The sequence below is a fragment of the Hibiscus syriacus genome, unplaced genomic scaffold (assembly GCF_006381635.1).
Source record: "Hibiscus syriacus cultivar Baekdansim isolate YM2019G1 unplaced genomic scaffold, ASM638163v2 tig00112343_pilon, whole genome shotgun sequence".
Lineage (NCBI taxonomy): Eukaryota > Viridiplantae > Streptophyta > Magnoliopsida > Malvales > Malvaceae > Hibiscus > Hibiscus syriacus.
In genome coordinates, this window is record NW_024063306.1 from 380,207 (window position 1) to 437,929 (window position 57,723).

Below are 57,723 nucleotides of genomic sequence, written 5' to 3' on the forward strand. Positions count from 1 at the left end.
CAATTGCATGCATCCTATTTTGAATTTGCATGCCATAGACTGACATTCAGCCTTGTTTTTCATGGAAACCAGCGGCGTTTAAGAAAATATAAGTTATTTCTTATTTAATGAAATACTTTCAAATGATTCAAAATCCATCATATAATACAGCGATGAATTGTCTTTATTTTAAGAAAAATAACAAAATATTTTATTTAAAAAATCATTTGAATTAAATTTTAATTTATAAAATATTTATTAAATTATTATGAAATGGTCAGAGCAACCTATGATAATGGTAAGAATTCGATAAATGTAAAGATTATTTTATAATTTTTTAAACGTTTAATGGCCAAAACAAATATTTCAGAATGGTTTAATGACCTATCGTGTACTTTACCCAAAAGAAAAATGAAATACCCAGGAAAAGTGCCACAAAACTTTGCAGCCTTTTATCACGTGCCAGATACTGTAAGCCTTTTATCTTCACGAGCTCTTCCTCAAATCCTATAAATACTGCCTCCCGCCCTTTATCCCTGGCATCTCTTACTAGAACCCTTCTCAGGAACCTTAAAAGGAAACCAACTGAAAATCGACTCCCGGCTGTTTCCTTTCATTGTCTCCGCCCTCCACCGCCGGGATTCTGCTTCCGCCGCCGTAAACACCCAAAATGGAGGCTAAATGGCTATCTTCGGCTAAACCCGCTCAAGCTTTGAAGCCGAAGAAGACGGTTTCTTTCGACGAAGATCCCATTAAAGCCTCCGATGAATTGCCGCTTCCTTTGCATATAATGAATGCATTTTTCTTTACCCTTTTCTTCTCGGTGGTTTATTTCCTTCTTTCCAGTTGGCGTGAAAAGATCCGTACCTCCACTCCTCTCCACGTCGTCACCTTCTCCGAGATCGTCTCTATCATGGCCTTCTTTGCATCGTTCATTTATCTTATGGCATTCTTTGGGATTGAATTTGTTCAGTCTCTGGTTTTCCGACCGTCTCCTGACGTTTGGATTTCCGAGGACGAGGAGGAAGATGAAGTTTTGCTTCGTAAAGAGGATGCCCGTAACGTCCCTTGTGGACAAGATCTCGATTGCTCGCTTCCTCCTTTGCCTCCTCAAACACCCATCGTGACTGCCCAGAAAATGTTCGATGAAAAGCCTCTTACAGTTTTAACGGAGGAAGACGAGGAGATAATTAAATCCGTTGTGGCGGGAACAATTCCTTCGTATTCGTTGGAATCGAAATTAGGTGATTGCAAGAGAGCGGCTGCAATCAGGCGTGAGGCGTTGCAGAGATTAACAGGGAAATCATTGTCTGGATTGCCCTTGGAGGGGTTCGATTACGAGTCCATTTTGGGGCAGTGTTGTGAGATGCCGATCGGGTACGTGCAGATTCCCGTGGGAATTGCTGGGCCGTTGTTGCTTAATGGAAGAGAGTTCTCGGTTCCCATGGCTACCACTGAGGGCTGCTTGGTGGCTAGCACTAACAGGGGATGCAAGGCTATTCATTTGTCCGGTGGAGCTACTAGTGTTCTATTGAAAGACGGCATGACTAGAGCTCCAGTTGTTCGGTTCGGTACCGCGAAACGAGCAGCTGATTTGAAGCTTTATTTGGAGGATCCTAACAATTTCGAGACCTTGTCTGTTGTTTTCAACAGGTTTGTTTCGATATTTATCGAATTCCGGATTGATCGATATGAAACGCAAGCTAATTGTGAAATGGTTTATTGAAAGTTTTGGCCTTTTTTGGTGGTTGCAGATCAAGTAGATTCGGTAGGCTTCAATGTATCAAATGTGCAATTGCAGGGAAGAATCTGTACATGAGATTCACTTGCAGCACTGGTGATGCTATGGGGATGAACATGGTTTCCAAGGGAGTCCAAAACGTTTTGGATTTCCTTCAAACCGATTTCCCCGACATGGATGTTCTTGGCATCTCTGGTGAGTTCATTTTTTTTTTGCAGACTTGCAATATTTATGTTAATTCTTCTGTTCGACTTTGGATTTCTGAATGCATGGATTTGTGCACATAGGAAACTTTTGTTCCGACAAGAAACCGGCTGCAGTAAACTGGATAGAAGGACGAGGCAAATCGGTTGTCTGCGAAGCCATCATTAAAGGTGATTTGGTAAGGAAGGTGTTGAAGACGAGCGTGGAATCTCTCGTGGAGCTTAACATGCTTAAGAACCTTACTGGATCAGCTATGGCTGGAGTTCTGGGCGGATTCAATGCTCATGCCAGTAACATAGTGAGTGCAGTCTACATAGCTACAGGCCAAGATCCAGCTCAAAACGTCGAGAGCTCTCATTGCATCACCATGATGGAAGCTGTTAACAACGGCGAAGACCTTCACATCTCTGTCACAATGCCTTCTATTGAGGTAACCGATCGTGTCGATTTCCGTTGCCGAAACAAAATCTTGGTATTTATGCTAGGTGCCTAATTATCTCTGTTGCTCTATGATTCATCCTTTAGGTTGGCACTGTTGGTGGTGGAACACAACTTGCATCTCAATCAGCCTGTTTGAACTTACTCGGAGTCAAAGGTGCAAGCAAAGAGGTACCCGGAGCAAACTCGAGGATGCTCGCGACTGTAGTAGCCGGTGCCGTCCTTGCCGGGGAGTTATCACTCATGTCTGCACTTGCAGCTGGTCAACTAGTTAATAGCCATATGAAGTACAATAGGTCAAGTAAGGATGTTTCCAAGGCTTCTTCCTAGAGAGAAAATGTCCTGAAAAATTAGGGGGTAAAGTTGCAAAGGTAGAAATGTACGAAGGAAACAAATCTCTTTGTAATAAGTTGGAAAGAGACGTCGTCTCCTCTCTTTGTTTTATATTATAAAATAAATTATTCAAATAATTACTAAACTATGCTGAAATAATATAATTTTGAAACTTATAAAATAATTGTTAAATTTGTCAAATTATTGTAAGAGTATTGTACGTTATAAAATAATAATAAATTCTGAAATGATAATTTTTACAAATAATTTGATTAAATTTATTAACCATTTTGTAATAATTTGATAAATTTAATGACCATTTTGATAACATTTTATATTATAGTTCAAAATTTAAATATTGTATTACTTATAGTTAAATATAATATGATAAAAATGCAAACACACTATACTGTAACTTTTAGATTTTCTAAATATTGAAATGGGTAAATAGGTCTACATGAGCCCGTCTTCATTTGGATTGGTGTAGGTAATTTTGAAAAACTAGAGGATGTATAAAGAAGGGCAATTTTGGTCTAATATTGGGAACTACGGATATTTTCTAAAGTGACATGGAACTCGTTACGTGGGTATGACGAATTCTAATAAAATATAATTTTTATTGAAACTTATCACTCTGAAGTGAAAAAATCTAATAAAAAATTATATTTTATTGAAACATGCCACTTCGACTGACGAATTTGAATAAAAAATATTATTTGGATAAACTCATCATCTGAGCGTGACAAGTTTATCTGCATTGTAGCATTTATCGTAGGTCCAAGTTAATTTTAGAGATGATCTAATTTACTAAATCCTTTTACCCGTTGGGCTAATTTTGCCTGTAAAAACGTATTCATATTAACGTTGGGCCATCCCTAACCCGTATAGAATGTTATTGGGTATTATTTTGAAAAGAGAAAAATGCATATTTTGTTCTCCGGCCTTGTAATTGCTTTTATTCATTTTTTTTTCACTCAACAATCGGTTTTTAAAAGTGCGAACTAAATTATCTCATTAGTTAAATGAATGGTTATTAATTGTTATTTTTAAAAGTCTCGAGTTTGAGTATCAACTTTTATAGCGTGGGTGATTAAGCATTAATTTTCAAATTATTGAGAGTATTTAGAATATATACTATTTTATAATCACCTTAGTTTAATAAAAAAAATATCAATAAGATATCTAAAATCTATTTAATGAGCAAGAACTAAATGATCTCATTTTTTTATATATAAAAACGTGTATTCAATCTATTGATCGACTAATCTGGATCGGGTACTACAGAGGAAAGAGCGACTCTCCCAACCCAATTTACTTCATTCACAAACTCCAAGATTTGAACCTCTAACTTTACTTAAGGGGTTCAGTATCTCATCCCATTAAACCAACTGATTGTTGATAACTAAATAATCTTATTATTAAAATGTAATTGTTATCTTTTTAAAGTTTTGAATTCAAATAACGAACGACGTAACGAAAGAAGAAGAGATAATGAAAAATAGAGGAAAATGACAATGAATTAATGTAATCACATGGACATGTTTTGTTGATTTGATGGTATGTAATTGTCCCTCCACAATTATTATTCCATAATATAAATTTTGGGAAATAAAAAGCTAATAAGTTGCTCTTCTCTTGAACTCAGATCATGACGCAAATTTTGAAGGTTCTTTATTTGGTCCATGTTTGCCATTATTAATTAATTTCATTTGTGAAGTAAATAATAAATAAATGTTATTTAATTAATTTTATTTACAATGTGAGAATTCTTCAATAAAGGTACTTTGCTACAATAAATTGTTAATTAAAAAGTTCATATTAAATTATTTGTGTTTCGTTCTTCTTTTCTCTTCTCACATTATTTTTTATAAAATCAATCAAAAATTTATCGAAAATCTATTTAAAATTCAACATTTTGAGTATCCATACTTACCTCACTATCGGAAATATTAATTTAGGGTTATCATTTGAGTGAGTTTTAAGACATTAATTTAATAATCATAAGCATCTAATGATTTATTTTTATGTTACGGTATATATTATTATTAAATTTAAAATAATAAACATATATATTACATATTTATTATTATCTTTAGTTAAAATTGTTAAATTTAAATTCTAAATAATATTTTACAAAAAATATAAATAATCAAATATTTTTTTTGTGTAAATGAAATTATTAAATTAATGTTGTCGGTGGAAAACATTAAGAACTATTAAAAAACTTTGAAACATAAATTGCATTGCTTATGTATCCATACTTATTCTAAAAAGTATGGATATTGTTTCGACGGTAAGATATGTCCAACTATTGTCATAAAAAATTTTCATACCTATATTGTATGTATCGATACTTATATTTAAAACTTAACCGGTTAAAATAAAATAGACACTACTTATTATGTTAAACTACCTACCGGTTTGTTTAAATGTTACTAATAATGTAAATGATAAAATAAAATAGGTGTTACCTATTACGTTAAAATACTTATCAGTTTGTTTAAAGATTACTAATAATGTAAAGAGTAAAATAAAATAGACACTACCTATTACGTTAAATTATCTACCGGTTTGTTTAAAGGTTACTAATAATGTAAACGGTAAAATAAAACAGGCGTTACCTATTACGTTAAACTAGCTACCGGTTTGTTTAAAGGTTAATTATAAGGTAAACGGTAAAATAAAATAGGTGCTACATATTATGTTAAATAGGCGCTACATATTATGTTAAATAAGCGCTACCTATTACATTAAACTAGCTACCTATTTGTTTAAAGATTAATAATGATGTAAACGGTAAAATAAAATAAGCGTACCTATTACTTTAAATAAGCGCTACCTATTACGTTAAACTAGCTACCGATTTGTTTAAAGGTTAATAATAATGTAAATGGTTAAATAAAATAGACGCTACTTATTATGTTAAATAGGTACTACCTATTACATTAAATAACCACTACCTATTATGTTAAACTAACTACCGATTTGTTTAAAGGTTAATAATAATGTAAATGGTAAAATAAAATAGACGCTACCTATTACGTTAAATAAGCGCTATTTATTACGTTAAATAAGCGCTACCTATTGCGTTAAATAAGCGCTACCTATTACGTTAAACTAACTACCGGTTTGTTTAAAGGTTAATAATAATGTAAACGGAAAAATATATACAACTTAACCGTTTGAAATATTTTTTAATATTCGAAAGTATTGATACTTGTAGGTTGATGTGAGGGGTGAAATTCAACTTTTTCAAAAAAATCGATACATCATATATCAATTATTGATATTTTAACATTCATCAATTTTTTCAAATGTTAAAGTCTTAATAACAGTAATAAAAAATCTAAAATTTTAAAGTATCGATATCGGGTATTAATAATTTTCCTGAATACATACTAATACATACACACAAAGTATATAATAATTTCCATACATCTACACTAAGTATCGATATTTTTACAAATATTTTAATAAAATTTTGTAAATAAATCACTTTCAACCTTAAATTTTAATTTTTTCTTCAAATTAACGAATTTTTAAAATGATAAAATATCAAATCATAGATGATATTGATTTTTACTAAAGTATTGACCATCAAATCATATAAGTATTAATATTTATTTTAAAAGTAATTATTATCCAAAGATACATAATATATTAAATACTATTTATATCATTAATCATAACTTTAATATTTCATATTACAACCTTTTTCTTTATTCAAAATAATATTATTGGGAACCGATCACCTTAATTATTCATCCCTAATCTCCATAAATAAAATAAGATCATTAGTATCAAGCGAAGCTTTTCAATGTAGCCGACACTTCTCACGTGACTGACACGTTCGGGCAGAGTTATGGTTGTCTGGTCCGGTGCCATGCTGCAGTTCAAGACTCTTCTTCTCTTTGTCTGTGTCTTCTTCCTCTCCCACCATTTTTGTTTGGTCAAAGGTTCAGCAATTCCAATGAATACTTATAATTGGTCACGTATCATTTTTAACCCACTTTTGTATTTGTGTGCTTAAATTAATATTTCCATTTTTAATCACCATTTTCTTATGATTTAATGGAATTTTAATAATAACAACAACATATAATATAAAAAAAAACAATGCCATGTACTGGAATAATCTATACTCCATATTTAATATTCTTTTCGACTTTAGAGATCTTTCAGTTACTCAAAGTAAAACGTTAGTAGGAGACCACGACTTATTACTAAAGACGTTCCAAACAGTCGAAAACTTTAAATTTAATTTTAAAAAAATAAAAGAAGTTATTTGTAGAAGAAGACTTTCATAAAAACGGATACAATGACCCACAACTTCCACGTCTTCGCATCTCATTTGAGATAAATATCCATTATCAAAAAATTTATAATGCATTTGATTTTTTTGAGTATTTGTTCTTTGTTCTTCGAATGGGTATTAGGGGGTGTTTGGTTTAAGTTATGTGGGATTCCCATGGGAATGGAATCCACATTCTCATATTTGGTTGGTCGGGAATCTCATTCCCGGTAATGTTTTATTATCAATAGTTGATTTTTTTTTTGTATATTATCGGGAATGTCATTACCTCCGTTTCCTTAGGTATTGTTGGATTACCGACTTTTTGGACTAAAATGCCCTTAAATTTTTTTTCTTTTTAAAAATATCATTCTTCTGTCGTTGAATAATAAAAATTATACGAATGTTAAATTACAAATTTATCCTTAAACTATTTTAGATTTACAAAAAAAATCTATAATTAAAATTTTATATGAAGCTCAAGGGTTAAAATAAAATTTTACCCTTTCAATAAACCTTTTTATATTTTCAATTTTGTAAAAAATTATATAAATTTTATGAATTTAAATTTTTTAAAGAAAATATATAATATTTTCCATCTTGTTAAAAAACAAATATATAATAAGGACAATTTGGTCAAATATACATTTCAATAATCTTTTATTCATTTAACCAAACACGGTAATCTTACATTCCTGCTAAACCAACCAAACACAAAATACAAAAAAATGGTTGTCCCTTTTTCCCATATATATGGGGTAAGGGGGAGGTAAGATAGTAGGCTACCCCCAACACCAGGTTGAGAGCAGCTTCCGTAAGAGACCTCCGAATTATGAAATGCCCTCCGTGGGACTCGATCCCACGACCTCAAGGTTAAGAACCTTGTGCTCTACCAACTGAGCTGGATCTCAGTAATCATATTCCCTGGTAATCTTTTATTCCCACTGGTAATCTTACATTCCGTGAACCAAACGCACCATTAGTATTTAGAATTTTTCAATGTTTTAAGTTGTGTTAATGTTTTAGTTCTATAATAAAGAACACTTCATAAACATTAAGTTATTCAATTACATCAATCTTGTACAACTAAAACAAGCTTAAGGTTAACAAATACATAAAAAAGTACACCACGAAAAACAACTAAAATAATATTGTAAACTACATCAACCTGAACACTTTGTAAGATCAACAACTCTAATCCTTGAATTATTCATAGAAACAATACATCAAAAAGCATAAACAACAATATCAGAAATTTGTACATACAAGCTTCACATTTGGCCTTTCTCAACTTCTCCTCCACCTCCAACAGTTTTGAATCATTACTCACATAACAAAATCATTTTCATTTCAGCAACACTTGAGCAACTTTTAGTTCTCGATTCTCCCTTAACAACATGTTATTTTTTATTATAATTTTGAGAAAAATGTCCTTTACGTATTTGTCTCTGACATTTTCATTAGCCCAACGGAATAATTTACATCCATCCTCCAACATCACATTTCATAAATCCAGTTCAAAATAATAAATAAAATTTCATTACCATTACCACAAATATTATAGCAATGTCATATTTCATCAATCCATGAAGAAGAATTAACCTCAAACTAACTTGGGAAACTAAAGTATCGTTAGCATTTGGTTAATTCTTTTCTGGAAGTATAAATTTCAGATTTCTTCCCACAATTGCAGAAAATTTCTCGACAGTTTCTTTCCATTAATTTTGAGGAATATGATGACATCCTTTAAAGCAATTGAATGAAAAACAAATTCATATTGAATAAGCAAGTCAGAATTCGTATAATCCAAATGAAATAAAAAAAAGAACCCTAGAAACAAATTCATGAAAATACCCAAATGAACTCGAAAAGAACCCTAAAATCATTTAATATCAATACAAAATTGTAAAAAAACTCAAACAAAAACCCAAATGAAATCGAAAATAACACTTGTTTACTTGAAATTTCAGAACACAAGCCTTGATTGATTTCAAATAAAATCCCTCATTTTTCTGAAGAAAGCCTTGATATAAATTGCTCGTTGCAAATAAGGGAAAATAAGACCGTTTGAAATTCACGTGAAAAATAAGGGGGCAAATGGATTTTATTTTTTTAAAAAATAAAAAATAATATTTTTTAAAGTGTCACATGTCATTTTATTAGTGGTCACAGGGTTTCGTGTCAACTTCCGTGATGAAAGTGGATGAACATGTTAACGGCAGAAAGCGCCATGTATGAAATTGAGAAATTTTAAACATTATGTATGAAATTGAAAATTTAGTATGCTTCATGTATGAGTGAGTTAATTAACCCAATTATTTTCATCACCCCAACCCCCAACGCCAGCACCCATTATTTTTTAAAATATATTTTCACTTATTTTACCTAATTCTTTTGAAAATGCATATAATTTTCATGGCTTTCTTGTCAACAAAGCATCCTTCAAATTTTTTAATATATTTTCTCAAAGCATCTCTTTATCTTTAACTTTATTATTATATTAAATGAAGGAAATCACTGTATTTGCTTTCCATTTTTTTAACCCTAAAAAAGAAAACACTCTCAAGGCTTCCTTCAATTCATCCTGTTCAAAGCTTTGTTTCCAGACATTCAAATTCAAAGATTTTGAGGTAATGAATATAAAATAATTTCATTATTTTATTAAAAACAATACACAGTTTCTCATTAAAGAAATCTCATTCAGTCTAGGTTTATATTATATATATATGCATTCATCAAGCTTGGGTTTTTCTCTCTCTCTTTCATCTGGGTGTGAAGACACACTAATTAGTTGATCTATTTTTAAAATTTTATGGTAATTTCCAAAACATATTTTGACGTTTTTAGTGTGTTTTTTCTGTTTCCTAATTTGTTCATCACCCGGGTTTCTGTTGAGTTATAGAAGAACCTAAATTAAAGCTAGGTTAATTTGCAGACAGTATAAAGAAGAAGAATAGACGTTTAATCAGTAAAAAGTACAAAGTAAAGTACACAAATTATTTCCAGGTTATGCTTTGGAGATAATTTGTGCTCGACAGAGTCAATTTTCATTATGATAAAAACCTATCTTTCACCACGTACAGCTGGTGGTATATTTTCATTGATTTTTTTTTTTCATTTTTTTGTTTTATGAATTATTTTGTTAAATTTTCGTTTTAATAAGAGGTCAGATCGAAGTTAGATATTGGAGCTTGTGAGCAAGTGGATTTTTTTAGCAATGTCCGGGTTGGATTCAAGTTCGGGTTCTCGCTATATCCATCAGCTACTCCCACCAGACAAAGAAGCAACCTATCACGGTGGCGCGACAACCGATTCAGGCGGAGGAGGCACCACTCCAGGAGGAAGAAGGCCACGAGGTCGTCCAGCAGGCTCCAAGAATAAACCTAAACCACCGATAATCGTCACACGCGACAGTCCAAACTCACTAAAATCCCATGTGCTCGAAATATCTTCCGGTTCAGACATAGTCGACTCGGTAGCAACCTACGCGAGGAGGCGAGGCCGGGGTGTTTGTGTGCTCAGCGGAACCGGCGCCGTCACGAATGTTATACTCCGGCAACCGGCTGCTCCATCCGGGAGTGTCATAACACTGCACGGGCGGTTTGAGATTTTATCTCTAACCGGGACCTCCCTTCCACCAACGGCCCTTCCAGGGGCCGGTGGCTTGACGATTTATCTCGCCGGTGGTCAGGGTCAAGTTGTTGGAGGGAGCGTGGCGGGTCCGTTAATGGCTTCGGGTCCGGTTGTATTAATGGCTGCATCATTTGACAATGCAGTTTATGATAGGTTACCCCTTGATCAAGAGGAAGAGCCAGCAGTTCAGCTGCAACCGGCAGCTTCACATTCATCTGGAGTCACTGGTAGTGATGGTGGAGGGCAGCTGGCTGATGGAGGCAGTGGCACAACCACCAAAAGCGGCGGTGGAGGTGGTGGTGTTCCTTTCTATAATTTGGGAAGTTATCCCTTTCCGGGTGATGTATTTGGCTGGAGTGGCACCGCAACGAGGCCTACCTTTTGGTGATCAAATAATGAAGAAATTATTGCAGAATTTAATGGTTCCATTGTCAATGAAAATTGTATCCAATGCAGAAAGCAAATGAATCCGAGTTCTTCAAGGAAATGATGATTCAGATCAGTAAGTTTGAGTTCTTGTACAAAACAAACATGTTTCTTCTTTTTTTTTTCTTTTCATTTTCTGGGAATATTTTCTCTCCTTCCAAACATGGTTAATTTCTATAAACAGTAGATATTTTATGAAAGAAACTAAATCTAATATATATTTATCTATGAATGCATGTGTGACATGATTTGAATAAAATATATATACGTTAACAAATGTTATACCCTAAAACAAACACCACTTATTATGAAAAACTATAATTTCATTGGTTACACATATCTATTTATATTATGAGTGGTAGTAGTGTCACGAACCGAAAGACCTTAATAGTAAAAAATTATTATTATTTCTTAAGGTTCCATATTCAAGTACCATTGTAAGTGTTTAATATTAAATGATGTTACAGTAATAGATCACTGCATGAAAAAACCCTAATTCAAAAAGTAGAAGAGAATGAGAATGATAGGAGTGGTTTTTTATTTGATTAACCCTGAATGAGAATGAGTATTTTAAAAGTTATTTCACTATTTTAAAATATAAAATATTTATTTTTGTATCATAAAACAATTAAATCTAAATCTATATTAAATAAAAAAATTCACATTCAAATCAATTAAAAGAATTATAATATTTTCTTTTTGGTTTACAAGGGGAGCTAGGAGCCTACATCATTTCTAGTTATCTTAATAATATTATTTTTAATATTAAAATTCTCTCATTAAAATTTATGAATCATAATTAGTCCAATCACTACAGCATAAATAGGCTGTGATGCGTCTTTGAAACTTTAGCTTCTTTTGTTTCCTTTTGGTATATAATATGTTCCTATTAATGGACTTTGTCTTTATATCTTCAATGTTTTGATTATTCATTTATTTTATTACAATTTTTCATAGGTTTGTAATTAGTTATCTTAATAATATTAGTTTTAATATTAATATTCTCTCATTAAAAAAATTATCTTATAATTATATTCAACATTTATTCACAAAAAGCTAAAGTACTTATTTTGCATTGGTATTGTCCTGAACTAATAATATACCGAAAAGCAAAAAAAAAAAAAAAAAAAAACTACACTTTATACATCCGACGGCTCGAACGGGGCGCGGACAAACGGCTGACCGAGCAGGTTAAAGAATGACGATGTCTTATTGGGATCAATTCTGGAAGGCAAGCAGACAACCTGGACAAACACAAGCACGCGCCAGTAATAAAAAAGAAGATATAGATCCCAGAAATGGTTCATATAGTTTGATAAGAAATCCGATCGGAAGGGAAACGATACTTAAACGAGAGGTTTATCGCACTACCGATACAAGTAGATGATTACAATGGCTATCAGACATGATTACCATTACCTTTTTAAAGGGTGCGACACCCCGCGGATTATTCGATTGCTTTGGTTCACCGGATATAACCAAGCGTCCTGCCGGATCAGACTCAACATACACCTGATTCATTTTAAGCACATATGGTAATTCATCAACCACAATCTACAGGAAGAAGTTATAAGACGGATTCAACAACATTGATGCAAATTCGAGAAAAGATTACCGGTAAACATGAAACAAGGTAAATCATGAAGAGATATACCGACCTCTTCATGCAGAAGCCCGGGAACCAAAATGTACACCTCATAGCTCTTGGCCTGGGAAAGAGAGAAAAGAGGGAGATTCATAGCTAATAGCAATGTAGCATTGTCCTAATTATATCACGAAAGAAAGACTTACGGATTTTTGCACGTTGACCTTAACCCAATCAGCCGGGGCTACACATCGACAACCATAGAATCCGACCTGGCAAAAGAAGGCCTAGTTTCAGCACCTTCAGAAGTCGAGATATTGTTTCATACATCATACAAAATGGAAAATTTAGAAAAAAAATAACCGGCAAATCATAACTGTAGTTTCTTTGGTTTGTGTGAAGCAACTCGGACAGCATGCTCAGTAGCTGACGGCTTTTTACACTTTAACGAACCTTGTGCAATAAACTAAGTCTCGAACATAAAGACAACTTCAGGAATTGTTGTTGCAGAATGTACCTGGCCAGCGAATTGGACTACTAGAAAATTTATATGAAAGAAGATGTAGTACATACAAAAATGTGGCTTCGACGAGCAGCATTCATGTTGACAAGTAATAACGAAACAAATATGCTATGCAAAGCATATCGGAAAGCATTATAATCTTAACGGACTAACAACCGTGATAGGCTCGATGAGGGAAGGAACAAACTGAGGGGGTACAGCACCATGCATTTTATGCTTTTCATACTCGAACAATGCCTGCGTAAATCGATGGAAACAGATTACAGGAGAACCATATGCCACAATAGCAAATAAATAAAATAAATGTTAAGAGATGGGGAATGAGGCCATAGTCTGCAAAGTATGTCTGTGTTACCATAATCAACGGAAATCGGCAATTAGAGCCAAACCTTCCCATAAAAGATACGAAATGTCCAAGACACTGTAGTACAGGTCCTATGCACAACAAATAAACAAGTAAATAAACCATATAGCTCCGCTAAAGCAAAAACAATTAGCCATAATCGTGGTACAAGGACAGAAACAAATTCTATTCATAAAAACAAGAATCAAGGTTAGCAGATATGAAATTTTCGACCTCCCACACGATATAAAATGTCCTACGAAACCACCAACAATTGAACAAGTAGTTTTAATAGGAGAAAATTGCAGACTTTCAGTATTCAAATCATTGGAGAACAAGTAGTTATTCTTACTTTCGGGGATTAAACGATTCTCTAACCTGCCTCTGCCTCCACAATTTGCATGAGGTCACCTACAAAGTCCGCGGCACGATCAGGAAAGGAAGTCCATAACTACTTCATGTTCTTAACTATATAAGAAGCAAGTGAATTATTATCTTGGTCACTCTAACTAGACAATAAAACCGAATTAACTGTCTTTTTCGTATCAGGTAAGAATCACCTAAGAAGTAAGAACTAACTAGAAACAATTCAATGTGAAAGACAACAATGAGTTTGTGCATGCAGATGCTGTACACACAGGCATCTCCTCGAAATTCAGGATCAGGAAAGCAACATATTATCAAAGAACTTAAAATGATTGATATGCCATTCGATTTTAGTTTTACATTTTCTATTAAACTAGTCGCCTTTTGATAATGCACAAGCAGAAGCAAACCTGTTCATACCCTCCCAATTTGATGACAGCCCTCCACAGCCTTTAGTCAAATGAAGGGAAGAACAATTAAGATAAAGACTACATTTTTATCCAAAAAAAAAAAGAATATGGTGAGCATACAAACTCGAAAAGGGCTTACTTGAGCAAATTCAAATCCTCTTTGTAAAACATTGGGGGTTCGTTCTCCCGTCAATTTGGTCGGAAGCAGCTCGTTGTTCGACAGAATCCGGGTTGTCACCGAGTGGCTGAGCCGTCAATTGCCCATCTTCTTCAACTTGAGCATAGTCTTCCACTTCAGCAACTTCTGTTTCAGTCTCTCGGCAAGCCTGGATTTTTGGGGTTTTTTTTTTAATTTTTTTTTTGGGTATTTCGAACATGGAAAAACGGAGACGAAGCTCTTTATGGGCTTAATGGCTTAGTGTATTGGTTAGCCTTTGTCCATTGGAGTAGGATGATATTTAAAAAAAATAAGATAAATAATTGATAGGTTTTCATATTTTTATTTTTGTTCTTTTAATTTGTTTATAATTTTTCTTTGTTTTAAAGTTAAATTATCATCTTATTCAAATTTAAAATTAAATTATCATTTACATCATATTATCACATAATAATACATCAATGTTTACATGGTAGTTAACAATTTTGTTAAATAAAATTACATCTAAAAAAGAAAAGTTAAATTGAATGTTTAAAAGTTTAAGGACTAATTTAGAATGAAAGTTATAATTTAAGGATAAAATTAAAATAATTAAAAATTTAAGGATTAATTTAAAATAATTCATAATTTAGGGAATATGATGCAACTAACTCTGATTTTTTTTTTTTAAAAAAAAATCCTATTTGAATCAAGTAATTTAGGTATCAAACTGAATATTTAAGTGGAGTTCGTCTACTAAATATATATATTTAACCTTTCTTAATGACGGAATAAAATTGTTTAAATATAAATACAAAATCGCAGCGCAGCAGCACCTGGAATTCGAATCGGTGATACCGGCATTTGAGCTTCCGGAGAATCCAGATTTGCATTTTTTTACTTTTCTTCTGGCTATTATCAAAGATGGTAACTAACTAGCTTTTCGTATTTTAGTCTTGTTATCATGATAATCCGGCGAATTGGTTATGATCTGTTTTCGATCCATTTTTAATTCAAAACATGGATCTGTGTTTTTCCTGATTTTAGACACTGTTTAGGCTTTTGATTCTGTGAATCATGAATTTTATTACTATTTTATGATCTTGATATTTCTCCTCATGCCCTTGTTGATTGAATTTAAGCTTTGTGCCTTCTCGTTTCTCTTCGGACCTGCAACTAGATTCTGCCGAGATTTTGTTTTTGTTTTTTGTTTCTTTTAATATCATTAGTTCACTGTAAATGTTTCATTTTGATAGTTATAGTTTACTGTAAATGATTCATTTTGATGGTTCCTCTGATGTATTGTTAGATCCAACTTATTTTTTTATTTTCTTCTGATTTTTTATCATATTCCATCATACTTAAACATTTCTATTTAATGTTTGTTTTGCATTTTGGAATATTTGAGTTTGACTACATAATTCTGGTGATTTTTATAATTTTCTGTTTAATAAAGCCTTATTGTCCTTTTCAAAATAAATAAATAAATAAATAAAGCCTTATTGTTTTAATGGTTTCACTTTCTTAGTGTGTCATTGATCATATTGTTTCTCCCTGGGTGGAAATTTTAAGGTTATTGTTGATATGGAGGAAATGCCATTCTTTATGCTTTAGCTGTTGAATTTTTTTTCCATGAAGAAGCATGCTAACAGGATGGCAAAAATGAAATGTTACTAGTTGTGTGCTATAACTAGAAACTCACATAGATAACATTAGGTGCTTGAAGTTTTGGCTTCTTGAGGATCGACTTTGCCTGTCAGGATCTAATGCTAATTTATATTACACTTTATATAAAGTGACTCTTGGCCCTCATATTTGGAGCAAAGAAAAGAATTTGTGTTAATTTTTGGATCTGATAATCACAGTGATATACACACACACACACATATTTTGTTCTAACTTTACACTGTTATAATTGCTTGATTTCACTTTAGAAGCCTAAAAGCGAGCTTCTTTTTAAAGGTTGTTGACTTGTTTTATTGCTGGTATCTGTAACATATGAGCCTCTTTTGTGATTCAGATTCACTTTGTACTTTTAATTAGCTGGCAAGGGAAAGTTAGGTTGACAAAATGGTATTCTCATTATTCTCAGAAGGAAGGAACAGAGGTATGACCTGACTATCACATTTGATTCTCTGAAGGAAAAAGTCTTTATAATTATAAGATTCTGGTTCATTTTTCCTTATCTTTAGTTCTTTATTGGTGCTCTTTTTGAAGTCGGTCTTGCCTTCATTATATTAAGGCTTTATGGAATGTGTTTTGAGAAGGTTATCCGTGAGCTTGGTGGAGTAATTCTCACAAGAGGGGCCAAACTCTGTAATTTTGTGGATTAGAGAGGATTTAAAGTTGTTTACAAAAGGTAATACTTCCATATGTTAGTGAGACCTTTTTTATTAGGAATCTATTTTACCATGTCAGAGATTTATCAACTCTGTTGGGATAAATTATGCAGATACGCTAGTCTTTACTTCGGCATGTGCAATGACCAGGATGACAATGAGTTAGAGGTTCTAGAGATCATTCATCACTTTGTGAGATACTTGATCGATACTTTGGCAGTGTGAGTAAACTCAAACTTTTCTCTTCATTGAATTAATTGACTTTCTATTGTGTTTATCGGATTGTGAATGAATTTATATCCAGGTCTGTGAATTGGACTTGATCTTCAACTTCCGTAAGGTACAACTGTTATGCTTGTCACATGTTGTTTGGGTCCTGTTTCCTCTTCTTTTCAGAGCACTTTACATCTAAATCCTTATGTTTTATGTAAATTGTGCTCTCATTCATTTAATCATTAGCCGCAGTTATCCTTCAACTCTATAACCAATCCATTCTTCTCATCCTCTAACATACCACCTCCTTTTGTATTTATTTGAATTATAAACTTTAAACCTCCATACTTCCATACCAGTGTGTCTCTTGATTTTGTCCAGTCTCAACTCGAGTATCCTTAAGAAGCACTTAGCATTCATCGTTTGAAATGAAGCCAGTCAATTGAGAGACGCGTTTTCTTCCTGTATGAAACATAATTGTTTTTCTACTTTCCGAATAAATCCCCAAACAATGTTAAATCTTGTGGTGGCATGTTAACGATGTTGTTGAGGAAAGGAATTCTATAGTTGAGAATTGATGAAAATCAAATCTCTTGGAAAAGCTTTTCTTCCCCCAAAATTTTAGGACTTCTCAAATTATGAATCTATCTTCATGATTCAAAGGACTAGCATTGTTTTTAAGAAAAATAAAATTAAAATTTTGGACTCTCGTTCTTAAATTTCTAGATCCGCCACTGATTGTTGTCAAGAATTATAGATCATTCATGTTAAAATAGGGTCTTTACTTAACTCTTTGCTGCTATTTGACATTGAAGGCCTGCTATTTATTGAATGAACTCTTGCTGGCTGGTGAACTCCAAGAAAACTGTTGCACGTTTAATAGCTGCACAGGTAGAATTTTTACCTTCATTTGGCTATTCCTTATGTAGGCTATTCCCCTTTTATAGAATTCATTAAATATTATGTAAACAATGGGTTTTAAACAGCCTTTGACGGAAAGTTGAGGAAACAATTGTTTTTTCCTCTTTACAATGGGCTTAAACAACATTTGACGGAAAGCTGAGGAAACAATGGGTTAATTTATTATAAAAGATAATACTGAATTTTAATTCAGTATTTTGTATTGTTGCAAAATTATTAATGTTTTTACGTTTAAATTATATTGTACCTGTATTGTTTGAGTCATGATTAAAATTCTAAGATTTAAAAAATATAATAAATAAAATTGATCGAATTAAAATATGTGAATCAAATTCATACATTACGAATTTAAATAGTCTGAGATGATTAGAATGTAGTATTTGTTCAAAATATTTCTTATTTACTGACAACGTGAACATGTCCTATATATGCAGTTGTCCGAATCTAAAACTTCTATGAACGACAACATTTCTTTGAATCACTGAAATCACTTGACAGGTTTACACATTCATATTAGACTTTCACGAAGTATATATAAGATATTAAATTTAATAAAAAAATTAATTATTTTTTATTTTCTTAACTTATTGTATCATTAAGTCAACCGAAATCAAAGTTAAATAAACACTTTAAAAATATTAAATTTTTTCATATTAACGATATGAATAATTTTATATGTATATTTTATCATATAACTATGAACGTAATGATTAAAATTATATATATATATATAAAAGTTGCATGACCAAAATTTTGTTTAATACAAATTATAATTTTAAATTATTATATCTCTTAGTCATAAATGCACGAATTAATTTACTTCACTAGTTAAAAAAATCGTTGTTGTTACTAGAGATTACAAGTTTGAGCATAACTGTAAAGATGATTGAACGTATAATTAAGAGTATTTAGAACAAATTCTACTTTATAATTTTCTCAATTTAATAATAATAAAAAACTCTTATCCATAAATCAAAGATAATTACGTTTAAATTTCCACAAATCGACAAACTCTTAAATATTGTATGGACAATAACATCAATTTGACATTCGACGAAGGTAATGATATCATTCAAACTAAAACTTAATCAACAATTACATAATCGAACCTTAGCTAAAAAATTTAGTTGTAATTTTTATTTAAAGAGTATATTCATATATGTATCTATTACTTAAATTTTACATCATAATACTTTATATTTTCATTCCTAACGCATATAACTTTCTACAAATTTTGGATTAAAATATCTCGCAATTACATTAAGGGTAAATTATACGAATAGTCCCTTTTATTTCGATATGATCGACTTTAATTACCAATTAAAAAATTAAGTACGTTTAGTCCCTCACATCTCCTCCTCCTCCTCCTCTTTCTTCTTCTTTTTATTTATTAATTGTCAACTCAAATTTCCGGAGTTAATGAGAATTAACAGTTGAATGACTAAAATTGAACGGATCCACAACATAAGAGATCAAGTGCGCTTAATTTTTAAATCGGTGATTAAAGTCGGTTAGATCAAAAACAAAAAGGGCTATTGGCATAATTTACCCTTACATTAAAACCCTTTTCGAACCGGTTTAGTTTGTTTGGACCGTTCCGCATGAAAAAAAAAATAAAGAAATAAAAACTCCATAAAAACCGCTCGTGGCTCTTTTACTTGAGAAACCGTTTCTTGCATTTGTCAAATTTCTCAATACTTCTGCACATTGATTCCCTCATCATATTTACTTCCTTTTATAAAACCATTGAACGCTGTTCTTGAAGCAACGAAGGTGAAACAAAAACACCCTTTGATCTCTCTTCTGTAGGTAAAAAACAACATTGTTTCAGTTCTGGGTTTTGTTTAAAAATGGTTGATATCATTGGTTCCAAGTTATATCTTCAAAGTCTGTCAATCTCTTCTTTTTTATTTTCCCTTTGAACCCTTGTTGATTTCCCAGTTTTTCTCCCTTCGTCGATGTGTTTTGTTTGTTTGTTTGAAACTTGGGATGACTTTGTTTTTTTGTTTTTGTTTTTTTTTTGCCTTTGTTCAATTTGTAAATGTGCTTGTTTTGCTCGATCAATGTAGTAATAAAAATTCTGGCTTTATTATGGGTTCGTATCTGATTCGATTATGGTTACTAAGACAATTTTGCTTTTGTGATCTTGTTCTTCGTCCTTAATTTTGTTCGATGTTTGTTGTTGAAAATCTTGTAAATTAGTTTCTTTTTTTTCCTCGGTAAATATGTTGTTAGGGTTCTTATTCTGTGACCTTCACATGTTTTTATGCTTGAATGGAAGAGAATGAGTGTACTTCTTCTTCAATTCTTTGTATTTGAGATGTTAATTGAGTCTAGTTTGTTGCTTTTATCAGTGAATCTAATTCAAAAAAATTTTTTATGAGAGCAGGCGAAAAGTTAAGAGAGGAGACTTAGATTCGAAGCTTTGATGGAAACAGGAGGGAATTCGCTACCTTCTGGAGCCGACGGCGTGAAGAGGAAGGTGTGCTATTTCTATGACCCGGAGGTGGGGAACTATTACTATGGCCAAGGTCACCCTATGAAGCCTCACAGAATTCGAATGACTCATGCCCTTCTAGCACACTATGGTCTACTTCAGCACATGCAAGTTCACAAGCCCTTCCCTGCCAGGGATCGGGATCTTTGCCGCTTCCATGCCGATGACTATGTGAACTTTCTCCGCAGCGTGACCCCTGAAACGCAGCAAGATCAGCTCCGACAGCTCAAACGCTTTAATGTGGGAGAGGATTGTCCCGTCTTTGATGGCCTTTACTCCTTCTGTCAAACATCTGCAGGTGGATCTGTTGGTAGTGCTGTCAAATTAAACCATGGTCTATGTGACATTGCCATTAATTGGGCTGGTGGTCTGCATCATGCAAAGAAGTGTGAGGCTTCGGGGTTTTGCTATGTCAATGATATTGTCCTTGGAATTCTGGAACTTCTTAAGCAGCACCAGGTATATGTTCGAAACCTAATTTCCCCATTATCTTTCTTATTTGGCTTTACTTAACCAAGTTTGACACGTCTTATTTGTTGTTTGTGCATGATCGAAATCTTCGTAACAAAAACAATATCTATTGTTTCCTTCTTGTACGGATCTTATCTTGTCCGATTTGATACGTGTTGGCTTTTTTGTAATTTGTCTTGCAATATCGTATTAACTGCAATTTAGATGTACCGTTAGCGACTGACAGCCGTTAAAAATGGTTGCTATAGTAGGCATGAAATAATAAATGTCAAGGTTTATTCTGCATTGATATAACACTTTTCCTTTATCTTTCTTGAAGCGTGTTCTATATGTTGATATTGATATCCACCATGGAGATGGTGTGGAGGAGGCATTTTATACTACCGACAGGGTCATGACTGTTTCATTTCATAAATTTGGAGATTATTTTCCTGGTACGGGGGATATACGTGATATTGGATATTCAAAAGGGAAATACTATGCCCTCAATGTTCCTTTGGATGATGGGATCGATGATGAGAGTTATCATTACTTGTTTAAGCCAATTATCGGTAAAGTTATGGAAGTTTTTAATCCTGGTGCTGTGGTGCTTCAATGTGGTGCTGACTCCCTATCTGGAGATCGGTTGGGGTGTTTCAATCTTTCAGTCAAGGGCCATGGAGAGTGTGTTAGATTTCTGAGATCATTCAATGTGCCATTGTTGCTTGTAGGTGGTGGTGGCTATACCATTCGGAATGTTGCTCGCTGTTGGTGCTATGAGGTAGCTGACCTAACTCTTTTTCGATTGAATAATGTATACTGATTGGTTTAAGTGATTGGCCCTGGCCCTCACTCTTTTCCCTTTTTGTATTATTTAAGTTGGAATATGTCTTGCTTAATTGTTTTTATTCATCTGTATCCCTATATATATATATATATATATATATGAAAACTTTACGGTTTTTGTAAATTTCATTGGAAGACATAAGATGTTGGCACTCGATTTATTGAATACTATTTGTAATTTGCTTGTGCTGAGCTACTTTGTTAATGTGAGCAGACTGGAGTTGCACTTGGAATGGAAATTGAAAACCAGATGCCTCGACATGAGTATTATGAGTATTTTGGTCCAGAGTATACTCTTCACGTTTCTCCTAGTAACATGGAAAACAAGAACACACCCCGACACCTTGAAGAAATCCGTAATAAGCTACTTGACAATCTCTCGATGATTCAGCACTCGCCAAGTGTCCAGTTTCAAGAAAGGCCACCTGATACCGAGCTTCCTGAGGTGTGTTCTGCCGTTACTTCTTATTTTGCAGGAATTTTGCCCTACCTTCCTTTCGCATCTGGTATCTACTAGCGGAAATTTACGACATTTTCCATTCCAAGTTTCCCCCAGAATTGCATGTACTTTTATCAAGTGTCCATGGTTGGCATTGAACATTTTGGCATGTTGCTTAAATTTTCTTCCACTTTAGGTTCAAAAAATCTCATAGACTATTCTATTATGGATTTGTCTTATATTTCAACACGAGCCGTTCGGGACATTAGACATTCACAATCGCGTGCTTAACAACTAAAGTGCTTCATAAAGCGGGTCTTTGGCTCGTATCCGAGAAAACAATCATGTGCTATATGTATTTTCGGAGTGGAAATCGTCTTTATTTTTCCATGCAATGAACTGGTTGTAGTTTGCCTCGTATCAACTTTTCATACTTTGTTTCTTTTCAACTCATAATAATCAGGCTGATGAAGATGAAGATGAAGATGATGGAGATAAAACATGGGGTTCGGATTCAGACATGGGCGTTGATGAGGACCGGTATTTATCATTCTTTTTCCTTTTCTGGGTTTTACCCCCAACCGTTTCTGATCACATTCTAAGTTCATGTTTGCTGATCATTATCTCATTTACTCAGTAAGTTCATTCCAAAAAGAGTAAAGAGAGAAGTGATTGAACCAGATACGAAAGATCCGGTATGCCTTATGTTACGATATCGGATTTCATGATTTAGGGCATTTACGACATGATTCTTTTATCTTCTTTATTTTGACGAAAAACTTTTACTGCCGTATATTCTCTCTCAGGGGGACCGAAAAGGAACAGTTGAGCAAGCTAGAGGATCTGTGACAGATGAGACTGTAAGTACAAACATGAACTTTTGAAACATAAAATCACCATGACACACTTTTGCAGTTGTATCCTGTGTTGTCCCGATCTTTCGTTTTCCTTTTAAGTACCTTCGAAAACTGATTATATCCGTGTACAGATACAGACTCCTATCCATTACCCACCCCAGATCCCTAGTATATCTTATATAACACAATCACATTCGAAAACCGATACGACAGCTCTGAAAAGTTGTGTTGATGCTGGTTTTTTGCAGGGTGTAAATGTCAGTCCGATGGCTATCGATGAACCAACAATGAAACCTAAGTAAGAAACAATAATAAAGCATCCGATCCGATGTACCCGAAGACGCAAGCCGAACGGTCTCATCTAGGTACCGGATGTATTTTGTGCCATTTTGTTTTATCAAACATTATAAGGTCTCATGTTCATGTATGAGCCATGAAAACCTAAAACAATTTGATTTATGTTGTAGCTGCTTCAAGCTGTATATCCAACAGTTTAAACTGTTGATTATCTAAACAATTTTAAGATTTTATGTTTGTTTTGATTCTTTATTTTCTTCATTTTGCTTCAATTTTAGAATTTTTTTTCAATAGAAACATTATGTGACATTTTAAAATTAAAATGTTGTTTAACAACTAGGCTAGAAGATAAAATATAATATCCAAATAAAATATATTTATAAAAATCAAAGTATTGATAAATGAGTTAATTAGATATCAATAATCAATAAAAATACATTAACATGTTGGAAAATTAAATTTAAAAATTTATACAGCCCAATGGAAGGTACTTGGAACATTCAACAAATCAATATTTAAAATTAAAAAAAACGAAAAAAAAACAAATCTAAGGCTTAGATTTACCTAGCTCAACATCCTTGAGCAGAGATGAACCGTCCAACTGCTGCTGCTTCAACAATTCAACATTTGCTTAAGAAGCATCCTTGGGGAGTGATGAAGCCTTGGATTCAGTTTGTTTATCAGCCTCAACAGTCCAACTGTAAACTACCATGCCAAGGATCGCTGAAGCCTTGGATTCAGTTTGTTTATAAGCCTCAACAGCCCAACTGTAAACTACCATGCCAAGGATCGCTATCGCCATCCCGAGTTTATTTTTCAGCGTCAGCTCCAAATCAAAGAGCAGCCATCCCAATATCAATTCGCAAACCGTTTTCATGTGGCCTAGAACCTGGAGAGACGTGGCGGAGAATCGTCTGATGCAAAGATACTGACTTATGTTGCAGAACACCGCCAACAAGCACGACAGTAGTATGAAAAACTGCAAATTTTTCAGGATAACCCAAGATTCATAGCAGTATCAGTATTTTACTAGCAAGTCTTGGTACCATATAGTGTTTGTGCATATAGATGTGCGAGACAAGGAGTACTTACCAATGGAAACGAAGAGAACTTATAACTTGCCAGCAATTTGCTGGTGAGGTAGTAATCAACAAACGGACCGATCAGCAAAAGAGACAAAGCTTGGATCGGAGCAGTTTGACTAAGCAATTCAAATGAGCCTATCGAGTATTTCTTCTGTACGGAGCCGATCGACTGTTCCAACATAAGTATGACTGATTAGTCAGCAGGTAGAGAGAATCAAAGACGGATAGCTTTAACATACGAGCCTCTAACATAATCACTCGACCGCAAATTGAACGCTAGCTTAAATGGCATGTGTGGTAGCCAAACTCTCGGAGGTCATAGACCGTAGTGAACTTCAAGAGAGTAATATCTTCTCAGACAAGTTAAGTAGGAAAGGGTAGGGGGTTAATGGGTTGACAGAATTCCAACCGATACAAGGAACCCATAATCAATAAACCAACATCATGGACAGATGATCATAATGTACATTGAACATAAACAATTTCTTGATCTTTGGATATATAGATAACACCTCTTCTTTTCATTGTTAAGACTTCGCACGAAATAGACATGTTCAGATAAAGCAGAGGAGATATGCAACCTGAAATGAAAAACAAAATTTCAAAACATCAGTGTTAATTAGACATTGTTGTTATGATGGTTTGAAAGGCGTTATGCTATTCTGCACTGCGATCATAAAGCGGCTGAAAGCATAAATGGAAAATGCTCTCAAGCAGAACCAGAAATATGGAGAATGAGAAATGCTTACGATTTGTTGTAATGAGGTGGACAGGACAGCGACGCAGGCACAAATAAATCCTTGCGCATTAACTTTTACATCCATGACGGTACAAACACCAACAACCACCACAATGACTGCGATCTTGACTCTGTTCGAGTAGTGTTTACTGTGTAGCATCCATTCCATCACACAAACACCAGGAATCATACTTAGCTTTGAAATCTGTATCGCAATGATAAAAAAAAGGGTTAGCTTCGAAATCTATACCATGATGATAAACAAAAGGGTTAGGTTTGAAATCTAAATCACAACGACAATGACAGAGCTGGAATAAATGAAATCTATATCACAACGACAATGACAGAGCTGGAATGTGTAAAATATATATCATAACGACAACGACAGAGCTGGAATATATGAAATCTAACGACAACGACAGAGCAGGAATGTATAAAATATATACCATAACGAAAACGACAGAGCTGGAATATATGAAATCTATATCAATAACAACAACGACAGATCTGGAATATATATCGTGTATACAGGAAATAAACCTACTATTGATGTTTTTTATGTTATTTGTGGATACATCATTTCATTTACCTTATAAAATCCAACTGAATTCAGCATGAGGCTCAAGTTCATCCCGGTGATTGAAGTTTGGCAACGACGGAGAACCAAAGAAGCTCCATAAAGGAACCTTTTTCTTGTCGAGTAACCGGTGGCATTCGATACCAAACAGATCAAGGCAGTCATAGAAAAATGGAACCCGGTTAATGTAGTAGCTGTGAATGCAAGAAAACTCTTCAGATTTGATAAAATTGGATGAAGCATATCCATTCATTTCATTTTGAGAGATCAAATTGAACTTTTTCCCAAAGAGGTAATTGAACTTTCAAAACAAATGAAGTTAAGGGAACAATCTAAAGTAGATCACAATCAATACTAAAAAATCTTATCACTTCCACTGTAAAAAAACCATATTGATTTGAAGTTTAAATAATGTAAGACTGTAAGATTACAATTACCAAGAGATTCATATAAATGTCAGTCATCAAACTGATTCTAAAGAATGATCATACACGTTCAGATCTGGACACACAATCATAATGAAAGAGATTTGGGGTTTGAATGAGCCCTTTGCAGGATAAGATCTAAATTTAAAAGTTTCATAATTAATGGTCGAAGTTAAAACCAATGGAGACTCCCTAAAGTAATTGAATTAAAAAAAAGATAAGAATTCAGCAAATAGAAAATGGGAAAATTCAGCGGATCTGCCAGAGATTTAAAAAGGGAAAATGGGAGATTTTCCGGATGCAGTGACTGGTGAGAAGAAAAGGGGGGAATTGATCCAGATCTGAGACGAACAAAGGCAAACAAAGAAGAATTGGGTATAAATGTAAACAAAATTCGAAGAAGAATAAGAACTGACCGAAGACGAAGGCGTAGCCGGCAGGGGACATGAGCTGCTTGTTGGCCATAATAAGGCCGACGGAGCTGATGACGTTCATAGCCCAAGCTCCCACATCGGATGCTTGTTTCTTCAACATGTCCATTTCTGATTATTTAATGATAAAAATTGAAACTTTCTATTTTTCTTTTGGCGCTCGGTTGGATTCTAAAACTACACCGAGCAAACACCCTCTTTCTCAAGGTCTTTGGATGGTTCTCCCACATCCACAACACCGTTACTTTGCAGGCCAACTTATTATATAAATACTAAAAATACTACTACTTATAATTTAATTAATTAATTCAAATATTATAACAAACAACTTTCTTTGATTAAAAAAAACCCTAAGGGATTGTTTGGTTTAAGTCATATAAGATGATCGGGAGAATGAAATCCACATTCCTCGTTTGGTTGGTCGGTAATCTCATTTCCGATAATATTTTATTACCAAAAGTGGATTTTTTGGGATATATTACAGGGAATGTCATTATCTCTCTTCCCTTAGGTATTGTTAGATTATCGGTATTTTGGACTAAAATGTCCTTAAATTTTTTTTAAAAAAATATCATTCTTTTGTCATTGAATAATAAAAATTATACGAAGGTTAAATTATAAATTTATCCTTAAACTATTTTAGATTTATAAAAAAAGTATATAAATAAAATTTTATACGAAGTTCAGAGGTTAAAATAAAATTATACCCTTTCATTAAACATTTTATATTTTCAATTTTGTAAAAAAAAATATATAAATCTTATGAATTTAATTTTTTTAAAGAAAATATATAAATATCTTATAGTAATATTATAGTAGAATTCAAATTGTTAAAAAATAAATATATAATAAAGACAATTTGATTAAATATACATTTTAATAATTTTTTATTCTTTTAATCAAACGCGGTAGTCTTACATTCCTGCTAAACCAACCAAACACAAAATACAACATTCTCAGACATCCTATTCCCTGGTAATCTTTTATTCTCACTGGTAATCTTACATTCCACGAACTAAACGCACCCTAAAGAATCAAATTTCTCTAGTTGGTGTATGGTTCTTATATATATTTGTCTTTATTGATCGACAAAGACACCAATTTTAATGTTGATTGTCGACTGTCGGTTTTTTTATTGTATTTTTTTATATCATATCTTTATTTTCTTTTTTTTCAATAAATTTACTTGTGTTGCACGTTTTCATATGCCTTTATGATACATTTTCTTATGTTTTTTGACATGTTTTTCGGTTCTTTGGTCTTTTTTTCATTTATTTTTTCTAAGAGTTGATTTGACATCATCATGACTGATCAAGATGATGCTTATATAATATCTTATTGATCTTTCCTGCTTTGGACCTCAGATTGGATTTGGATACTCGATTTGCGTTCGTAGATAGCTTTTCACATCGCTCGAGTCTGATTTACAATTTTTCGATGGTCTTTCAAAAGCTTGATCTCTTTTTGTGGTTCGTTTGTCGATACAATCAGATATATTTGTATCTATCTTTGTTCGAGTTTCTTGGTTAGATTTAATATTTCTATGTATGTTTCTTATGTGATATTAAGCTGCTACTTTTGTTTCAAAGATTATAGGAAATTTTCCTAGTTATGTGTCTAATTTACGATAAATCTTTATTATAATTTGGGATATTTTCTATTTTGAATAAAATTAGTTGCTTCTATAAAAAAAACTTCTTCGAGCTAAATATTAGGGTTAACTACATGGATGATCACTTATATTTTGTATTTTATCCACATTTGGTAACTGATTTCAAATACATAAGATATAGTCACATTCGCTCTTGTTTAATTAAGATATGGTCACTTTTGTTTTTATTTATTTAAGATGCAGTCACCACAGGTTAAATGTCGTTAACAGTTAACAAATTAAATGATGTCATATTTTGGTATAATCACACATTTAGTCCGTATTATTTACAAATTCTCTCAATGTAGTCATACTTTTAATGAGTTAAAATAAATTTAATCATCAAATTGAATGATGTCACGTGTCACTAGTGTCATGTGTCGTGTTTCACCATTTAGTTGAATGACTAACTTTATTTTATTTTAATATATTTACTTTCTATCAATTTGATTTGCTTTGTTAAATTAAAATAAAATAAAATAAAGTTAGTCTTTCAATCGAATGGTGACACACGACACATGACAGTAGTGACACGTGACATCATTCAATTGGAGGATTAATTTTATTTTAATTAATTAAAAATATGACTACATTGAGAGAATATATAAATAACAATGTCAAATGTGTGATTACACTAAAATAATTAACGATGTTAACTCATGATGATCACATCTTAATTAAATAATAACGAATGTGATCATATCTTATGAATTTTGAAATGAGTGACTAAAAGTGGATAAAATACAAACATAAATAATCATCGGTATAATAAACCGTAATATCAAATAGAGTAGCTTGTAAAATAATATAATAATGATTTAAATTTTTAAAATTTATACATATTAATTTAAAATAATTTAATGAATTTAATACTCTCTATTTAAATTTTTATTAATAGAGTTTTTTAAGTATCTATTTTTATAAATATTATTTCTTAATATATTAATAGTTTAGCATTAACTTTTCGTTATTTTATAATAAAATAAATTCATTCAAATTTTATATAGAATAATGAGTTGGAAGGGATTTTTCCCCTATATGCCTGCATTTTTACCGTGTATAGTTTTTTTATCCTAACAATGGCAACTGAAATTCATTAATAAAAAATAGGGAAATCAAAATTATAAAGTATTTAAAAAAAATTGAAGACAATAATCACAAAAAACTCATACATAAAATTAAAATATTAAACCCAAAGATACGAAAAAAATGAAACCTTTTAAACATCAAAACGATCTAGTAACATTAATAAAATTCCTTATCATTATCGAACGAGACGTTTTACAATGTGATAAAAGAATAGTGAGCGAGCCAAATAATTTGGCATACTGCTTGAGGATATTGTGGAAGCACCAACATTATCGTAGAAGTATGCGAAAAAACTTACCGAAAATCATAAGGAGCGTGTCACAAGAACAGAGAAAAAACGTGTCACAATGACTAAGATTCTTATTTAAAAGTGAAAAAACTCAGAAAAAAGAAGAAGACATAATATGAAAAAAGAATAAGAAAAATAATAATCACGGCAGTCGGCAACCAATATTAAGATTAGTGTCACCGTCGACTAAACAAAAAACAAAGAAAGAAAAGAAGACGGCACAAGATATAGAGAGAGAAAATTAGGCTAAAGAAAAGAGAAATAAAATAGGATTTTTACCACGTTAGTTAACAATGTTAACTATTGAATCAAATAATAATGATATCAATAAAGTATATAAACTAAATTATGATAAATTTTAGGTATAGAAATTAAATATTAAGTTTAAGCATAGTACAAGGACAAAAACTGCAATTTCTAATTTGTTACGTTAACAAGACAAAATATTATAATGTCAGTTATTTAATTTAAAGATTTAACATTATTAATTATTTCGGTTAAAATAATCATCTTAAATCTATAAAAAAAATTAATATTTTGGGACAATCATTTTAGTCCCTTGAGGTTTTGTCATTAAGAATGTTAATATTTTAAGTTCGAGTTTCACCATACATGAACATCATATATGAATTTTAAGATTAACTTTTATATTGATTTAAGTATTAATATGTTGACACGAATCAAGTGATCTCAATGGTAAAAGAATTATTTTTCCTTAATGTTCTAAGTTCGAACACCAAGAATGTCAGTGATGTGAACGTTTTGTTGTTTAATATCAAATGATAGAGTCTTCATTGTTTGACATTGAACGTTCATACACCTAACATTACTTATGTTCAAACCCAATACCTCAAGAAATAACAACAATTCCTCAAACTAAGACCTAAATTTCAATTCAGTATTGAACTTCTCAATGTTCTGATCAAATCCTCACAGTATCGAAATCGTATCAATCAGATCCTTCAATCTATCAACTTGGGCATTGAATCATGCATCGAGCAAGTTTGAAACATCTTGATTTAAACTTCTAATCACATACCTATTGCATGAACGCAAAAAAGGATGGACACAATATTTTATGTTGGAGACGAACTTATAAAATTTTAAGATATGAAAATAAATTATTAATAGAAATTAAAAAAAAATACTTAAATTATATGAGAATTAAAAATTTTTTTGGAAAATTTTAATATGAAAAAATATGCTCAACGTCATGTACCTATTGCATGAAAGTTCACGTTTCTAAACCACATAAAGCTTTGCCAGGTAGAAAGGTTTTCTTAATCACTAATAAAGAATGCACAGCTGTAAAATGTTGATTCAATGAACAAGTGGGAATCATGGACGGTCCACATGAACACATTCCCCCCAATTCAGATATATAAATAATAAACACAAACTCTAGAAGAAAATGTGCTATATGTAGCAAGCAGACAGCATAGTAGACAACTGGTTGAGCTGTGCCACAACCACATAAAAATGGAAGCAAATTTGTTTTGGTTTTTGTTTAAATAGCACATTGAAAATGCCCCTACCTCATGCACATACACTCACCGTTTGCCGGCATCCCGGCTCACAGGAATGCATCCTTCTCTAGCAACTTCAGCACCTCGTGCTGATTGTTCAGCTTCGCAACATCGATAGCCGTCTTCCCGTCCATATTTTGGAGAGTGCTGCGTTAAGAGACGAGGAATTACTTTCATAGTGAAAAGGGGGGAAATAGGATACAAGAGTCGTCATTGATGATTGTCAGATACTCATACGAGTTGTTTTACTTACACGGCAGCGCCGTTCTCCAGTAGAAGGGCCACACAGTCTTTCCTTCCGTAACCGGCTGCGTAATGAAGTGCGCTATTCTTATTCTTGTCCAAAGCATCAACTTTTGCTCCAGCTTCAATAAGGACTTGAGCACATTTCACCTATAATTATATTGGGTTTATTAGCTTTAACCCTCTTGACAATAAACTTGATAGTCTAGCATTTATTAAAGGGATTATCGTTACACAAAAAGTAAAAGTTCAAATAGATATGACTGGTAGACGGCCATTCGTAAACATGGAACCAAGAAGCACGCATATCTTAGTAGTTGTCAGATTCCATGTTACACTAATATTATTGCATCATGATGATGATGATGATGATGATAAGCAAAGCCTGATTGATATTTGACCATCCTTCCATTCAAAGCTGCATTCGACTGTCCATTAAGAAGGTCACCTAAACTCTATTTCAATATTTGTCCATCCTAAAACTAGCACTCGACAAAGCTATTAGGAAAAGGTCAAAGGACTACGGTTATCATTTATGAAGTATGATATAAAGAGACGATAAGCATTAGTGATTTCCATGGGTACTGCAGCTTGTAGGCAGTTAGTAATTAAATCTATCTGGTTCTATGCACCAAATTTGTCCTAGTTAGAAACCACATTTGCTGAATGATGCATGTAGAGAGAGGGGAGAGAAAGATTCAGTTACAAAATTATTATACCTCGCCATATCCACATGCGAAATGCAATGCTGTCCTTCCCTCTGAATATTCTTCATCCTTGTCAGCACCAGAGGCTAGGGCAGCTTTCAGACCCTAAATCATGATTAGAGTCGAGACTTTTTAGATTACCTGTCAAAGGGGAAGAAACATACGTAGAAATCGTTCATTAAGTCATACCTCAACATCACCGACACTAGCACAATTATGTACGATCGATTCATCCTCATTCGCTACTTCATCACCTTCATCTGCTGCAGAGTAACTGGCAGAAGCGGCTGCGTCTCCTGAAACAGCAAGACCCATTGCTTCACCCAACTTCTTCAGAACATCTTTATCATTCCAGTACCTAAAATAAGAAACCTTTTAGTGACCAAATACGAATATGCACATCCTACACTCATTCTAATGAGGAAAGATGTCATGCTCGTGAGCTAATAAAATTACGATGCTGCTAATCACCCACTTCATCATTGCTGCAGGACCACCAGTCTCTATTTCATCTAGAATAGGTTTCAATGATGGATCTTCTTTCATAAGTGCCATCCTTTCCTCAATCTGGTCTTTGTTTTGAGGATTAGTCAAACCGTCAAGCATGCTAGACATAGCCGGATCCTAAAGAAAAACAAAACAAAAGCTTCATCTTTCGATGTGATTTCATGTAATTTAATACAGGGGCAAAACATTAAAAGAAATGTGAATGCGCTATAACTTGCAACTGAACCCACACCTGCATTAATGTATTACCAAGGTGCTCAGCCATGTTCATAAACTGGGGATTCTGCATAACCTGTTGCATAGTTGAATAGTACTGCTGTGGATCAAACTGTGGCATGCTATCTTCAGTCGCTGCCCCTTGAAAAGTCTTAGTGAGCTGTTCTGCCATTTGGGTAAATGAAGGATCTTTTGCTATCTGCTCAGCTAGTTCCTTGATGCTTGGATCCTAACAGACCAAGATGATTAAGAACCATAAGCCATAAAATTAAAATTCGTTGAGAGTTGAAACTTAAAGAAAAGCTACTAGGGCCACCAAATTGGGGTCTACATGATATTATTACACAAACACGCTCATACACGCACATATATGAGATTAATATCAAGACCGAATCAATCACAAGAATAGCAAACTTCAGAACCTGCTCAAACCCAAATTGACCAAAAAGTTAAAAAAAAAAAAAAGCTGTACCCAAATAAATCTGAGCCTTTAAAAACTAAATCTCGAGACTATTATAATCCAAGCCCATAATAATCTAAATTTAATGCTAAAAGTTATATTGATTACTTGTCCATTAAAAAATTAATGATCAACTTTCTTCAAATCCAAACCGGGACAAACTTGAGAAAAGTAGCCGAAAATTACTTGAACTTGAAATTACTCAAAAACCAAAACTTGATGTCCCTTGTATACCTGAGAATGATCTGATACATACCCATAATAATCCTAACTTAATACTAAAATTGAAATTAACATCTTTTAGAATATCATTGCAATGTTATTTTAATCTTAAACTGGAACAAAAATGACCTGAAACTAAAACTCAAAATTACCCCAAAAGACTTGAACACGTAAGCCCATAAAACAAAATTTAACGTCCCTAGTATACGTGCAATTACAGAAAATACAAGATTTAACCAAGCTCCCAAATTTATCAGTGGACACTGTTCTTCTTTTAGCACCTGGTCTTAATAGACTTGAGTGTCGACAAGCCAATTAATGAGATTTAACCGTAAACCTTAAGATACTTGACTAGATTACTAATGCAGCAATGCATTAACAAGGACACAAAGCAAAAGACAAGTTATGATTATCAAAACACGATCAGATGAAAACATAAATAATATCAACCTAACTTATTCAAATAAACAGTTTATAATAACCCAAATAAGAATGAAAATGAAAAGGAGGAAAGCTTACATTAAGAAGGCCACTCATAGCTGAGAAATCAAACGGATTGGGTGGGACAAACCCAGGTCCAGGCATAGTGGCAGGATCAGCTCCAGACTGTGCTGGTTGTGATGCCCCAGCAGAAGTTTTGTTCTCGGTGTTCGATGTTTCTGGTTTAGAACTTTTGCTCTCATCTAGCAAAGACAACAAGAAACATAAATACTAACCAGCTCTTACTCTAGTAATCCAGAAATTTTGAACTCCAAGAAAGTGAAATTAACCAATCTCTCTAGTAGATGAAACCCCTAACTCAGTTACAAGAACTGAACGATGTACTGAAAAGGAATAACACAATTCAAAGGCAGTATCGACAATAACAATGAGAGACAGCTATTTTTATTGTTTCAATTCGAAAAGCCAATCAATTCAAGACCTAAACGAAGTATTAAGAAGGGGGGAAACATGCAACTAAAAAGGCATAATCAACAATAACAATAATAAGGGGTAACCATCTTATTATCGACTCGAAAACCAAATTAACTCAAAACCCAAAACTTTAAACGGGTAACATAGATCTCAGAACAAATTCCAAACCCAAATTCAACGTTAATACAAAAAAGGGGAATCTGGGATATTAAGCTCACCGGAAGAAGTGGATTCCTTCTGCAAATTGGAAGCCATAGCTGAAATCCAACGATGCTACAAATTAGAATTTACAAAAAGAATAAACAAAACCCAGGAGAAATTAGAAGATGGGTATTGAAAACAACCTTGATTCCTAGGTGGGATTCGATAGAGAGAATCAGGAGAACCCTACCTGATAAGCAAATGAGGTGGTGTTGTGCTTTGCTTGCTGGATTGGATAATGAGCAGAGCGAGTGACTTCTAAGGCGTAGCACAGAAGGAAATGGAAAATCAAAGGGATTAGGAGATGGAGGATGCTAATGGGTGCAAGTGGAAACTAGAGATTGTGTTGTGGATGAGTTGGTGGGCCATCTCTAGAGATCCTCATCTTCTTCTTTGCTGGAATCGGTACAGCTGCTACTATCTTAGATTTAGATGAAATGATTTATGTAATAATAAAAAATGTTTGTTATATCTAAATATTTGTGATAATATCAACGACTACAACATAAATGTTCATAAATATTTAAAATAGATATTATTTTATATTCATATTTAGTTTAATCAAAAAAAAATTTAAAAGTATAAGATTATAAAATTTTAGAAAAAACAAAATCGAATCTATCAAACAATTTTAATGGTTAAATGAACTATCATTTTTTCCCTAAATATCATGAGTCCAATATGTAGACATATACATTATTAATAATTAATAAAGATTCAAAATAAATATTATCTTATAATTATTTTAAATTATAAAGAAAAAAATATAAAATTAAACATCAATATAATATATATAAAAATATAAAATTTACACATGTATGGCGTACCATCATCTTTCTACACTTTTTTGATCAATTTTCATACATATTGTAAAATAATTTATTAAACTATAAAATTTTATAATACTATGCACATAAAAAAATAATAAGTATTTGAGGTATACACTTAATAAAAGAAGGTTATAAAAGTAAAAAATGGTGGTGTTATATATTTTATTAGACAAATATTATAAAAATAAGGTAATGATCACGTGTCAAATAGTATTATAATAATTTTTTGATTATTTAATTTTACGTCAAACGAATTAAATAAACATAATAAACAAATTAAATGAGAGAGCATGTCACGTTTTATATAATTTTTTAATTTTTTTAAAGTATATCTAATTTTTTTTTTAGTACCTATTCAAAATTTAACGTTAAATTAAAAAAAAAGTTCAATTACTAAAACATACTAAAATTAATATTTTAAGTATTAAATACATTAAATTTTTAACGATAAATACTAAAATAAAATAAAAATTAAACGTTGGATATAATTTAAAAAAATTAAAATTTAAGTACTAAAACTAAAACTGACCGTCTAAATAGGGTGAGGAAAGCACGAAAAACTTTCCATTATCCTTAGATGATCAAACACCGAGGGAAAGCAACGGTGAATGAAAGATAATCATGGCGGTGAAAGGATTTTCTTGCAATCCAAATGCAAGTATAACTGAAATCCATCATCACCATCATCTTCTTCTTTAGTCGCCAGGCAGCCATTTCCCAATCCTTCTTTTGCTTCATATCCGATTCTAAACATCAACAGCAACAAAAAGAAGACACCGATTCTTCGAATCCGAGCTGCAGCGGCAGCTGAAGAAAGCAATCCGACTGTTAATGTTTCTAGCACAAGCGATGTTAAAGGTTCAGGGACGACAGCCAGAGGGAGGAGACTATTCAAGATACGTGAGGAGAAAAGGAAGCGAGAATTCGACAGGCTTCACAATTACCCGTCATGATCCAAGTACTTATCCGTCTACTGTTAATCTTCTTTATACGTGCACTATGCGTTCTAGCTGTTCGACTTATTGCAACAGAGTCCTGGAAGACGCCTGCAAAGACGATGAGGAGCTACGAGCGGTTCTCGGTGATAGCATTGGAGACCCTGAGCAAATGAGGAAACGAGTCCGTTAACACTTTTTTTTTTCTATTTCCTTACCTGAAATCAACTTTATAGCTCATAATCTGATATTCCAACGAATTTTTTTCATCATGATATGTAGGTTGAAGAGCGTGTTCGTAAAAAGGGCAGAGATTTTAACAAGAAGAAGACGGGCTCTGTGCCTTCTTTTAAAGTCAGCTTCCGAGAGTACGGCTTCTATTCCCTCGATCAAGAACTAGCATACTATGGTAGTAATTGATTTACATGTTTAGTATTGAGGGTAAAACTGTTACCTTTACTGAACAAAAAGTGAACTTTTGCTGTCTAGGTTTTAGGGATCGAGTTAAAAAAATTTGAGCCTAGGAGTCTTATCTTGTAACTCAACTTTTGTTTGAAATCTTTTCGAGTCGAATACTTTTAAATTTAGTCATAAATATTAATAATATTATGGTATTTTTTATATTCTTTTACATGTGATATACATACGTCATACATAGTTGAGAGACTCGACATAAACTCTAAAGCCAATCTATTAATCACTACAAATTTCGAATTCTATTTTACAACTTTACTCGAATTTGAAATCTTTTCGAGTCGAGTTTATAAAATTATTAGTCGAGTCCATTCATTTTTTTTTGAGTCGAGTAAAAAAATCGATCTTTCGAATCGAATTTTGCTCGCACTTGCTCGTATGAAGTAGCTGATGTTTCTCGACCTTCCAACTTTTATAATCTTTGTTTATTTTGTCTGTCCAGTTGTAATCCACTCGATTCCTATATATGGTTCGAGTTATATGGATCGCCTTCTGATCGAGAAGTCAACCTGATTGGAAGCGTAACAGTCTCACTCTCCTTCCTATTCCTTCTGTTAGCAATTTGGTGCTGAAATTAAGACTATTGTTGGAGAACCCTTTTCTTATTTGCTCTCATTTTCTTTATCTGTCTGTTGTGTATGAACTGTATATTGTTTGTAATGGAAGAGAAGACTCACTCAATCGCCGCCGCCCTTTCCTATAAAAGGGAGCTTTCCCCTCACTCGCAAATCGCACGACCAAATCATTCTCTCTTATCCCCTTCTCATCTCTGCATTTTTCACAGCTTTTCTCTGCTTGCTGCTTGCCGGTTGGCTCTTTGGGGTGACAGTCCGTTTTCTGATTACAACGATCACGTCCTGTTTTACGGTAGTAATTATCCTACATTTGTATTAACTCAATTCAATATATGTGCAGGCTATTCAGTCCTGGTATGTCATGGGACGCTTGGGAGCCTTTAATTCATCTAATTTGCAGGTTTGTTCATAATTTTCTTTGCTCCGTTTTCTTGGCCTTTATCAGGGGATCTTGCTGTGCAAGAGGAAATAATCTTGTTAATTAATATTGATGACAGTTGGCAACTGCTTCAATGGAGTACGATCCCCTCTATGATGCAGATAAGGGTTTTAACGTGATGCCATCATCTTTTCACGATATTAGCGATGTCGAGTTTCAGGAGAACTGGGGCCGTGTTTGGTATGATTTCCGATATTCATTTGCAGTTTTCATTTTGGTGCCGTATTAGTCTGTTTCCTTATTGCTCTTTCTCTGGAATTTACGTGTTGACATTTACAGGGTGGATCTCGGTACTTCGGATTTTTCCCCCATTGATGTCCTTCTCAACTGCATGACAGTATTAAGTGCAGAGTAAGTTAAACTGATTCTGATGTGTAATGAAAAAGTAAAAATAGAAACGATTGTCGTTGAATTTCATGGTGGATACATTTACATTGTTCCCTTTTCTTTGCCAGTTATTTGGGCATTCAACAGACAGTTTTTTGTGGTCACCGGATCGGCGATTGGGAAGAATGTTTGACGAACAGGGGAGTGGCTGAGGGGGCGCAAGGTGCGCGACCGTGCATGGCTCCCAAAAAATAGGGGTCTCAAATCGAATATATCTATCAGTTGTTGCCATTAGTAAGTATAAAAATAGAGGCCCCGAAATCGAATATATCAATCCGTTGTTGCCATTAACAAGCATAAAAATAGGACTCCCGAAATCGAGTATATCTATCAGTTGTTGCTATTAAAAATCATAAAAATAGGGGTCCCGGAATTAAATATATCTAGAAAATAGAGATCTTTTATAAGAATTTGCACATGTCCCCAATAACCTAACCACGGCCATGATGACGAACCCCGACTATAGCTACAAGTACTTCAAAATCTGAACCGAACGTCGATCCAGATGCAATTGCAATCTTGAAGGTTTGTTATTTGTCCTAGGTTGCAACTTGTGTATACAACTTATAGACTCTAGAGATGGCCCATCAATGGGCTTACTGTTCCTTATTTGAGTTTGAAAGTTCGGATATAAAATCAAGAATCCTACTTTTTGTTCCCTCAATTTTCAACCTTTTAAAGTGATTCCGCATGAAACTCGGACTGCTGCTACCAATGAACGATTGTAGATCGATAGAAATCAATTGTTCGACTGGTTTTCGACCGCAATGTTCTTCACCTAAACAGCAACCAAAGACCAAATCCCATTTATCCATTGTTACTGAACCAAGACTAGTGGTTAAACAAAATTGTAAAGCAGGCTTTATTGTTGGGGAAAAAAAGCCTAAAATGCAGATGACTGCCAATTCTTAATCAACCTCGGTTGAAGTAAAGTTCTAGCATATGCAAACCCTTCCCTTATACCGAAACCGCTGTGACCGTGAGCTTGGGTTAACGTCAGTTATTTTGCGGCTGGCGAGACATAAAGAATTCGAAATCATGGTGCCGGAATTGAAGTTGTCTCAACCAGGAAGCAGCAGCAGTTTTTTGGCATTTAATGGTGTCCTTGTCTGATGTTTTGGGGTTGGTCCACAATGTTCCAAGCATCTTGTAAGCAACCGCTGCAAAAGGAGGGAGCGAAACCTCTTCTTTCTTGCTGCCTGATCAAACCCCAAATGAAAAATGTCACCAGCAGACAAGATTTTGAGTTTACCAGAACATTGGATTGAGATGCAATGGCTATGAAAGTTTATATAATTTATACCAGTTGCTTTGATTATACCTTGAGGTAGAAATGACAATGGATGGTAGGTGAGGAAACATGCCGACAGTTCTTTCACATCCCTTGCCGATGGGATTTGATAGACAGGATACCTAATAAAACATTAATGGACCATGTTCTGACTTGAAAAATAATTTTTATATTGATATTTATGTCTAAATATATGACGGATGTGGTTGCTTTCAGATAAAATGTAGAGAAAATGACGATATTAATGAAATAAAACATACCAAGCTATTGCCATCCAACTATAAGGTGAAACATCTGTGCTGCGGAGGTCAAATAAACAAGGATAATGCTTGCTCAACTCACTAATCTGTTCAAAACAAGCTCACGTTAAACTAACATATTTACTAGGATAATTAAAAACACATTTTATATATTTTGCGTTTGATAGCTGAACCACAACTCAAAAATGGTTATTGATTGATAAAGAAACTTTTGACCCACCTTTTCTAGAAGGGGAACTCGATCGTAAGGACTAGCCGTCTCATTGTATTGGTAGTACAAGTGGCCGCACTGATCAGTTGTTTGAGTAAACGTAGTAGGATCATCGTCCCAAGTGATCTCCGAACTCAAACATGACCCATTGCTTGAAGAAGAAGAAGAAGAAGAAGAAGAATTGCAAATTTCTTCACTGCTGTCATGATCATTACTACAAGAGCCAATTTCAGGGTTTTCCATGCTTCCCAATGGACTACAGTTAGCCAAAAGTGACAAGAACCCAAATTAGAGAAGGGGGGAAATAAAATAAAATAAATTTCAAAAAATCTATTTACTATACGATTCAATTTGATCATTTTTTCTCCTTTGTTTTTTTTTTTACCCCAAAATGTGTATTTTCAATAGCAAGTCCAACCCTTTTTCTGATTTGATTGTACAAAACATATCAAAATATATATGTTATGTTATCATATGGATTATATTTTTTTTAAAAGAAAATCATGTCCAATCATTCGATAGGATCAATGCAAAAATTTAGTCTTGTACCTGAAAAAAACGTGTTTCACAAAATTAAAATTAAAATGAACAAAGTTATTAAAGTAATCAAAAACATATAATACAGGGACCTCCTATAAAATTTAACCGGAAAATAGAGAGACCTGAATGAGAAAGAAAAGGGCTTGATTGTATATATTTGCAAAGCTGATAAGGAAGGTGAATAGTACTGCACGACGGCTCCGCCGTTGTTCAACACAATAGGGACAGCAACGCCATAAGCACTCCACTCGGTATAAGAGTGCCACAGATCACCCAAAGTTAAGCCTTCGATTGTATCATTATCCTTCTCCATATTTTGCGAGTATCCATTTGGAGTTTGATTACATTCCTGTCAATTAAAATTAAAAAATATTATAGATTATTTTTTGGATTAGTATTAATCTAATTAACAATCAAGGATTTAATTAATCAATAAACAATATATATCATATGCATTAAACCTCAACTTCCTACTTAGCATCAATATTGTAAAGACTGTATCAATAAATGAACCGATCAAATTATGCACTTTTGATTTAATTAATTAAACTGTCAGCTTAATTATATAAAATTAAAAAAATAAAAATATATATATTAATAATTTAAAAATCAGCATAAATTCTTAATTTTGTGTAAGGAATATGGAACAGAAGCACACAAAAAAAATCAAATGTTGTTTAGAAGATGTTTTTATAAAGCAAAAGGAAATCTTGAATTCAGTAAAAATCGAATTACATGAATTGTGAAATCTTGAAATTGTACAGAGAAGGAAATAACACAACTATAAATGGAAATGAAAGTATTACCTTCGGCAGCAATCGGATAGGAACAACGGGAGTAACAGAACGAAGAAAGCATTGAAGATTCGAGTGATTTGAAGCAGACGGCATCGGTAAATCCCAGGGAGAGAACACCGACATTATCGAATCGACGACGATATGCACTCGCCTACTTACAGCAATAGCAGGTATGTTGATGCAGAACACCAGCTGTTAGTATAAATGGCGACTCGTTATATCATCTTTTATAATACGATAAGATCTCATTTCATATCAACATCGGTGAAGAAGATGATCATGAAAAATACATAAAAATCAATCTGATAATTTCAAATTTAAGAAATATCAATATCCATTCACATATATATAATCTCCATCTATTTAAAAAAAAATCATCGTAATCAATTGTCATTGTCTCTACCTGTTTGGATCAAGCTGGTATCGAAGATTTATTGGATGCAAACAAAATTGAGCTATACGAGGCGACTAGAAACCTACTGTTTTAGAATATAGCAAGCGGACGAACTCACTGCTCTTCTGTTTTTGCATCAGAGAGAGGCAAACTCAGTTTTGATTCAAAAACAAAGTCACGGATTCAAAAGCAAAATGCGGTGGCTTTTAAACAAAAAGGAGACAAAATCCACCACCTGAATTCAGAGATTCTGATGAATTATATGGTTGAATTTTTTTAAAATTATTTTTCAAATTTCATTCACCTGTATATTATTTAAAGATATATATTAATATATAGATTTAATATACAATTTTTTATTTGAAGTATAAATTACATGCTTACTCATTAAACTTTACTCTCTCTCTCATTTCACTCACCGTACTTTCAATTTTTTCAATTTGCTCACTGAACTTTAGACATTGAACTGTTGTTGTCACTCGACCGTTTACTCAATAACGGCGTGCTCACGTGACTTATTTTAATAATAAAATATGATACGCGTATACTCACTGAACTTTACACTCTCTCTCCTATTTCACTCATTGTACTTTTAACTTTTCAATTTTAATATAACGACATTAGAAATTTAACGGCCGAGTGACCAAAGAAGTTTAATGTTTAAAGTTCAGTGAGCAAATTAAAAAAATTGAAGTTACGGTGAGTGAAATAAGAGAGAGAGTAAAATTCAGTGAGTAAGTGTGTAATTTACCCTCAATTAAATTATTTCATTTTCAAAATTAATTAGATTAATTGAATTTAAGGATTTTATAATTCAAATCCTTTTAACAAACACTTATCCGATAATGGCAACTTCCATTTTTGCTATTTTTTTAAACTTCCATTTATGAAAAGGGTAAATTACAAATTTGGTGATTGAGCTTTACTCTCTCTCCTATTTCACTCATTGTGTTTTAATTCTTTTCAATTTTCTCACTAAACTTAATACATTGGATTTTTTGTCACTCTACCATTAAATAGTTAACAACATTAAAATTGACAGTTATGTAGATGCAAAAAGATGTTTTGGTGAATTTTTTTCTAAAATGGCATCATTTTTAAAGTCGTTCATTATTTAACGATCGAGTGACCAAAATAGGAGAGAGAATAAAATTCAGTGACAAAAAATCTAATGTATTAAGTTCAGTGAGAAACATAAGAGAGAGAATAAAGTTCGACGATGAAATTTGTAATTTTTACCCTTATTATTACATTGCTAATGCTTACTGTCTCTTTGGCGCAGTTCGTTTGGGACGGCAAACTAATTCTTAGGGTGTGTTTGGTTCACGGAATGTAAGATTACCAGTGGGAATAAAAGATTATAAGGGAATAAGATTACTGAGAATGTTGTATTTTGTGTTTGGTTGGTTTAGCAGAAATGTAAGATTACCGTGTTTGTTTAAAGAAATAAAATATTATTGGAATGTATATTTGACCAAATTGTCCTTATTATATATTTGTATAATATTACAAATTGTAAAATATTTATATATTTTCTTTAAAAAATTAAATTCATAATATTTATATAATTTTTTTACAAAATTAAAAATATAAAAAAGGTTTAATGAAAGGGTAAAAAAAATTAATCCCTGAACTTCATATAAAATTTTAATTATAGACTTTTTTTTGTAAATCTAAAATAATTTAAGGATAAATTTGTAATTTAACCTTTGTAGAATTTTTATTATTCAATGACAGAAGAAGGATATTTTTTAAAAAAAATAAAAATTTAAGGGCGTTTTAGTCCAAAAAGCCGGTAATGTTACAATACCTAAGGGAAGGGAGGTAATGACATTCCCGGTAATATACCCAAAAAAATCTACTATTAGTAATAAAATATTACCGGGAATGAGATTCCCGGCCAACCAAACATGAGAATGTGAAATTCCCATCCCATGAGAATCCTACAATCCTTGAACCAAACACCCCCTTATTGATTTGTGAAGTCTCACTCACCCGATGATTTATATATATATATATAAGATCATTCAATTATTAATTTAGTTAAAAATAATTCTTGAAAATTATAATTTAATCATTTAAACATAATATTATTATAAAAATATCTTCCCAAATTAAAATTAAAATATACCCTTAAATAATAATTTAGTCTCCAACATATCAGAACCAAGTGAAATCATCAAATCAACATAATAATTTGATAAATATATTATACTATTAAATAATAAGTTACTATTAAATTGTTAGTATATTAAGAAAATAGTATAACATTTTCAGAAAAAGAAAAACAAGTAATATAAGAGAAGAAAAATACTAAATTGGTAACCATTAAATATAAAAAGTTGAATTTATTAAATTATTTGTTTGAATTAAGAAAAAAATGTTAAATTGTATAAATTTTGGAATTGAAACTGATATTATACTAGATCTCATTATTCCATCTAATATTTAACGGTAAATTATGTATTTAACATCTAAACTACCATTTTAGCCCGAACTTTCAAATTTTTTAAAAATCATATCTAACATTTAATTTTTGTTTCATTTTAATACCCTGCAATTTAAAACTTAACGCATTTAGTATATAAACTATAAATTTTAATCCGTTTTAATACCTAAACTTTCAACAACAAAAAAAGTAAAACTTAAATATTAAATTTTGAATGAAATACTAAAATGAGACAAACTAAACTTTAAGTATGATTTTGAAAAAAATTAAAAGTTTAAGCACAAAAACTAAATGCGTAATTTACCTGATATTTAATTACCAATGATATATTTATAATAACATTTTAATTAATTAATAATTAAGTAACTTAGGGTATATTTAACCCCTTTTGTAATTAAGGATAAGATATACAAAAAACATTTATTCTAATTAAGCAAAGCAACCCCTGCACCAATAGAAGCTTTCAATTTGCTCCATTTCAGGTTTCTCAATATGAATTCAAATCACCCAAATATCACCAGTCCCATCTTTTGGACACGTGTATATTCATATATAAAATATGTATATTTTACATACGAGCCCAAAGGTACAATTTGATGTTCAGCATATTGGGTTGGTGTGTAGTAATACAGTGGTTGGCAAAGACGTCATCTTGAATAAATTAACTAAAAACCAACACAATTAGCCAAAGTCGAAGTAGTTTCAATGCAAGTAGAATCAGCTTACCGGTTAAGAGGTCTCAACTTAGGCGTCGAATTAGAACATGTACAAGATGCAGCGTTTCTACTTGGCAAGACGATATGCATCGAAGTAGTTGTTGCTGCTCGACCGGCGTGTAAGCGCCGAATCATGCTCTCTTCAGGGGTAACATACAGAATGTGGTCATTAAAAAGCATGGGAATAAGTTAGTTCCTGCGTTTGGTACATTAATTTCAATCACGATACTTCCTGTAGTGCGAGGTTCAATTCCTGGGCGGATTTCGAAACCGACCCCCCTCTTCTATTGGGAAAAAGAAAAGGAATTAGAACAGTTGCATATGATTGAACCCTATAATGATTATACAGGTTTATATGACCACCATAGTCACCTGGTAAGAGAGGGCAGACTGCGTTTTACTTTCTCTAGTTCTACAAAGCAGAGGTTGCAACGCTCAAACCTAGGACAATCAGAAGCATGAAATTCCGGTTAATAGTCTCATAACTGAATATTTGAATGTTATATATGAAGCTCGAAGCAAGAGGAGACACCTTTGCTCTGCCTCGATGTCCACGCCAACGGGTGTTGAAGCTGATATGGTTGAATATATCATGGAGCCAAATACCCTTACCAGCTTAAGCAGCATGTCTAGACAGATGCTCAAATGCCTGCAAAAGACTAGCAGTTAAACTTTATAGGTAGATGCAACTAACACCAAACAGATCCTAAGAAACTAAGTACTAAAATACCGTATCACGTTAACCTCCTTAAGCTTATTGAAGTTTGAAATTCACCAAGAATGTAAGGCGAATAACTACAGAGTCCAAAACTGATTGATCTTTACATACAAAAGGAGAACAACAATCCAAGCCTAATCGCTACAAAAATGCAAGATTATGGACATTGTACTTACCTATCCATGTCACTTGCAAGGAGACCAGACAGAAGGGGCAGAAGACAAGTGCAAATGTCCAATGTGACGATGTCCATTTTCTCAATGACAATGCTCATGACATCAGCAAGCACCTAAAATTTCCATCATAAAATGGAAAGGAAAAAAACAGAAGTGACTCTTAAATATGTTCGATTTACACGGAAGTTCAAACTGTGATGGGCGCATTAACAAACATAAACTTCTTACAGCATAATCAGCCATCTTTTCAATTGCAGATATTGCCCCCTTGATGTCATTTCTTTCCCAAAACCTATGAACAGCCTATAACCAATAAAAGCAAGGCTCAGCAATCTTCTATGAAAGCTTGGACATTGTAGACGTTTTATTAAGCGAACAACAAAAGCATCCCAAAAACTAGTTTCTTTCAGTCACCTGTAACTTGGCAAAACGAGATTGCATGGAACTAATGAATTGGTCATGGTGCTCCAGCAAATCTGCAACAGCATCCTCATCACTGGCAGAAGGCATTTCTTTTTGCACAGATGCAGAGTATCCTCTTTGTTTATACTTCAAAAGATAACAGCATGAATACATAAATTAGCATTGACAGCGACTTGATAACATATTAGAAAAGGGAAAACAGGTTAACACAATATGGAACCAAAGTGAATACAAGATTCTGTTTATACCGCATTGAAGGAGGGCACGTTTTCCATTGATACATTCCTCGGAGAGATACTCATAGTTGGTAAATCAAAATTAGAAGATCTCCCTCTTTTCTCCAAATTTAAGACTACAGAACACGTTCTTCCTGAAGAATTGACCAAGTACAACGAGTTCAGACCTTCATAGAGTAGTTTATAATACAAGCAGCTATCAAGAGCTATACCTCCTCTTAGGCTTTCTAAAGGATATGCATCTATATGCATTTTTTTTGCACTTGTGCATGTGAGAGTGATCCTTCTTAAATAGTAAAGACTTTAATCAAAACCATTCAGCTGGAACTTCTGAAACATCACCTAATGGTTACTTTACATATTAAATTTTCCTATTCTCTTTCACTGGAAGCTCTCTGTTCTTATCATCTCACTCATTAGTTGGTTCCCATAAATCTCAAGAAAACTCATGATTGATATTAAACAAAGGCCTTAACTACAGATATTTCCAGTCATAATCTAAATGACAGACTATTGATAAAATTGTCTCAGAATCAAACACTACAGAAAGTCATGAGTTCAAGAATCATACGATTTTCATTCCGGTAGCTAGAAGGCAACTCTGTCACTGAATTTGGTTCACTCTTGCCAGAGCCAATGCACCTATCTTCCCTCATATTCCTTTCGGCAGCAGACATTCCTTGAATAGGGCCTTTAACAACAACAAAACTACTCCTGTCCAGGACACTGTTGAATTCAGCAGCCTTAGAACCTGTAGTTTCAGATGGAGCAGAGATATCTGGCCTGTCCATTTCTTCCTTGAAATTTTGAAACTTTCGGAAACTACTTGTCTTTGACTGCAAAGAAAATGGCATGGTTCTTCCAACAATACCAAGTTCTTTTCTGGAATCAGCTCCCTGCTCCAAAGTTCTTCCAATTATCCCAGCTTCTTTTCTTGATTCAGCAGCTGGCTGGCTTGGCTCCGAACTTCTCTCAGCTATTCCAATTTCTTTTCTTGACTCAGCAACCTGTTCCAAACTTCTCCCAGATATTCCAACTTCTTTTCTTGATTCAGCGGCCTGCTCCAAACATCTCCCAGTTGTTCCAGCTTCCTTCCTTGATTCAGCAGCCTGCTCCAACCTCAGATCATTTCTAGGCACAATCACAGGTATGACATCCGACTTGCTAAAACTTGGAGCACTGATGCATGAACTAGCCTTTGTAGAATTCCTTTTTGGAGCTGCTACAGTATGAACTGTTACAGAATTTGGTTGAGTTGTCTTTGGAACTGTATTTATATTGGCCCTCTGGGGGAAACCAGGTACATTTCTTGGGGCTTTAACCATAATGCAAAAATAAGAATAAGATAGATAAATACATAAGAGTTACAGGTGCCCCCCATTAGTACTTCCAGATGTTTCGTAACTTTTTAAAGCACTAAGTTTATTAAATGGCTGAAAATATATGCTTATTAATAATTATCAATTAATTATTTTCAGAAATTTTATTTTTCTTTTAAACAAATTGACCTAATACTACTGCCTGCATTCGAGAAGTAATACCATAACGTCCAATCCATCACTTATTAATAATAATAATGATTAAAGGAAAAACCTTGAGGACACAACACAAGTAGAAGAGAAAATTTGAGCATTTCAGCTATATAAGTGCTATGCATCAACTCACTTGTCTTTTTTGTTTTATTGATCAAAAAGAGATAATTAACAGTGATGGGTTTAATACGTCTCTCCTGAAACCTTTTTAACATATTTCTCTCTTGAAAACTTATTCAGGATGAACAGTATACTTAACGATACAGTTCCTTAGAATTTTTTGATAATCAATAAAGAGAAAATAAAGCAAAGATGCAAAACTCCAACAAATTAAAGTAGAATGTAACATACATGCCATACTTTTGGACTCCTTGGCAGGATCCGAATTTTGTGAAATGGACAACCTTCCAAGGGATTTTGTTTCCTTCACTAAAGTATCCGGATTTTGTGAAACATATAATTTTCCCATGCTAGGTTTTGTCGTGTTTTCATTCAGAACAGAGAGGTTTCCACCTGAACTAGTTTTGGGTTCAGCATGACCACTCACACGATTACCAGTACCAATAGCATATGGTTCTATGCGCTGTATCAAGGACCAAACTTTATATTAAAATATTGACATAAAGACTGCCAATTAAGAAAGATTACTGATTAAATAAGTTGAAGAGTAGAAAATGAATCATTACCGAGATATCTACAACCCATACTCCAACACAGCTTTGATTATATGAGCAGCCAAGAAGCTTTCCTTCATGAATATTAAGATCTGACAATCTAGACCATCCCACATCCACACCATCATGACATCTTATAGGTTCCCAAGAGAAAACCTAGATGTTGCAAAGAACAATGAAGTGCAAACTGGAATAAGATAGAGCTTTACCTAGTAAATCATTTTATAATGATGAATGTCGAGTCTATATAAGACCCTGACCTTCAGATTTTCATGTAATCCACAGAGAATAGTCCTCCCATCAGGATTGAAGGTCAAGCAACGAACTCCAGTAGTCTACAGAATATAGGAAGAAAATCATGTATTCATTTGTTCTATAAAAATAGAAGATAAAAGATCCTATTATCACAAAATAGAAATATCTTATGATCTTGATTCTATTAAAAGACTCAACAACTGTACCAAAGACCAATAAAAGTACCTCGGGTCCAGCTGAACCAATAAGTTCAAAGCTTTCAAGGTCCCAAAATTTAACAGTCCGATCAGCTGAACCTGTGAAGGCAAGAGGATATATACTGAAAATCAGAGCAAAGAAGGATTTACATTTCGCAACTTTCATAGACAACATAAAAGATCTTAGGATAAGAATTACATTTTAGGATAGCATAGCATGATAAAAGGAGTTTTCAGGACAATGAACCATAAGCAACAACTATTGTAACAGAGGGTAAGAACAAACCTGTAGCCAATAGAAACTCATGGGGATGAAAATCTAAGCACTGAATTTGACCTTCATGATACTTGAAATCATGCAACAATTTTCCAGCAGTTAAATCCCACACCTGTTGATATACAGAACATGACAAGGATCGGTATAGAAGGTGTCCTTATATGTTAAAATTAAAGTATTGTGCATATAGAAATTGCCTATACATCATTTAATTTTTCTAGGGTAACTTTTTATCAAGGAGTACTGACTACTAACAGCAGGCAATTTTTATGCCATGCTGATCATACACCATTTAAAACATTGAAAGAGCCTGCAGATGCCAAATCCTAATGTCAGTGTGCCAAAGAACTGCAACAAGGGATCCATTAAGAGCAATGTAACAGTAACCCTGCACTATTTTCAGACAGCAAATTTTTGAAGTTGGCTGAGTTAGTGAATCAAAATCAATGTGTGAAACAAGATAGTTCATCCAACACCCTCAGCATCACAAAGTCTCACTCCAAACTCCACAGTTTCAAATCCACTACCCAGAAAATGAGAGCATAGCAATGAACCAGATTGCCATTAGAAGAAATTAAATACTTCTATGTTTATTCACCCTACGTTGCCCACCTGATCCCAAAAGAAAAAGAAATATGGAAGAACAATATGTGTACCAATAAAAGAATCATGTCGGTAAAATAATGTTATTATCGTGAACTCAAGTATAGCAATCTGACCTTCACAATGTTGTCCTCGCCACCGGACACAACCCATCGGCCATCTGGTGTAAACCTGATTGCATTGACTCCTCGAGTGTGGCCCTTGTAAGTGTGGATACACCCTTTCTTTCTGATATCCCATATTTTGAGATTTGTATCGAGAGAGCCAGATGCAAAGAACTCACCAAATGGGTGGAAATCCACAGAGATGCAATTGGATCTATGACCAGTCAGAGTCCGAACAACTATAAAAGCATCAGAAACTCAGATTGCAACAAAAAATCAAAGTACTGCATATTTTAAGCCAAAAATCTAACATAAAGCAAAAGGTCTATGGACTTGGATAACCATACTTTTTGCCTCCTCCAAATCCCAAAGTTTGATGGTACCACTTGCAGCACCTGCAGCCACCAATACTTCTGAAGAATCAAAGGTTACAGAATCTACTCCACTTGTATGTCCCGATAAACTCTGTCATAATGTTTGAAACACATGTACGGAGTAAGAATTCACATGCCACCAAAATGAAACTATCGAAATAAGAATTCTTTAATCATATCAGTTGTGAGTATTATTGCTCCCCCCACCCCGAGCCGAATATGAAAAGAATGTAATAGTTTTTAATAATTTGAATAGAGCAAATGCTAAGAGAGAACTGACCAGTATGGCATTGGGTTTGCCAATAGCCCAAAGATTAACCTTGTGATCTTCCCCTCCAGTTACAAGAACCCTCGACGATTTCCTTCCAATCTTCAGGCAATTCACAGCAGAAGAATGTGCCACAAATTCCTCTGTTCATTATAATTGTTAAGGCTACTCCAAGTAAAATACTAACAAAAAATAAAAAGCAAAGAACAGAAAGAGATCTATTTGAGGTAATCAGTACAATTGTTACGGAAAACCCAGATCAAGCACAGCAATCTGAAATACAACTTGAAAAAAAAACTAAAAAAAAGGATACGTAGTTTGTAAGCGCGTTTGGTGGTCATGGCGGAAACGAAACAGAAGACAAAACCCTAGCAATGGCTATAGCACACATTCAAATAAAAAAAACTGACAAATGAAGCCGTAGATCTCATCCTCATTTCATTATTTTAACCATTTTCCACGGCTGCAAAATCGAGAATTTTTCACAGTTAGATCGGAAACATTAGAATACATAAAAAAAAAGCGTTCAAGAAAACGAAGGGGAAAAAAAGAGTAAGCAACATTTTACCAGAAACCAAAGACTTACAGAGATGACAACAGCTGGAGAGATCGCTTCATTGTTTAATCATCTTTCTCGGCCTTCCTCCAAAAAACTTATATTTTCTTATACCAAACAAAAGAAAAGGGTAAAGAAGCAGTAGTTGTACAAAACAATAAATAACATATATAGAAATAGCAAAAAACGAAAATAAGTAGGGTTTGCTTTGCTTTTTGGGTGTTCTTCTTCAAAACCCAGATTTCATAGAACTTTCAAAGTAAAACCCAAATCTGAAACTTAAAACCAAAGGCCTCTATTAAATCAGATTTTCCAGATGTAAAAACGCTGAAAGAGAAGATACAAGGAAGGGGGAAGGAATGGAGCCGCTTTCAAGTTTCGGTTTCACTGTTGCTGCAGTTTTTCTCTTTTACCTTCAGCGTTAATTCATCTCTTTTCTTTTTCAAAAAAAAAATCTATTTTTACTCAATCAACAAGTTTTGAATTTTCTTTAATTTCAAAATTAATCTAGAAGGGGAGTGGGAGGGAAATCTAAATCCAAAAATACAACTCTTCAATATAAAAAGAATCGGGGAGGGATAAAATAGGGTTGGTTAAATTGTGGTTGTGGTCCCTCTACTATGTATAATTTAAATTTTAATATCTATTTGCTTTCATTTGACCTGATTTCTTCCACTTATTATATCGTTTATTTTAAAGTCTTCAAACATTTGAATGATATATATAATTTTTAAGGAAAAAATTGTGTCGGCATTTTAAATTATTTCAAAATGAAATATAAAAACTTTTAGGGTAAATTATGCATTTAGTACTTAAAATATCAGTTTCAATCAGTTTTAATACATAAACTTTTAACTTTTCAAAATTATACATAATATTTAGTTTTTATTTCATTTTAGTATATTACCGTTAAAATTTAAAGCATTTACTATCTAAACTATCAATTTTATAACGACGTCACACGTAAAAGATGAGCAATCGCAATCAAAGGTTAAAGAAGTTGACCAATTCGAAGTCAATGGACAAGCACCGTCAACATTAATCTTGATGGCACCGAGAAAGGGTTTAGACCAACGCTCTACTTGCAAAGGAAAGATGATGAAAGAGGAGAGGATGTCGGTCGGGTTGTCCTAAAAGCGAAAATTAAATTTTAAATGTTCGAGACAGATCCGAAACGTTAAATGTTATCCAACTCAAAATGTTAAATATTTTTATCACTGTAATTTTCATACGAATAAATAGTATTATAAAAATTAAAATATCAAATAAAAATGCAAAAAAATTGTTATACTATTTTAGAATCTTATTAAATTATATATAGTTCTAAAGCACAAATTCCACTGTGTATCAAGTCAGATATGAATTATCTCGACATCCCAAATTCTAAAGCACAAATTTGAACACAGTACAAGGACCGAAAACATAATTTGACCAATAGGGTAAAGTGAGTCCAGCTCCCTTTATTAATTTTTAGGGTAAATTACAATTTTATAGCTTAAACTATCAGTTTTTGTCCTTTTTAGTACTTAAACTTAAAAAAAAAAAATCAAAAATTAACTTTAAAAATTTGAAAGTATGTTATATATAAATTTTTAGTACTTAAACTATCAGTTTTTATCCTTTTTAGTCCTTAAACTATCAGTTTTTGTCCTTTTTAGTCCTTTTGTGGGTACATTATTTGAACATTGTTATATATAAATTTGTTGTGTAAGTATGTTTTGGTTTGATTATATTATATGTATATTTTCATTCAGTTGAGATGGGTTATGTATAACAAAACAATCTATCTCGCATGTGAGTACTTTATTCCAACCATGTGACAAGTGTGACAACTCCATCAACTCACAACTCAGCTTTGAACTCAATTAATATTGTCTTTTAGCTTGATGGTTCATAAAGCATGTTACTTGAACAGTATGAATCAATTATGCAATTTTCATGTTCAATTTAACACTGCATTTCAAATTCATTTCATATGTAATTGGAGTTTGAATTTAAATTTCAATTTGAGTTTGAATTTCAATATATATTTCGGCTCCACTATAAATATTAGCCCAAGCCAATATGCATGTTATCATTGATTATTCCTAATTTCCATTGTTTTTTTTCCAACGTATAAACGCGAGGGAAATCCCGACCATTTTATTTTTTGGTCAACTTTAAAGCGTCAGAAACGTTTCGGGCGTATGATCTGGGTGGTATACAAGAAATGTAACAAATAGCAACTAAAATCATAAGTTGCGTACCACCCAAATCATAAGTCTGAAATACTTCCGATGCTCATCAAAATCCAAAGCTCATATGGTGCCAAGCAAAAGGAAATCAAAATCCAAATCTCATATGATGCCAAGCAAAAGGAAATCAAAATCTACAACTTGAGTTTGAACATTGATATGATATGTTCAGTTGTTATCATGTTGGGATTTTCTCGTTTTTGATTGCTTGGATAGTTGTTCTCTTGCTTCTTCAAGTGTTCTTAAGGTTATCCTTTGAGTGAGTTTTAAGATATTAATTTAGTAATTATAGGCGTCTAATGATTTATTTTTTACGTTACGATATATATTATTATTAAATTAAAAATTTTAAATAATATTTTATAAATATCAAAACAATCAAATAATTTTTGTGTAAATGAAATTATTAAATTAATATTGTAGGTGGAAAACATGAAACACTGTTAAAAAAATTGAAACATAAATTACATAACTTTTAAAAAAAAGTATCGATCCTTTTTATAAAAAGTATGGACACTTTCAATATAATAGGTAAACATATGATGTAATAGGTAGCGCTTATATAATGTAATAGGTATCGTTTATAATGTAATAGGTAGTGGTTATATTGTAAAGTGTCTATCCTTTTTATAAAAGTGTCCATACTTTTTTCACTGTGGAAAACATTAATTTAAGGTTATCTTTTGAGTGAGTTTTAAGATATTAATTTAGTAATTATAGGCGTCTAATGATTTATTTTTTTCGTTACGATATATATTATTATTAAATTAAAAATTCTAAATATTATTTTATAAAATATCAAAACAATCAAATAATTTTTTGTGCAAATGAAATTATTAAATTAATATTGTAGGTGGAAAACATGAAACACTATTAAAAAAATTGAAACATAAATTACATAACTTTAAAAGAAGTATCGATCCTTTTTATAAAAAGTATGGACACTTTCAATATAATATAATGTAATAGGTAAATTTGCAATGCTCACTGTGGAAAACATTAATTTAAGGTTATCTTTTGAGTGAGTTTTAAGATATTAATTTAGTAATTATAGGCGTCTAATGATTTATTTTACGTTACGGTATATATTATTATTAAATTAAAAATTCTAAATAATATTTTATAAAATATCAAAACAATCAACTAATTTTTTGTGCAAATAAAATTATTAAATTAATATTATAGGTGGAAAACATGAAACACTATTAAAAAAAATTGAAACATAAATTACATATCTTTAAAAAAAATATCGATCATTTTTATAAAAAGTATGAACACTTTCAATATAATATAATGTAATAGGTAAATTTGCAATGCTATCAGTATAAATATACCGGTTTACTTATAAAATAGGTAAATATAAGCGCTACCTATTACATTATATAAGCGCTACCTAGTATGTTATTGTACTTTATAATATTTTCGATTAAATAATATAACATAACCGGTCTAAATTTTAACCGATCACTTATTTAACCGGTCACGCCGTATATTAACATTTTTTTAGGCGCACCGCATAACCCTCTTTGAATTCTATTGCTTTCACGTGCATCACGTTTGTTTTTCTTGCACGCCACCCCACCGCTCCCTCTACATCAAAATGCGTGTGAAATTCTTTAATAGTAATAATTATTTTTTCCCTTTTCCACCTCAAAAACTTTTGCTTAAATTTGGAGCTGCCTAATTTTACATCAAATAAAATAGTTGATATCAACAAGTAATTAATTTAATGAGTAAGAGATTAAATCCCTTAAGTAACGTCATAATTCAAAACATAACGTTATAAACAAATAAAATTAAGTTGAAAATATCATCCCATAATGGACTCGTGCATACACTTAATTTGGATTAATTAATGAATATATCATATGTCGATAATTAGACTAAAAAATTGATATTTAATCAATAACCAAATCAAATAGTTTTGAAGAATAAGATGCTAATTGTATATTAGTGAAATTATTGGGGTATGAGATGCCATTTCCATGTGCAAAAACACTAGTCACATAATTGAGATGGCCAGATAGGGTAGAAATAAGAGAAAATTACACGTTAAGGACTTAAGCTATTAGTTTTGATTCGTTTTAGTATCTAAACTTTTATTTTTTTTAAATCATACCTAAGGTTTAGTTTTTGTTTCATTTTAAAACCCCTGTTCAAATTTCAACGTTAAGTTTTGGAAAAAAAAAATGAAAGTTTAGGTATTAAAATGGACCAAAACTTATATCTTAGGTACTAAATGTGTTAAGTTTTTAATGGCGGAGTAATAAAATGTTAGGTACAGTTTTGAAAAAATTGAAAGTTTAGATATTAAAATAGAATAACATTGATGGTTTAAGTAAAAATGCGTAGTTTAAGTACTTAATTGAAAATTTTGAAATAATTCTAACTAAACCATGCAATATTTTTTAATCCCAAACTCAAATATCAAGAACACCCATGTTAATAAAACTCGAGATGCTAGTAATTCATATTATGTAAAATTTATAATATTAGATGTTTTTTTTTGAAAAAAAATATAATATTCAATGATGTAATATATTTTATGGAGAGAATTATATATGATATACTCATACTATGGCTTATATTCTAAATTAATTTGTAAACCTTAAAATATCATGTAATAATCTTTAAACTACGATTCACCTTCTAATTGATCCTTACACTTTAAGATGTTCTATATCAACCCTCATACTATTAACATTGTTTCATTTTGATCATTCTATTAACATGTTGTTAACTATATTGATTAAAAAATTTATCCTTGAAGACCCTAAGAATTGAACCCGTTGCTTTCTATTAAATTCTCATGACCTTCGAAAATAAATCACTTTTTTATGAGATCACAAGTTAAAATCTCATAACTTTAAAAAAATCACTAGAGTTAACGACATGTTAAGAGAATAATCAAAATGAAATGATTATGATAATTTAAAAATGATAGAGAGAGGGGGCATAACTCATGTGGTAGAGTACTCGCTCCGCATGCGAGAAGCACACCATTTGTTTCACTGCACAGTCCCTTATAAAATAGGGAAAGAGACTTCGATACGATATAAGAATCACTATCTATATCTACTAAATCACATAAAAAAAAGAAAATAAACAAATGAAAGAAAGGGGAAATGAAAGGAGGGAGGGCATCCTAATGCGAAATCGGTAGACGTTACGGACTTAATTGGATTGAGCCTTGGTATGTATGTTTCTTTTGTCAAAAAACGATATTAAAATATTTTAAAGTTCAAGGACCAATTTGAAAAGAGGGTTATAGTTTGAGGACAAATATATACAACATTTTAAAGCTTAAGTACCGGTTTGGAATGGGGATCAAGTTTAGGGATCTTCTGTGCAATTAACTCTATTTTAGAGTTAAGAAAGAAAAAAAAGGATGGGATGCCATTTCTGCTCAACCATCAATGTTTCACCAACTCAGTAATTTAACCCTAATCATTGCTTAACTCCACGCCCCTTCATATCTTCACCCCCCCCCCCCCTTTAAAGATTCATAATCCACTGAGTTCTGTGGCGAGTAGCACTTTGCCGAGTCTTATGATCCACCTGTTTCTTTCATCTGATACCTCAAAGAACACACACAATATACGACAAGGTTCATGCTTTTTACCAATGCACAAGATTCAACCAGCATGGCATGAGCAAAGAGAGTGGAACACTGGAACTTAATGACATCTACACAGGTCAGCTTCAACTTTGTTTCCTACCTTACTTGACAATGTCGCTAGAACCAGTGCCGAATTGTTCATGTGTCGCGGAAGCGTATATACTACACATTTCCATTGTTGTATAACACTGAACTACTCAGATTTCTATTGTTTGATGATCCACTTCAAGACAACAGTAACAGCAAAGTCCAGACCAAATACAACAATAAAATCAGGCCTTACCTCGTTATGAGTCTCAGAATATGCAAAGTTCAACAGATGTAAAATCGGGTGTAATAGCATATGCACAGTTCAAAAAATGTAAAATCGGGTGTATTAGCAACAGCTCAAAGAATCACATTCAAACTAGGCGATAATGAAAATCAACTTGAGAATATGTTATTCACCTCAAGAAGTCTGCAGTCTGAAAGAGTTGTGCATAAAGGTTGGTTTTAAAAGCAACAGCAGTGCTTCCTTTTCTTCATTCAAGATAAAATTCTCCTCTAGCAAACTAAAGTGATACCTAATCAAGCTTTGACTAAATAGCCGGCTCCGTAAAACAGAAATTTCTTGTATAAGAGTTCTAGCC

The 57,723-nt window shown here is 32.8% G+C and overlaps 9 protein-coding genes, 1 long non-coding RNA gene and 1 pseudogene across 14 annotated transcripts; 5 read left to right on the forward strand and 6 right to left on the reverse strand.

The window, feature by feature from the left end:
* The first annotated feature begins 525 nt into the window (after nucleotides 1-525).
* LOC120178064 (3-hydroxy-3-methylglutaryl-coenzyme A reductase 1-like) lies at nucleotides 526-2,784 on the forward strand. Its single transcript, XM_039184016.1, has 4 exons — nucleotides 526-1,632; nucleotides 1,734-1,915; nucleotides 2,008-2,354; nucleotides 2,450-2,784. The coding sequence occupies exons 1-4, from the start codon at nucleotides 650-652 to the stop codon at nucleotides 2,690-2,692; spliced, it is 1,755 nt and encodes a 584-aa protein (XP_039039947.1). The 5' UTR covers nucleotides 526-649; the 3' UTR covers nucleotides 2,693-2,784.
* A 6,796-nt stretch (nucleotides 2,785-9,580) lies between these two features.
* Nucleotides 9,581-11,015, forward strand: LOC120177982 (AT-hook motif nuclear-localized protein 25-like). Its single transcript, XM_039183959.1, has 2 exons — nucleotides 9,581-9,616; nucleotides 10,150-11,015. The coding sequence occupies exon 2, from the start codon at nucleotides 10,204-10,206 to the stop codon at nucleotides 11,005-11,007; it is 804 nt and encodes a 267-aa protein (XP_039039890.1). The 5' UTR covers nucleotides 9,581-9,616; nucleotides 10,150-10,203; the 3' UTR covers nucleotides 11,008-11,015.
* A 1,120-nt stretch (nucleotides 11,016-12,135) lies between these two features.
* Nucleotides 12,136-13,201, reverse strand: LOC120178024 (AT-rich interactive domain-containing protein 5-like). Its single transcript, XM_039183994.1, has 6 exons — nucleotides 13,110-13,201; nucleotides 13,008-13,035; nucleotides 12,837-12,902; nucleotides 12,704-12,754; nucleotides 12,465-12,557; nucleotides 12,136-12,289 (listed from the first exon to the last, which is right to left on the reverse strand). Exons 1-6 carry the CDS (start codon nucleotides 13,199-13,201, stop codon nucleotides 12,185-12,187), a joined length of 435 nt encoding a protein of 144 aa, XP_039039925.1. The 3' UTR covers nucleotides 12,136-12,184.
* An 18-nt stretch (nucleotides 13,202-13,219) lies between these two features.
* On the reverse strand, nucleotides 13,220-14,672 carry LOC120177984. 2 transcript variants are annotated; one of them, XR_005521493.1, is made up of 5 exons: nucleotides 14,412-14,672; nucleotides 14,273-14,312; nucleotides 13,849-13,907; nucleotides 13,509-13,588; nucleotides 13,220-13,390 (listed from the first exon to the last, which is right to left on the reverse strand). It is a non-coding gene; the product is annotated as an uncharacterized LOC120177984 (long non-coding RNA). The 2 variants fall into 2 exon arrangements; XR_005521492.1 differs by having other exon boundaries at nucleotides 13,220-13,588.
* Nucleotides 14,673-15,168: 496 nt separating this feature from the next.
* On the forward strand, nucleotides 15,169-17,573 carry LOC120177983 (annotated as a pseudogene).
* Nucleotides 17,574-19,556: 1,983 nt separating this feature from the next.
* On the forward strand, nucleotides 19,557-23,502 carry LOC120177979 (histone deacetylase 19-like). Its single transcript, XM_039183955.1, has 8 exons — nucleotides 19,557-19,690; nucleotides 20,271-20,837; nucleotides 21,169-21,609; nucleotides 21,889-22,119; nucleotides 22,577-22,653; nucleotides 22,751-22,808; nucleotides 22,920-22,973; nucleotides 23,219-23,502. Exons 2-8 carry the CDS (start codon nucleotides 20,310-20,312, stop codon nucleotides 23,270-23,272), a joined length of 1,443 nt encoding a protein of 480 aa, XP_039039886.1. The 5' UTR covers nucleotides 19,557-19,690; nucleotides 20,271-20,309; the 3' UTR covers nucleotides 23,273-23,502.
* A 217-nt stretch (nucleotides 23,503-23,719) lies between these two features.
* LOC120177981 (UDP-rhamnose/UDP-galactose transporter 2-like) lies at nucleotides 23,720-26,648 on the reverse strand. Its single transcript, XM_039183958.1, has 6 exons — nucleotides 26,510-26,648; nucleotides 25,681-25,862; nucleotides 25,102-25,296; nucleotides 24,360-24,521; nucleotides 24,022-24,246; nucleotides 23,720-23,952 (listed from the first exon to the last, which is right to left on the reverse strand). The coding sequence occupies exons 1-6, from the start codon at nucleotides 26,631-26,633 to the stop codon at nucleotides 23,899-23,901; spliced, it is 942 nt and encodes a 313-aa protein (XP_039039889.1). The 5' UTR covers nucleotides 26,634-26,648; the 3' UTR covers nucleotides 23,720-23,898.
* A 4,302-nt stretch (nucleotides 26,649-30,950) lies between these two features.
* LOC120177980 (ankyrin repeat domain-containing protein 2A-like) lies at nucleotides 30,951-34,859 on the reverse strand. Its single transcript, XM_039183956.1, has 9 exons — nucleotides 34,741-34,859; nucleotides 34,568-34,606; nucleotides 33,954-34,117; nucleotides 32,769-32,981; nucleotides 32,505-32,653; nucleotides 32,219-32,387; nucleotides 32,042-32,134; nucleotides 31,333-31,472; nucleotides 30,951-31,226 (listed from the first exon to the last, which is right to left on the reverse strand). The coding sequence occupies exons 2-9, from the start codon at nucleotides 34,602-34,604 to the stop codon at nucleotides 31,127-31,129; spliced, it is 1,065 nt and encodes a 354-aa protein (XP_039039887.1). The 5' UTR covers nucleotides 34,605-34,606; nucleotides 34,741-34,859; the 3' UTR covers nucleotides 30,951-31,126.
* A 1,061-nt stretch (nucleotides 34,860-35,920) lies between these two features.
* Nucleotides 35,921-38,842, forward strand: LOC120177920. 2 transcript variants are annotated; one of them, XM_039183910.1, is made up of 8 exons: nucleotides 36,258-36,338; nucleotides 36,412-36,499; nucleotides 36,598-36,683; nucleotides 37,232-37,310; nucleotides 37,705-37,764; nucleotides 37,862-37,983; nucleotides 38,083-38,154; nucleotides 38,259-38,842. In XM_039183910.1, the coding sequence occupies exons 2-8, from the start codon at nucleotides 36,488-36,490 to the stop codon at nucleotides 38,383-38,385; spliced, it is 558 nt and encodes a 185-aa protein (XP_039039841.1). In that variant the 5' UTR covers nucleotides 36,258-36,338; nucleotides 36,412-36,487; the 3' UTR covers nucleotides 38,386-38,842. The 2 variants fall into 2 exon arrangements, with proteins under 2 accessions (XP_039039840.1, XP_039039841.1); XM_039183909.1 differs by having other exon boundaries at nucleotides 35,921-36,499.
* A 344-nt stretch (nucleotides 38,843-39,186) lies between these two features.
* On the reverse strand, nucleotides 39,187-41,525 carry LOC120178025. The gene is made up of 6 exons (XM_039183995.1): nucleotides 41,299-41,525; nucleotides 40,615-40,796; nucleotides 39,962-40,208; nucleotides 39,742-39,827; nucleotides 39,512-39,603; nucleotides 39,187-39,389 (listed from the first exon to the last, which is right to left on the reverse strand). The coding sequence occupies exons 1-6, from the start codon at nucleotides 41,410-41,412 to the stop codon at nucleotides 39,187-39,189; spliced, it is 924 nt and encodes a 307-aa protein (XP_039039926.1). The 5' UTR covers nucleotides 41,413-41,525.
* Nucleotides 41,526-44,660: 3,135 nt separating this feature from the next.
* Nucleotides 44,661-51,680, reverse strand: LOC120177885 (katanin p80 WD40 repeat-containing subunit B1 homolog KTN80.4-like). Of its 3 annotated transcripts, none has more exons than XM_039183870.1 (18): nucleotides 51,272-51,680; nucleotides 50,999-51,148; nucleotides 50,698-50,828; nucleotides 50,391-50,508; nucleotides 50,056-50,282; nucleotides 49,346-49,448; nucleotides 49,088-49,158; nucleotides 48,868-48,942; nucleotides 48,620-48,763; nucleotides 48,285-48,516; nucleotides 46,973-47,635; nucleotides 46,414-46,535; nucleotides 46,157-46,291; nucleotides 45,971-46,045; nucleotides 45,743-45,855; nucleotides 45,381-45,497; nucleotides 45,221-45,289; nucleotides 44,661-45,132 (listed from the first exon to the last, which is right to left on the reverse strand). In XM_039183870.1, exons 2-18 carry the CDS (start codon nucleotides 51,024-51,026, stop codon nucleotides 45,069-45,071), a joined length of 2,487 nt encoding a protein of 828 aa, XP_039039801.1. In that variant the 5' UTR covers nucleotides 51,027-51,148; nucleotides 51,272-51,680; the 3' UTR covers nucleotides 44,661-45,068. The 3 variants fall into 3 exon arrangements, with proteins under 3 accessions (XP_039039801.1, XP_039039799.1, XP_039039800.1); XM_039183868.1 differs by having other exon boundaries at nucleotides 46,973-47,716; nucleotides 51,272-51,678; XM_039183869.1 differs by having other exon boundaries at nucleotides 46,973-47,716; nucleotides 51,254-51,678.
* Between the last annotated feature and the right edge of the window lie 6,043 nt (nucleotides 51,681-57,723).

What these genes read in the sequence shown, in the direction of transcription:
- LOC120177981 (XM_039183958.1), bottom strand. Translation starts at nt 26,633, where the DNA reads ATGGACATGTTGAAGAAACAAGCATCCGATGTGGGAGCTTGGGCTATG. An exon ending in CGGCTACGCCTTCGTCTTCG is followed by an intron (nt 25,863 to 26,509) that starts GTCAGTTCTTAT and finishes TTGCATTCACAG; the next exon opens with CTACTACATTAACCGGGTTC. An exon ending in ATTCAGTTGGATTTTATAAG is followed by an intron (nt 25,297 to 25,680) that starts GTAAATGAAATG and finishes ATTGCGATACAG; the next exon opens with ATTTCAAAGCTAAGTATGAT.
- LOC120177982 (XM_039183959.1), top strand. Translation starts at nt 10,204, where the DNA reads ATGTCCGGGTTGGATTCAAGTTCGGGTTCTCGCTATATCCATCAGCTA.
- LOC120177920 (XM_039183909.1), top strand. Translation starts at nt 36,212, where the DNA reads ATGTTTCTAGCACAAGCGATGTTAAAGGTTCAGGGACGACAGCCAGAG. An exon ending in TTTAAAGTCAGCTTCCGAGA is followed by an intron (nt 36,684 to 37,231) that starts GTACGGCTTCTA and finishes TTGTCTGTCCAG; the next exon opens with TTGTAATCCACTCGATTCCT. An exon ending in ATGACAGTATTAAGTGCAGA is followed by an intron (nt 38,155 to 38,258) that starts GTAAGTTAAACT and finishes TTTCTTTGCCAG; the next exon opens with TTATTTGGGCATTCAACAGA.
- LOC120177980 (XM_039183956.1), bottom strand. Translation starts at nt 34,604, where the DNA reads ATGGCTTCCAATTTGCAGAAGGAATCCACTTCTTCCG. An exon ending in GAAGGAATCCACTTCTTCCG is followed by an intron (nt 34,118 to 34,567) that starts GTGAGCTTAATA and finishes TGTCTTTGCTAG; the next exon opens with ATGAGAGCAAAAGTTCTAAA. An exon ending in CTGGAGAACGGCGCTGCCGT is followed by an intron (nt 31,227 to 31,332) that starts GTAAGTAAAACA and finishes CTCTTAACGCAG; the next exon opens with CACTCTCCAAAATATGGACG.
- LOC120178064 (XM_039184016.1), top strand. Translation starts at nt 650, where the DNA reads ATGGAGGCTAAATGGCTATCTTCGGCTAAACCCGCTCAAGCTTTGAAG. An exon ending in GGATGTTCTTGGCATCTCTG is followed by an intron (nt 1,916 to 2,007) that starts GTGAGTTCATTT and finishes TTGTGCACATAG; the next exon opens with GAAACTTTTGTTCCGACAAG. An exon ending in TCACAATGCCTTCTATTGAG is followed by an intron (nt 2,355 to 2,449) that starts GTAACCGATCGT and finishes TTCATCCTTTAG; the next exon opens with GTTGGCACTGTTGGTGGTGG.
- LOC120177885 (XM_039183868.1), bottom strand. Translation starts at nt 51,026, where the DNA reads ATGACCACCAAACGCGCTTACAAACTAC. An exon ending in GCAAACCCAATGCCATACTG is followed by an intron (nt 50,509 to 50,697) that starts GTCAGTTCTCTC and finishes ACATTATGACAG; the next exon opens with AGTTTATCGGGACATACAAG. An exon ending in AGTCTGCCCTCTCTTACCAG is followed by an intron (nt 45,133 to 45,220) that starts GTGACTATGGTG and finishes TTTTCCCAATAG; the next exon opens with AAGAGGGGGGTCGGTTTCGA.
- LOC120178025 (XM_039183995.1), bottom strand. Translation starts at nt 41,412, where the DNA reads ATGTCGGTGTTCTCTCCCTGGGATTTACCGATGCCGTCTGCTTCAAAT. An exon ending in CTATCCGATTGCTGCCGAAG is followed by an intron (nt 40,797 to 41,298) that starts GTAATACTTTCA and finishes AATATGGAGAAG; the next exon opens with GATAATGATACAATCGAAGG. An exon ending in ATTGTCATTTCTACCTCAAG is followed by an intron (nt 39,390 to 39,511) that starts GTATAATCAAAG and finishes GGGTTTGATCAG; the next exon opens with GCAGCAAGAAAGAAGAGGTT.
- LOC120178024 (XM_039183994.1), bottom strand. Translation starts at nt 13,201, where the DNA reads ATGTACTACATCTTCTTTCATATAAATTTTCTAGTAGTCCAATTCGCT. An exon ending in ATTCCTGAAGTTGTCTTTAT is followed by an intron (nt 13,036 to 13,109) that starts GTTCGAGACTTA and finishes ATGCTGTCCGAG; the next exon opens with TTGCTTCACACAAACCAAAG. An exon ending in AGGTCAACGTGCAAAAATCC is followed by an intron (nt 12,755 to 12,836) that starts GTAAGTCTTTCT and finishes TCTCTTTCCCAG; the next exon opens with GCCAAGAGCTATGAGGTGTA.
- LOC120177979 (XM_039183955.1), top strand. Translation starts at nt 20,310, where the DNA reads ATGGAAACAGGAGGGAATTCGCTACCTTCTGGAGCCGACGGCGTGAAG. An exon ending in AACTTCTTAAGCAGCACCAG is followed by an intron (nt 20,838 to 21,168) that starts GTATATGTTCGA and finishes TCTTTCTTGAAG; the next exon opens with CGTGTTCTATATGTTGATAT. An exon ending in CTCGCTGTTGGTGCTATGAG is followed by an intron (nt 21,610 to 21,888) that starts GTAGCTGACCTA and finishes TAATGTGAGCAG; the next exon opens with ACTGGAGTTGCACTTGGAAT.